The 67,968-nt window shown below is 33.3% G+C and overlaps 1 protein-coding gene and 1 long non-coding RNA gene across 2 annotated transcripts; both read right to left on the bottom strand.

Moving 5' to 3' along the window:
• Positions 1-14,487: 14,487 nt before the first annotated feature.
• On the bottom strand, positions 14,488-17,132 carry LOC134244634 (uncharacterized). The gene is made up of 3 exons (XR_009987260.1): positions 16,942-17,132; positions 15,583-15,687; positions 14,488-14,595 (listed from the first exon to the last, which is right to left on the bottom strand). It is a non-coding gene; the product is annotated as an uncharacterized LOC134244634 (long non-coding RNA).
• Positions 17,133-33,452: 16,320 nt separating this feature from the next.
• On the bottom strand, positions 33,453-45,829 carry LOC134244635 (uncharacterized). Its single transcript, XM_062726893.1, has 5 exons — positions 45,824-45,829; positions 45,437-45,677; positions 43,065-43,169; positions 42,796-42,901; positions 33,453-33,846 (listed from the first exon to the last, which is right to left on the bottom strand). The coding sequence occupies exons 1-5, from the start codon at positions 45,827-45,829 to the stop codon at positions 33,747-33,749; spliced, it is 558 nt and encodes a 185-aa protein (XP_062582877.1). The 3' UTR covers positions 33,453-33,746.
• Between the last annotated feature and the right edge of the window lie 22,139 nt (positions 45,830-67,968).

The following is a 67,968-nucleotide window of genomic DNA, read 5'->3' on the forward strand; positions in this document are numbered from 1 at the left end:
TACTTGCCGAACGCGGGAAATCTGCATTCGTAACTACTCTGTCATTTTCCGTTATTTATCGTTCACGGAAATAGCCGATTGGGGGATTACGTAATGCTCAGATAAAGACCGAGGATACCCGTGTTCGCATAACGTAATAGTGAATCGACATAATGTAGAAGAGTGCACACAGTATAACATGAGCTTTCCACATCTGATCAATATGAAATAGCCTAAGATACATGTATGCTAACAAGAGGCTGAGCATTTTTGACACAATGTTAAGACACAATGACATAACGAAATATCGATTTGTCAAAAAGTAAGGGCAAATTCACATCATGAAATTGATTCACGTCTTCATGTAGCATAATTATGACATAATGTAGTAAAAGAATTGACCACATGTGACAATTTTTTGACATCATGTAATGAAATTCTGACATCGTATTATAGCGTTTTGATATCAAATTAAGAACCTGTCTACGAGAAAACCATGCAGATATATAGAAAAACGCTCTGATAGGCACTCTCAAGAACAAACTAATTTTTTTTCTGAACTTAAAGGACACCCAATGAGAGTCAAAAATATGTTGTTTATTTTTGCATCGGTTGTTTCTATTTTTAGTAACAGCCAATAATTCATTTTGGTCAATATTCAAGGGAAAATGCAAAAAAGTTGGTGAAAAAATGACAATTTCAATAGTTAAAAGTAAGAAAGAAAAAAACAATATATAAATAAAAGGGCTATGTTTTCTCATAGAATTGAGTCGTAAAATTAAGTTGGAATCATTTTTTTTGTAAAACCCCTATATAGAAGGCTGTCACGAGGGCACAAATATTGGCATGGTGCCAAGAAATGATAATGGTTCATTTTTTGTTAATATTCAGGGATACATTTCTTAGAAAGTAACGCTTCTTTTTTCAGAATTTTGTGCATTTAAGAATCTCTAGGATATTATCCAAACAATATGTAAAATCCACCTTTGGACTCTCAAGGACAGAAAAGTTATATCGTAATGAAATTACCCCAAATTCAAATGAGGGAAAAATTCATGATTTTATAAGTTTTACTTTTAACAGTAATTTTAATGAATTTTGTGTAAAATATTTACAAATATAAACAATGAAAATTATCTTTATTTTTATAAAAGCTATAAATAATTTTTTTCCTGTGAAAAAAAACGTATTTTACTATTTATTTAGATTTTGTAAGAATTATCTCCCGTGTTGCGCTCTTCTGTAGAGAAGGTAGATAATGATTATGTTTACGAAGTTTATAAACAGATTTCTGTCATCTAATCGTTTTAGGCATCAATTATGTGTGATTTGAAGAAAATTGTCCCTCCTGTGAATGTAATTTGTTACGTATATACTAGTGGCTATGTTTAAAATGCATAAAACATTATGAAAACCATCGGGATCGAAGTACCACGTGTAAACATTATGGCATCCTGAGACGTTTTGTTTACCGTTTTGTACGTCCCCAGAAAAAGATTCAAGTGCGTTAATTGTCAACGAGTCTTCGGATTATGGCTCTGATTTTGATAAATATGATTCTGTCAGCATTTGGTAGCAAGATGGATGTAGTTATATGATGATACCGAATCAACAATGTTTGAATTTGAAAAAGAAACAGGTAGGTGGATCTTGGTTTATATTATCATAAAAATACATTACAAAAAAACTTTGGCATCTTGGGGGCTGCTCTCTGATTCATACCTACTTAGTTAGCTTTTTTTACCTACCTGAAGTAGCTTTATTTAGCTGCCAAATTAATTTTTTCTATAAAAAAAATACCTACGTAGTTAAATCTAGTGATTGTACTGGACCTGAATATATACAGCTCTGGTACAATCACTAGATTTAGCTACGTAGCTTGATTTACCTACATAGCTTTATTTACCTACCTGAGGTAGCTTTATTTAGCTACCAAATTGATCTATTTCTATTAAAAAGCATTTTTCTCAGGGTGTGCAGACAATATCACTTTGATGCAGCGATCATTTTCAACTTTGAACTCATCTGAAAACAACTCATGAAAAAATCCCTCTTGCTAAAATGTTTTTTTCTGCGCAATTGCAATCAAAGTTCTGAAAGTTTTGGGGCTATGTATGACAGTTAGAACAGTTACTCCTTGAATGAAATGACAAAGAAGTCCAGTTCCTGTTAACACGATAATAGGTCGGTGATTATTCAGCACAATGTGAAGTAATCATACTCAGTCATGCCTCACCGCACCTCACCGTATGGTCAGATAACCAAACAATGGAATTACATGTTTTGCTCTAATTTGTCCAAACGCAGCAATGTATAAACTATCTCTGCTTTGAATTGTTTTTTAAAGCCTCCCTATTATAAATATCAATAGTCATTTAATTGCGACTTTTTGTCTCTTTTTGATAAAATGATAACTTACCTAAAAATAGCTAAATTAAGCTACCTGAGGTAGGTAAATAAAGCTACGTAGGTAATTCTACCTACGTAGCTAAATCTAATGATTGTACTGGACCTGAATATATACCTAGCAAACCTGTCAACATGGTCAAGAGAAGTTTCAACATGTTCAAGGTTGGTACTTGTAGCAATAAAAATATCTGTATAAATTCAACAATATTGCAAAATAATTATAACTAGTGCTAATTGTAACGGGGACCGTTACAGATGTCCCCCAAACGCTCCCCAACTCCCTTTTGGTGCCATATTCCCTGGAGGGTTCATTAAATAGGACAAACTCTATGCATTTAAGACTTTAACTACGTCTACCCAGAAGTGTACCAAGTTCATTCAAACTTTAAGCATTGCACGCTTGCGCATGTGAATGCATGTGCGTAATGACCGTATCATCTTCTCTACACAATCTATATATTTTGATATACTAAATATTATAGTATTTAATCCAAAAGTATTAAAAAATACGCTCATTTAAGTGTATCTTTTATTTTACTCTTTTCACGTGCACGCACTTGCATACATGAGCATGTTGACTATACCTTCTTGTAGAAGTCCATTACATCTATCTATGTTCTAAATCCCACCCCCTTTGGTTGTAAACCAAGGGAGTTATAGCTGTTTAAAGTTTAACCCAATCAGATTGCAGCGCATGTACACGCACGTGCATGCATGTGCATGGTGACCATACCTTCTTGTAGAAGTTCATTATATCTATCTATGTTCCAAATCCCACCCCGTTTGGTTGTAAACCAAGGGAGTTATAGCTATTTAAAATTTCAGCCAATCAGATTGCAGCGCACGTGCATTCACGTGATTTATGATAATTGCTATATATTATGTTATAGGATATCCTAATGCATGGCTATGTTCAAAATTTCAAAGGATTTTGTCAAAAAACAAGAAAGATATTGAGACTTTAGTTTTAGCCAATCAGAGCGAAGCGCACGTGCATGCACGTGAGATCTTGCTATTTTGACCATGACATCTTGTGCATACTACAAATATATCCTTATATTATGAGTTTCAAAACATTTTGTCGAAAAATAGAAAAGTTACGGTTAAATCCATTATATATTGGTCATTTCATGTTTTGCACGTGCGCGCTCTTGCAAGCACGTGCGCGCAAAATGACCTTGATTCCGCAAATCTACATAACATGTCTACTGACCCTAAAAACATTTCACCTAAATTGGATGTGTAGTTTACAAGATCATTCGCGGACAAAATTTTCCCGAGAAGAAAAATAATAATAATAATAATAACTAGAGCAAAGCTCGTTGCAAAGCAACGAGTAGGTCTTCCGTCCTGTTTGACCGGAAGTAGTTTTCATTTTTAACGAATATGAGAAATAACGCCCCAAAATTGATTGAATCCTCAAAATCTATGATAATTAATGCAAAAATAAGCCATTTTTTGCTACTTCCGGTTTGACCGGAAGTGACGACGACGGACGGAAAATTTATTTTTATGTTCCTAGTGACATAAGATACCCAAAAACTTGTCAAGATAGACCAAATTACGCGTTTTCCGACTACTTCCGGTTTGGCCGGAAACGACGTCGTCGGACGTATTCTGACGACGCCCGTAGATTAAGCTTGAAATTTTGAACAACTTTGCTTCTTTGATGTATTACAAATTCGCAATACTTTTTGAGATATAAAGGAAAAACTTAGGGCCCCTCCAGTCCCTTAATTTTAGGGGCCAGCCCTTTTTTCGAGATATCATTTGAAAGATCTTGGAATTCTACACTTCTTTTGTTCTATATGTTATAACAAAATATTTCAAAATAAAAAGATATCATAGAAAAGGTTGTAAAAAATTTGAAATTCGCGATAGGACAATTTTCGGGCCATAGCGAGCGCCGACGCGCGGCACTTCCGATAAAAATGAAATTCATTTTGCACATCTATAGACTTAGGACTATCATACCTGAAATTTTCACGTTTCTATCATAAGCCAGTTTTTAGAACGTTCGCGGACAACCTGACCCTTCAAAAATCATAAAATCGACAATATTTCCGGACCGGAAGTGACGTCATCAAAACGGAAAAAAATTAATCAAGTTCAAGTAATGTTACATGAGTCCTAAAAGTTTCATGGAAATCCATCGAGCCGTTTTCGAGAAATCGCGTGCACAAAATCGGTAAGAAAAAAAAGAATAATAATAGGTAAGAAAAAAAGTGAAAAAGAAACCGAAGAATAACAAGAAGGTCTTCCGCTGAAGACGGAAGACCTTAATAATAAGAAACAGAGTAAAAACAATATGTTCCCCAACTTCGTTTGGGGAACATAAATAGCATAAGTAGCCTTCGTGGGGTGATGAAGAGAGAATGAAAAGTTGAATAGGTCCAGGGTTTTCAAAGACTGTTTACTAATAGGGTACATTAAGAATTGGATAGGTGGGTCTTCACTGTCAATTAAATCACCATTATTGCCTTATATGTGGCTGCTTGATTATAAAGAATCTCATAATCTCATACTTTTAAAATAAAGGTAACCATGTGTTCCTTGACAAGTTTCTGTTGAAAACATAACTAATTAAATATTATAAATATAAGTCTGGGAAATTATACTTTGTAAAGAATATTTCCTTTCATTCTTACATTTCTCGTGCAATTTCAGATTATTCAAATTCATTTCCCTGGTTAGGGCTGGGCTTTACAATGGGATTTCAGCTGTGGAGCTATAAAGAATTACTACATATGGTTTCCAATGTAGTTTTGTGTACAGAATCCAGAAATAAGAAGAGAAAAGACAATGCAGATGCAGCATTAGAATTACCAACTACTTATCACTGCTGAGGAAATGGTAAAGATGTGTTATATTATTATACCTCTACTGTCATTACTCTGTATAAATTAATACCATAAAACTCTATTTTCCCGATAAGTGACTATTGCCCTCATCTGAAGACTACTCCCTGGAAAATCAGAGTTGCTCCCTTGGACTACTCCCTCATGAATATTTACTAGTAATTTTAACCAATCAAAGTGTTTAGTGGGTGAAGCGTTCAAAGAATCTTGAGTCTGTGACGTCATGTTATTAGCAATGTAGCTATGACGTCAAAACATTTCGACATGCGATGTCAAAATCATACTTGAATTCTACCAAAATGAAGAAAACGATAATTTTTCGAAATGTCAGTGAAAATACTTTTTTAAAAATAAATTAATTGTTTAAGGACACGATGCTTCACTTATCATACATTGTGTTAAACCGCATGCATTTGTAATTATGCCTCTACAGTTTTTTTTTAAAATGTTGGAATATCTGGTTAAAAAAATTTCAATCGCCTATCATTGTTTTGGTATAATAAAAAAGTTATGGAATGGGAACTCGGGAAATAACAAATTTATTGTTCCCCTTGGCAGAAAATTATTTCCTCCGGGAAATAGTTTCCTCCCTCGGGGAATCATAAATTTGCTATTTCCCTCATACCCATTTCATAACTGTATACTGTAGTACATGGAAAGGAATTGCCCTGTCTGTCTGTCGATTTGCCACATGCATTTTTCCCTACTCTATTACTTTACTTCAAGGATATATGAAGCTCTTGTTTTCTTCAAAGAAAGCCAGAAGAATTTGTGAAGAATCTTACCTAAATCATTTGATGACATTTTCTTCAATTGATTAATTTAAATGTATCATTATCATAAACATGACATTCATTTTAAAAATCTTAGAATATGTCTTGTATGTTTTATTTCAATTTAATTTGAAAACTGTGTTTTTTCACAGGTACCTGCTTTGAGTACTACTCTTGTGTATTTGGAGACAGTCCAGTTGTTCTTTAAACCAGAAGTGGAAATTTCAGTGCTTGTTAAATTTTCTCCAGAAGTTATTGGATGATACATTGTAAGAAAATGGGATCATACTGAACAAAATGGTTTGGACACACCTTATAGATTTTGAAAGATTGAGACCTCAAGATCAACACAAATAATATTTAATATGTATCAGGGTTCACTTGCAAGAATACACAGAAATTCAGAGTAAATTTTAAGTGTTTGTTATCTTAGAGAAGATCAAAGTTCAAGGTCAGCAGTGCTTTAGTTTTACCAAATATAAAACTGTTATAAAGACTAATTTCCTGTATACAGTTATAGCAAATAATTCAGAATATGATTTGGGGAAACCGTGATTTTTTTCTTTTAAATCTTACCCTAATTTAGAACCATGATGTATACTTAAGCAAGTAGATTTTTTTTCAAGCATACAAAATTTCAAGGTCATTTTAATTTTTGAAGTGAATATAACATATCAGGAAGCAGTCAAGCATTGTAATTTATTTGTTGTTGAATGTACTTAGTTATTGAGTAATATTCAAATTTTAATATGCAATGAAATTAAAAATTATAAAATAACTAATGTCCTAATTTGTTGATTTTTTAAAACTTTGTGTTCATTCATTTTGAGGTTGTTGCCATTACAATATATCTGTCAAGAAAATAGCTCTGATATTCCTTTCTGTTCAGTTTGACCCTTGACCTTTAACATTGTGACCTCAAAATCTAAAGGGGTCCTCTACTTTTCAAGAAACCAATGTACTAAATTTCATGTCTGTCAAACAATGGGTCCTCACGATTTTGAATGATTAAAATCTACATACTGGTATATGGAGAATTATAACCCTTGACCTTTGACCTTGTGAACTCCAAATTAAAAGGGGTCATCTACTTATTAGTAGATACCAGTGTACTTTGTTTATTATTTATCAAGCAAGTTTTTTTTAAGGTAAGAAAGAACAAACTTGGTCTACTGATTGACAAACAGGTACTAAACAGTATGTGAATATCACCCTGCTCAAAGAAAATGTAAAATAATACAATTCTGCTACCCCCCCCCCCAATTTAACCCCATTTAACCCCTTAAGAAATAATTATTGATTGAAAACAAAAATTTTCAATATACTGGTATTTTTCAACCGCAAAATTTGAATTCTTGAAAATATTTAAATCAGCAAATAACTCCTTGCTGAAGTTCAGGGATGAGAAAAAATTTGAAAATTCACAAAAAATGTCCAACTTTAAGTAAAAAGTACAGCAAAATATTTGAGAGTCCAAAGACAGATTTTTTATATAATGTAGACAGACATGTTGTCTAATAATTGGTATGAGATTGAGTTGATTCTAAGCGTTACTTTCTGAGTTATGGGTTTTTGAAAAGTTAATATTATTACCAGTTTTCAAAAATCTGGAAATATGCCAGATTTGTAACCTTTTTGCACTTAAACGAGGGCACAGTTTGTTATTATGAAAAAAATTCCGAAACAAGTATATCTTGTTACTTTCAACCATATATGGATAATTTATATCATAATCAAGTAAAATGCTGAATTTTTAAATATAAAATCCTATAAAATTCCTGTTTTCACCCTGCGTAAGGACCAAGAATTCTATTTTTAGTAACAGTGTCGATTTTACCCCTTAAGTGAGACCACACTGAAAAAAAATTTGTGGCAAAATATTTCATATTATAGAAGAAATTTACACACAAAACATGAAGTTGATCAGAGAACCTTGCTCCCATAACCTCTTGCATGGTTTTCTCGTAGACATGCTCTTAAAATAAATTCACATCAGGTAATGAACTACTTACTCCAAATAGTCGAGAGTGCACATAATGTAATACCGAGTTGAAAATATATAAATGTATCTTAACACCACGTAAAAATCTTTTGACATTATGTCACAAAGAGCTGATATAATGCAATGAAAGATTGACGCAATATAATTGAAGTGTTAGTAAATGTCATTAAAAAGTTAACATAATGTATTAGAAAGTTGTCGCAATGTAATAGTAATGTGTGTAAATGCCAAAAAGAGATGACATTATGTAATGGAAGGTTGAGACAATGCAATAGTAGTGTGGGTTAATGTCATAAAGAGTTGACATAATGTAATGGAAAGTTGAGACAATGCAATAGTAGTGTGGGTTAATGTCATAAAGAGTTGACATAATGTAATGGAAGGTTGAGACAATGCAATAGTAGTGTGGGTTAATGTCATAAAGAGTTGACATAATGTAATGGAAGATTGACACAATGCAATAGTAATGTGGGTTAATGTCATAAAGAGTTAACACAATGTAATGGAAGGTTGACGCAATGCAATAGTAATGTGGGTTAATGTCATAAAGAGTTGACATAATGTAATGAAAGGTTGACGCAATGGAATAGTAATTTGGGTTAATGTCATAAAGAGTTGACATAATGTAATGGGAAGTTGAGACAATGCAATAGTAGTGTGGGTTAATGTCATAAAGAGTTGACATAATATAATGGAAGGTTGACACAATGCAATAGTAATGTGGGTTAATGTCATAAAGAGTTAACATAATGTAATGGAAGGTTGACGCAATGCAATTGTTGTGTTCTGCTATAAGGCAGTGACGGCGTTCCATACTCTGATGTAAAACATTTGATTTGCCCCACTTTTGAGAAAGCGATCGAGGTTTCTTTAAATCTTATTAGTCTGTCTGTTTGTCAGTCAGACTGTAAATCTGTTTGTATGTCACAAAAATTCAACCTTGGTCATCTCTTTAGAATTGGAACAGAGAAGAGAAAGAATTTAAACTGTGACAAGACCTTTCTAAATACACTACAAGAAACCTATATATTGTCGCAAGCGTCAGAAATCGGCCGCAAACCCAATTAATTGTTCCTTTGATATAGTAATAAGAAACTGAAATTTTCGTGATCTGCTTTTAAAATTTCTTACATTTATCTATTAAAATATCCTCCTGACATAAAATACGTGCATGCGACATTGCCGATTTTCTTCATGCATAATGCATATACAACTAGGAGACTTATTGTTCACAGAACAATAAGAGGTCTTTCCACCTTCTTTGAATTTTTCAATTTTGTTTTATATATGACTCCAAAAATTAAATTCCATGAACAAGAAACCAAAATTGTCTTAAAGGTTAGAAAAATTAAAATTCAAAAGAAAATTTAAATGACCTTGACCTTTGACCTTGAAAAAATATTCAAGGTCAAAGGTCAAGGGTCACAATGCAGTTGACCCCATGCTTCTATGACTTAACTTTTTCAAGTTATAAGGTTTAATATTAAGTACAAAGAAGTTAAAGGGCAATAACTCATATAAGTGGTCATCAGATCCTTTCGCATTTATACATTGAAGTTAGGCCTAAAGACCCTTGACACATTAGTGAAGGTTTGATGTCTCTATGGTCTATAGTTTGGGAGGAGTAGCGATAACAAGGATTTTTGGACAAGGGGCCATAACTTTTAAAAGGGTTAATCCTAGGGGACAAGAATGAAATCTTTGAAATAGTTTTAAGATTACATATTATTGATGCAAAGACATTAAGTATATGTTAAAAGACAAAAGAGATATAAAAAATGCTTAATTTCTCATTTTTGAAATGACCTTGACCTTTGACCTTTACATAATTTTAAAGGTCAAAGGTCACTTAATCTTATGCAGTTGATTTAATGATTCTACGACTTCTCGTTTTGAAAATTTTTAAATATTTATAATATTCAAAAAGTTTAAGGGGCAATAACTCATTGAAGGGGTCATCGAATACTTTCGCAATGCATAGATTGAAGAGTCCCCTTAATTAGTTGAAGACATTGATGAAGGTTTCATACCTCTATGGTTTACGGTTTCTGAGGAGTAGTGATAACAAGCATTTCTTGCAAAAGGGGCAATAACTTCGAAAGGGGTCAAAGATCAAATATGGGGGGTCATTTTTCGGAATAACTTTTAATATCCAATATCATAAACTATAAAGTTTTTCGATAAGTCTTACGGTTTCAAAACATCTCCAGAAATAAAATAATAATAAACAGAAGCATTTCAAGAGGTCTTTCCACAGAAAGGTGGAAAGACCTAATAAACTGTATTTGTATAAGCAAACTGTCCATAGACTTCTGCGTATCTGCACTCAGTTTGGTACTTGTAAACGAACTATGGTAGAAGTTTAATGTTAAAGTAGTTTTCGCAACAAATATAAAATATGTGGGGCTCCTCGCTCTCTCTTAGAGAATGTTAACACCCCCCTTCCAACTCCCCCAAGATCCATCACTACATTTCTTCTCTTTCAAGTCTCTGTCATGTTAGAGTTTGTCAATCAGGATTGGATGAAACATTTACACCCATTATTTATAAAATTTTGATTTTATGATTATTGTGCTTTTTGTTAAACATTTAAAATAGCTTTTCTAATATTCTATATAATATAAATATTAAATATTTTTATTTAAATTGTTCTAAGTCCGCAGAAACGCACGGCCACTTCAAACTTTCATATCGAGTAACCGACCGCCTCCTGGCGGCCCCTAATAATTTTTTACCTCATGACCTTGATCTTGAAGTTCGAAATACTTTTCAAAAACTTGAACCTTGGTCATAACTTTTGAATGAGAAAAAGATACAAAGTCACAAGCCACGGTTTGGCGTCCGCTTACTAGTATGTGATAGGATTGTACATTTTAGTCGTGGTTTGTGACGATGGAAAATACACTGTATAGAGCTTTCACATTTCATATGTATATTATCATTTCTAAATACACTATGGATTTTGACCTTGTGACCTTGAACCTTGACGTTTGACATACTTTTCAAAAATGCAATTTCCCCTTATAACTTCTGATTGAGAAGAGATAATGCTTTCATATTTAACATGTTCATTGATATGATTTCTGACCCCCTTGATCTGGACCTATATGTTTGACCTAATTTTCAAAAAATCAACTTTAGTTATAACTTTTGAATGACATATTATAGGGTGTTCATATTTGGAACAATATGCCATAAATAATGTAATATTACCCACATAGAGACAAACAGCCGGTAAAACAAATTAAAGATTTTGTCTATACACGTACATGTATAGTACATCGGTACATGCAGCACTTTTATCCCCATGTATGTTCACTAAATTAGATGTCAATGTCTAAGACATTTGATATACACTTTAATTTTTTTTTCATCACGTAAATGAAATTTTTCATAAGTGAATTCTTCAATACTGTTTTAATAACCAAAAAGTACAATCTGAAAAGAGTCAGAAATGAAAATTTTAAAATGTCAGAAATGAAAACTAAAACATGTCGGCCATGAAAAGATGAAATATCGAAAAATTTCCAATCGGTAATCCTCGGCTGACTCCGCTAGGCTCCATTCAAACCTCCGAGGTGCGATGTATGAACCGCCTGAGATGCTCTAGAAGTGAAAAATACCAGAAATGAAATGCAGCTGGGGAACCACAATTTTAATTTCTTGTTTAAATTTTAGACCTCTTTGATGCATCAGTAATATTATTTTGCCTATTTGATTTTTACTATTCATCCGTCTACCCATCCATATGTTCATATTCTACATAGGCATCGAAACCGGGGGGGGGGGGTGGTAAGGGGGGGTATAGGGGTCTTAACCCCCCCTTTTTTTAAAGATAGATATTTTTTGTTGGTTTAGCCGCCCCCCCCCCACTTTCAATTTGCTTCCGACGTTTATGCCCTAACATGCATGTAATTTATTGTTAGTGTTGTAATCAAGAATACTTAGAAATTTCAGAGATAGTATTTACCAAATACTATTTTTACACTTGTGTTGTATATAAAAATAATAAAAACATATATATTAAGTTTCAATAAAATGCCAATGTATGGATATAAACTGTATATCAATGGAAAAAAAAAATCATATGATCAGACAAGCTGAATGAACGTTATAAAAAAAGATATCCCACGTACCAAAAGTACAAAATTTTCTGTGACATGAATTTTGTAAACACGTTCTTCTGGAATTTAGCATATCCATACAATAAAATTATTTATTCATGAACTCAATTGAATTTATTTACATTTCTTTTAATCAAAAAATCAGAAGGCTATTGTATTTTTTTCTTTACAATAGATACTTATTTTCTTACATATTAATTTATATTATTTCTTTCTCATGATTATAATTTTTTATTGCTTCAAAATTATAACGTCAATTTTACTTTATAGAAGTTTTCTTTTTCAGTCCTAATCATCGTTCCTTGTTTAATATTTTTGACATGTTTAATTAGTATTTTTCTTAGATAAAAAAATATTATATTTAAAATAACCCCTTCGGGTACCCCATAAAAAAGACATCGAGAGTTATCCCCCTCTGAATATTTCTATAGTTACAGTAAACAAACTCCATTACAAAACAATTTCCAGGAATCGTAGAGGGCGTGAAAATGACGTCAAATATCATTCGCGCTGGCTATATGTTGTGTTGTTATTTGAAAGATCGCTTCTTAGCGCCGATGTAAGGAAAATAAATCTACACAGTTTCTTAAAGAGGAGAAGATTCTCTTTCGATCTATTATTGTAACACATATATGCAATCGGTTCGTCAAACGAGTGAAAAAACTCTCCGAAAAAATGCTTACATTTGACTATCCATAATCATAGCAATATACGAATCTGGCTAGTCGTGTTTGGTATCATTATATTCAGAATAATCAGCTGTATCTACCACTGTACAAAGAAATCTGAATATATCCTCTGTACGTTGTCCTATAAACAGCGGAATAAAAGAATGCGGTTTTTACGACGCGCTAAAATCGTGACGTTTTATTTCAGAACATGCTTGAACATTTGATAGGAATTAAAACAAAAAACAGCAATAAAAAATTATAAAATTATAATTTTTAGATTGTTTAACAATTTATCTTTACAGTTCAATTAGATTTAAGTTAGAGACACGAAAGTGTGTTAAATACGCTTTTTAAAACTGGTAGATTTGTATACTGTCACATAGCGTAATAAATAACGTAAAATGACTTGTGGATGCTACATATTATGAAATAGTCTTGGATACCGGTATGAATTAATGTTTCTGAATCTTTTCATATGTTTTGTACATACAAAATTAAGCATGCATATTGGAGTTTTATGAAGAGACTTACTTTTACATTTGACAGCTGATTTTTACATTTTAGTGATTGGAGTTTGTCTCTGTTTAAATTGTAAAAGTCAGTCGTCGATTGTAAAAGTAAGTCTCTTCATAAAACTCCATTAGTAAAATACAATGTCTCAGTTGTACAGCACTTGAACAATGCTGAAAAATAAGCATTTTTGTAGTTTTTTGTTTATACATGTAAACATATGCCCCTCCCCCATGAACCACAAAAAGCTTTAGTTGGTATGGATTTGTGAAATGGACTACACACAGGAGGTCCATATTTCCCGTAAAATGGAATTTTTGTTCATGGAGGAGGTGTTTTAAAAATATTTTCCGTTTTCCGTTAATTTCTATGGTGAAAAATATGAGTTTTACCCATATCTTAGAATTATCTTTCGTTGTTTTATCACATTAGCAATGTTTTCTGAAAATCCATATGTATAACAATATAAATTTTAAAAATAATTTGAATATCTTAACTTTTCAAAATTGTCTCAGAGGTTGGCGAGAGAACAATACTAACGTTTACGGTTGTTTTTATTGAGAAGTATTCATTTTTCTTTGCACTTTACTATGCAAGAATTTTACTATGCAACGGAAAAACGAAAACTTATTTCAAATAGAGGTTTGAAATGGAGAAGAATGACACAAAGATATAAAATCTTCCTGTTGATGATACTCTGTCCTCCATTGTTAGCAGCATTAGCCATTACCCTGTAATTAAAAAAGAAAATCGATAAGGAAAACTTTAACTGGAGAGAAAAAAAAGTTCATAAATAACCAACTGTGCTATGTTTAAGTAATTTCCTTGTTAATATACAGTGCCAATTTTGGTTATACAGTGTAAAATACACAAAAAATACATGAAAAGGAATAGTTTTTTAATTCAAATTATATAATTTTTAAAAAGAGTTGTCTGCATTGAATATAAAACTTAATTTGTTCATATTTTTTTTTAAATAGAACTTTGGTTATAGCTAAATTGTTCTAAAAAGGAAACTTTACTTTGATTCAATTTCTTGATGATCTCGTGCTTCATCTTTTTCCTGCTCTGTTTGATTTCGATAACGCTGCTGTTTCAACATGTTCCATATTTCATATTGTTGATATTTTTTGTAATTTAATTTGTTCAATAAACTGTCTGTTGTTTCTTGCCCCGATTCGTGTTTCGTTGTTTCCTTGTCTAATCGGTTTGTTTGCTGTTGCAGCAATCTGTGTTTTGGTTTGTATACCTCTAGATAACACTCTTGGTCTGTAACAATATATGTCCACTTCACATCTTCAGGTTACATTGGATATCATTTTGAACCAATGGGTTGGGGTTTTTGTATCCTCGAGACTTGTGGGGATAACAAAGATACAACAAGTTGGGAAAATACATGTACTTTTCAAAATACATGTAAACGAGTTTTTAACATCTAGTAAGGTTGGTGTTCCCATAACAACTGAGCTGAAAGTCGATTTATGGAATTCGAAGAATGGGTATTTAAACAAAACGATTGTTTAACATCAATTACGGTGGGTGTCCCGTAATAACTAAGCTATAAAGTCGATTTATGGACGAACGGGTATTAAAATTACATCAAGACTTCCGCCACTTGTACTTAAACTTTTGATACTGATTTCTAACTATTCAAATCAAATATTCAGTTTAACATGTTTTTTAAATGCATTCAAAGAAGTCAATTACTGCTGTACCGACGTCATCATCGTTTTCATTGTCTCTTGAAATACATTGAGTAATTTCATTTTGGTGATTAATCATTTTTAAAAAAATAGTTTATCCATATGCTTATGGGGGCATCTCACATTAAAAATATACTAAATTATCTTTGGTCTTTAGAAAATTACACTCTTGTGATTTCTTACCACATTTAATATATCAAATTGAAATGCAATTGTTTTTAAAAAGACAACAAATAAATAATATTTATAATAAATAAAAAAAAGATATAGATGTATGGTCAATATAAACGAATAGCAGGCTTGGATTATTACGTCAACAACTTATAATTAATAATAATTTATTAATAAGAAAGTTGGATAAAAAAATATTTGTACTATAAAATATGTACACTGCATCATCCATATGCTAGGAAGTATAAACCGCTTTCTTGAATTGATAAGTTTTAGGCAAAATGTTATAGGCATACAGTGTGTAGATGTGACAAAGGGCTAAAATTGTCAAGCTGACATGATCGAACATTTATAACGTTTGTCATAAAAAAAGCATACATACACTTAAATGCCTCTGTTGAAATGTAACCATTTTTGCATGCAATACAATTTGAGAGATAAAATTCTTGTATTTTCCCTCCTCTTGTGTTGTATTCGGCACAGTGACCTAGTATAAAATTGTAGAAAAAATGCACAATCATGCACAACAATAACCTCATTTTTTAAACCACATTCTTCTCATGGTTTTTTTTAGCTTTGTTTACCATTTTATGAATGGATTTTATGTAAAAGAAATACCTCTTCTCAAATGTTAGTATGTTCACGGTCAATGACAAAAGTTAATTGTACTGTAAAATATCACTAATTCTATTGAAACATGAAAAATGTCAAGACTAGCAATTTGGATCAACATGATTTTAAAATATATTGAACGATATAAGAAATTTTAGGCCCTGAATCACGCAACATTTTCAAAACAATATGCGGGTGTGAATGAATGAACTTCAAACATTTATTGACAGTCAACTAATACTGTAGATCACTTAATTTTCGCGACACCTTATTTTTGCGAGATTGTCATTGACTCTTTATAAGCGAGACAAAATTTTCACGAATTGTGGTCATTGCACTATCTAATCTTAATGAATTCTATTATACGCGTGAATGAAATTTTCGCGAGCATACCATCTCGCGTAATTACGCGAAAATAAAGTTCTCGCGAATAAAAAGTGATTTACAGTATTTTTTGCTGTATTAAATTCATGTTTATTTATTTATTTTTTTTTATCTATTTTTTTTTTTGGGGGGGGGGGGTCAAAAACATGCAACTCATTGCAATGAAATATACTGGACTACTTATTAAAAAATATTTCGAAAGTGAACACTGCAAGAAAGATAACATTCTTAATTTATTTGAGAGGAGATTCATGATAGGCTAATTTAGTACAAACAAGGATTTAATACAGATTTCCTTGTCATGCTAAAAAAACCTAAGCCATGTCCTGTATAGATTGCTGTTCGTATTGTTCATATGATCTCATTAGAAATAAATGAATTTTAAATCTATTTTAGACTAATTTGATTAACATATTTAATTAATATATCTATGTAATCAAGCATCTACAAAATATGGGTAAACCCTACGTAGTTCTATGTAGTTTAGAGAGGTGCTCACGTGTACCCCATTAATGGTTAAATATAGATAAATTAAAAGAATCCCCCAGAAAGATTACAACTGAAAGTTAATTTGAAACAAGATATAATTATTCGTATATATATTTATCAGTCTTGCAAAACAAATCTGCGCAATATTATGTATCATAAACAATATATAAAGTGAGGATTTCAACAATTCAGCATTTAGAAATAAATGTTTTAGGAATGTGAAAATTTGACGCGTGTTTCAAATTGTCAACGTTACCTGAACGAATACTTGTTGCAGGAGCACAAACTTCCACTGTTTCATTTTGTTAAGGATTAATAAGGCAATGATATTTCAAATTTCCTCCGCATTTGTCTTCATGATTTGAACAACTAAACTCATTTGCAGCCTTAATCCATGATGCTTCATTTACAGGACATGATTTGACCTATTTTGTGTGGATTTCGAGAAACCACAATATTCAGAATCCACAAAATTAATAGGTGACGAAATTATCAACTGAAATATGGAGATTGGATAAATTTAACAAGATGCCCATGGCCATTATATGTTAACTAAGAATCATGCAAAAACTTTCCAACCCATTATTTTTGGTTCCTGTTTTAAGCAAGAGGCCATCCCTTACCGAAAATATTGCCTTCCTGCAAATATTTGCTGCAAGTCTGCAGCAAACATTGCTGCAAGCTTGCAGCAGACATTGCTTCAAGCTTTTGGCAATGTAGCCAAAGAAAGCATGACAGTCTATACAAAGCCTTGGTGTTTGCAGCAAGTTAGCGGCAAGTCTGCAGCAAGCTTGCTGCAAACATTTTACCATGCAAATGAGGTTTGCTGCAAGTCTGCAGCAAACATTGGATTTTCCAAATAAGGGAACCTTGCTGCAAGCTTGCGGCAAACATTGCTGCAAGCCTGCCGCAAACATTGCTGCAAGCTTGCGGCAAACATTGCTGCAAGCCTGCCGCAAACATTACAGCAAGCTTGCAGCAAACATTGCTGCTAACTTGCAGCAAACAATTTCCTTATGGTTTTGGCACATTCCTTTGTACAAGCAGCAAGTTCACAGAAAGCCTTTGTCCTGACCTAAATCTGTTAAGTCTAGAGAAAATCCACCACACGTTTCTGAAAAGATGCAGTTTTATGAAGTTATGATAGGCCCTCTTTACGTTTCTAGACAAAGTTTTCATACCTTTTTAAAATGAAAGTGCATGTTAGCTTTTTATATGAACAGAACTTTAAGAACTTTACATATAATTTTTAATGAATATTTTTGTGATTACACATTTACTAATTAATTTTATAACATTTAACTGATTTGGGTCCATTAATACTTTTAAGAAGTATACATATGTGATATCAAAAAGAGGACTGAAATTCATAAGAAACAGATTTAGATTTGACCTAGCATTTACACCAGTTACTCAAACGTGCTTTTAAGAAATATTCTTTCAAATATCAAAATAAATCAAAATCATTTCTTACCAATTAGATATCATTGATAGAATGAACACCTACATCCAGAGTTTGGCATTTTTAATCATTCAAATCGATGTATATTCCTACCAAAATACTGAAACATGTACAACTTCAATTCCAACATTTCAAAATGGCCAGTTTTGTGTTGACCCAGTACAATCTGCGTTTCATTGGCTGATTTGACTTGTTTACTGTTCTTGCGAACTTCCTGCAAACATTTGAATTGTGAAAAGTTTCCTGCAAACTTGCTGCGAACATTAAATTGGCGTGTATGTTTCTTGCTATGTTCCTGCAAACATGTTGGGTTCCTGCGAATTTGCTGCAAGCTTGCAGCAATTGCTGCAATGTTTGCCGCAAGATCGCAGCTAGCGGCAATCATCTGCGAACAAGAAAATTTTCTTCCTGCGAACAATTTTGTTTGCTGCAAGCTTGCAGCAGACTTGCTGCAGGCCTGCAGCAAACATATCAGTTTGGTAAGGGATGACCTTTACGATTTGAAAAGGGACTCTATTGCTTATCATATCTGTACATTAAGCATGCATAGTTTGATTACCTAATACCCATAGGCAGAGTTGGGGGAGATGGGGGAGGTGGGGGATAAATGAATTTCAACTAAACAGTAATATTCATCAATAATCAGTAGTGCCCACACTCCATAGGAACTTAAAGCATTTTCACTATATAATCAAAAGAGCACTGTAACCTGCGTGGCGCAGTGGTTAGAGTGTCTGTTCTAGATTCGCAAAATAAGGAGTAATTCCTGACGTCGCGGGTTCGAATCCTTCTGCGGGACTTAGAGACCGGTCCTTCGGATGAAACAATATAAATTGAGGTCCCATGTCGCAGTAGATGCTGTCACGAAAAAGATCCCTCTAGATGTCTCTAGCAGGTGGGGTATTCATTGTCTTCACAATGATTCAGCGTGTGAAATCTCATAAAATGAAAGTTTACGAAATTTAAAGATTTGTCTTACTTTAAGCTTGTTATTTTTAAAACAAATATCAGGCATAAAAAAAAACTGTAGCCAGCATAGGTCGGTACTATTGTGTAATATTTTAAATATTAAAAGAATTCTGAAAACGTGTCATATGCATCAAGTGTTTTGTTGTGTTTCTTGTTGTAATGGTAAAAAAATATGTAATTGCTATGGACTTAATCTATATACCTTTTCTGCACTGAAAATGAAGAAGGCATGTAGCAACTTAATTATGGGAATGTGCCAGCTCAATTTGTTTATGGGAATGTTCCAGCTCAATTTATTTATTACTTGCATTTAGATGTATATGTACATTTATGTCAGTTTAGAATTGTTTTGACTTTTCATACTCAGAGACATGGCAGCCTAATTTTCAAAAACACAGTGCATCCCACCAAAGAGCACTTAGCAATGGAGTATAGCGGTCAACTCCAAAGGAAATAGATGAACATTCAACTAACGGTCAACTGCAAAGGAAATAGAGGAACATTAAACTAACTGTCAACTGAGAAGAAAATAGAGGAGTATTCAACTAGCAGTCAACTGGACGGAAAAAAGAGGAGCATTCAACTAGCGGTCAACTGAAAAGGAAAAAAAGGAGTATTTAACTAGCGGTCAACTGCAAAGAAAAAATAGGAGTATTCAACTAGCGGTCAACTGGAAGAAAAAAAGAGGAGCATTCAACTAGCGGTCAACTGCAAAGGAAAAGAGGAATATTCAACTAGCGGTCAACTGCAAAGAATAAATAGGAGCACAACATTTGTCCAATCTATGCAAATGAGTTGAACGCTGCCTCATTTGCACGGCAAAAATTGAACTAATGGTCAGTTGACGTTCAGTTGACCGTCAACTAGTAGTCAGTTGACCGTCAACTAGTAGACAGTTGAATACTCCAATTAAATTCTAATTTTGATATTTTTTCATGTAGGGACCCTGAGCCTCAGACAATAAATTTCAAAGTTTTGGTAGAGAACCCATGCATATTATATTGATGCCAACAGTTTGTCTGCAATTTGTCCAATAATAAAGGAGAGACTTTTTAAAGATTGCACTCATTTTATTGTTCTCTCCCAACTCCTTCTGCTCCAGGGGAGGGGGGGGGGATGAATTTTACAATAATTTTGTCCGACTTCACTCATAGATGTCTAACATCAAAATTGGTTAAATTCGTTGAGCAGTTGCAGAGATTGATTGTATATTGTTTAAGACCCTCTCGAGAATTTTTCACTGTATGCCGGTGAAAGGCTTCAAATTTTGACCTTTACTCGGCACTAAGGGCCATTGAGCAATGAGGGATCATTATCGTACAAATGCCTGCCGCTGACACGGGGCCTCGGTTTTTAAGGTCTCATCCGAAGGACCCGCAACTTTCAAAGTGCCGAGCGCATGGCAAAGGAACAGCTGCTACCCATTTTCTATCGACTTAGGTCAGTTGCGGCCGAGATTCGAAATCACGACCTCCCAGTCTCGAAGCGAGCGCACTAGGCCTACCAACTGAGCTACAGTGAACGGTCAGTTGCAGAGAAAGAGCTGGAAATGTTCGAATGTTAGCACACGGGGACGGAAGAAAACGGAAAACAAATTGTTACCTTGGTTTACTCGCGTGATCTAAAATAGATAATCAACCCTTACAGAAAATAAAGAAATACTGCTTTTATGTAAAGGAAATATTTTCGGCATACATTTAACTGTGTTGATATTATTGTATTATATTATATACCTTTAAACTGACATATACAGATGTTAATAGGTATTAACTACATTTAATAACGAGAGAGAGAGAGAGAAAGAGAGAGAGAGAGAGAGAGAGAGAGAGAGAAAGACTTACCTGTAGAAACATTAAATATACATGTATCTCGAAATAAAATATGAATACATGTTGCAATTTCATATCTGAGTCTCTTTTCTGTTGTCTTCTCTTCCTGTCATAATAATAAAAAAAATAAATAAATAATTTTAAAGCAATAAACAATGAATAAAAAAGGGATATTAAAATTTGTATCAAATGGTAAAATTTTTGTTAGAATAATCCAAGAAATAAAACAAAATTTATATATAAATCTTCAAGAACTATAAAAAATGCATGAAATTCATTAAGATTTTCTCCTATAAGAATGTCGGCCTTTTTCTCTTCTTAAATGGCATTTAAATGTATAATTGAACTTTTTCTCTTGATAATATTTCCTTTTGTTCTTGTAAAAAACTTATCTTTTCATTGGTAAAAAAAATATCCAAATTACATGAATAAAAAGGTTAAATAAAAAGAAAAAGGCAGATACTAAAGGCTTACAGAATTTACACAAATAAAAATCAATTTACCTGGTAGCTTACTTAAAACACTAAAGTAAGTTTTCATTAATACCGTTGTCAAATACTAACATTCCTCGTTTCATACCTCGCTTCTTTATCAAAGAAAAGAACCTTTTTTTAACCTACATATCATTATAGCATGGTTATTATACAGTTCAAAGTATTCCACACCTAGAAATAAGATCATGTATGGATTAAATTCCAACAAGTGGATTTTTTTAAATAGTGATGTGCATTATGTAGATTTTAAAACCTTGAATTTCCATTTCCAATATTTTTCATTAAAATTCTTTGCAAATAGAAAGAGTTCAGTTTTAGCCTTCATCGCTCAAAGTTAATGAGAAAAACATTTTTAATTTTTTCCCCTATATATTCCTATGTAAAACTCCATATTATGACCCCGCCCTAGTCTTGGGGTCATAGTTTAACAATTTAGAATCTACATAACCCAGGATGTTTCAACAGCAGTTTCAGCTTTTCCGGCTCAGTAGTTCTTAAGAAAAAAGATTCTTAAACTTTTTTTTTATCTTTCTTTGTAAAATTTGGATTCCCTATTGTGGCCCCGCCCATAACTCCGGGGGTCATGATTTTAACCATTTGAAATCCACACTATCCCAGAATGCTTCCATTGTTTCAGCTTTTCTGGCTTAGTGCTTCTTGAGAAGTTTTTTTTTTAATGACACCACCCTATTTTTTTGAATTATCTCCCCTTGGAAGGGAATTTGGTCTTTTATTTTAACAATTTAAATTTCCCTTTACATATGGATGTTTTGTACCAAGTTTGGTTAAAATAAGCTCAGAGGATCTGGAGAAGAGGTGGAAAATTTGCAAAAATTTACAGACGATTGGACGGACAGCAAGACAGACAAACGGAAAGACTACGGACAACATGTGATCAGAAAAGCTCACTTGAGTTTTCAGCTCAAGTGAACTTAGAATTACTTACCTGAAAAGTTGACGTATATAATTGCCAAGAATCGAAAATCCTATTTTGTAGGAGGTGGGGTTAGAGGCCAACCACCCTTTCAGTGAACATTTTCATTTATGTTTAGAAAAAAAATGGGTGGGCCTGGCCCCTTGTTGCTACGTGCCTGCTACTTCAATGAATACTGTAAATAACTCTTTTATTTTATCCAAGGGAAATTTACTATTGCGTAAGACACTGTGTTTGCGAAATTTGATTTTCGCGTATACTAGAATTCCTTGGGATTATATGAAGCAATAACCACAATTCGTGAAAATTCTCGCTTTTTCAAAAATCAATGCTATCTTGCAAAATATAAGGTGTCGCCAAAAAAATTAACATGATTATTTTGCATCTTGGCATAAATAAGTAGCATGTCTACATGTACATATACTCTTCAAAAAAAGAAACGCATCGTAGAATTTTAGTGACACATTGAACATAAAGATTTTTTAGTAAAATTATGCATTGATAAAACAGAAATGTGGTAAGCAATAGGAATAATATCTAAATGTCATAATTACTCAACAATTTTAAAATTAAAGTCAGCTTAAGACCATTGAAGATCAATCTCCTGGTATGTCCCCCGCAGACACAAATGATAGCCACAAACGGCATCTAATGGAAGCAAATGTGTGTAATAAAAACTGTATAGGAATACTCTCTTACTCCAAATGTAGTAATTAAGTCAGCTGTTACAGAGTCTAGGGATGCGATTGTCTTTGGCAAATCATTTCAATCCATTTTGGCCAATGCTGTTTAATTTGGATTAAATCTAGCGATTTAGATGACTGTGACTGAAACAGGTTGTTGTTTCTTTGCAAGAATAGGTGTGTCAAATGAGCCATATGTGGCTGTATATTGTGAGATTTCAATACGGCTCTAGGATGCTGCATAATTGAATCTCTTATGGGTGTGTGTAGGTAGAACATGGTTAGAGTACCTTTTTCAATCAAAGTCCATTGAATTCGAACCAAATCAATCTTACTTTCTTATAATACCATTTTCCATATAATTACACTACCACCACCAACCTTTTTAACGTCCTTGAGGCAGTTATCTATCTAACCTTCATTAAAAAGCATTAGCACTCTTAAACTTATAAGAGGTTTTCATATAAACATTCTGGACTATTAGGTTAACCAAAATGTTCAGCAGTGATGTTGTGGTCATACTCTATTCTTCTGAGATCTTTGAAGTCGATATTTGGGTGTTGTGGGGTGGGAACAATGACATGAAAAATCCTCTTGCAATAATTCGTAGTCAACTGAAAACGGTCTTGTTAGATGATCTGTTTAATTCAGGGATAGCTAATGCTTTAGATGACGTCCCTGCATTACATTCATGCAATTTGCGTAATCCTCGGAAGTGATGCTGTGCTGCTGATGTCACACGTAGTCTACCATATTTTTTGCGAACACTGGGTTTTCGATGTTAATGGTTTACGTTTTATAGGTTATATATGGTTTGTGTGTAACATTAAAACCTCTTGCAACTGTAGATTGCGGTACCCCTGCTTGCAGTCGCCCATTCTCCTTTTTGTTCCACGCAACATTCAGATGCAGCAATTTTAGGAGGCGTCATTTTTCAGATAAAACCAGATTCAAAATATCGAGAACCCCCACTTTTGATAGCCCCTTTGTACCTGAAGGAATTGCATCGGAATTAAACAAATAAAAGTTGAGAACAAAATTTTGGAGAAAATTTTGCAAAATTGGGTCTTTTTGTCTGTGAGACTTGTAGAATAACTGTAAAGTTTACAATTGCATAAAAAAATCATTGAATTTCATTTAACTCGAATACATCGAATTCATACAAAAATAAAAGGTGTGACAAAACTATCAAAAATTTTCAGGGCATTGTTCCTACTATGCGTTTCTTTTTTTTTTTTTTTTTTGAAGAGTATAATAATGATGCATTTAAACATAAATATGTCACATGTCTAGATAGTCGATTTTTTATCTTGCATGTTTGATGTCAGATATTGTGTTGACATGTCAGGTATTTTTGTTATTTAGTAAATTCAATCATACTTAAGTTAGATATCCTAATAAGATTGGTAATTTGAATTACAACATAATTATACAATGTAATTCGTGCTGACATCAATAAGACGAATATTTACATTAAATTTTAATTGTTGCATGCTAACATAATCTATCTTGCATGTTATGGGCAGATTAATTTGGAAAAGTATAACCGCCTCTTGATGTTATGTTTAACATTAACATGACAGAATAAAGCCTGTACAATCTAAAATTAATATAGATATATTGACAAAATTTTGTCGACGTTTATAAGATCAGAAAATACTACATGTACATACTTTGGATGATTTAACAGGCCTGTTAAAGCTTTGTTGACTTTGATCATGGCATTTTTTTGGCGTAATATCTTTTCCTACAAATGAAAAATGCGTAGATATATTTTCATAAATTTATATTATGAGATTTACTAATGTTGATGATTTCATTTATAAAGTTTTTACGTCTCAATATTTTGACAACATTTTGTTTGTTAACAAGGAATGTTAACTTAAGTTGTCAGTCCGTTTGTAAAAGATCGATGCCCCCGTATGGCATCTCACAGTGCAGTAATGGTAAAACTTTGGTACAATTTTGTCCGTTCAATTCTAAGATCAATGTAAATGATTAGAAATATTGTCACCCAAGGAAAGGTATTGTCACAACACCTGAGGGAAAAAGATTGAACCTTCAACTATACATATTATATAAATTAATTATATCAAAAGCATCCTAAAAGTCATAAGTAGTTACATGTAGACCATGTGCAGAGGATTAAAAGACACCTCATTACATGTAAGAAGACATTTTCTTTCAAGTTAAAAGTATTGATAAACATGTCTAAAACTGCACAATATCATAGAAAAGTTTTTGAATTAGCGTTTCACTGTAATCCGCTCAATATCCTTATTATTAGAAATATATATGGATTCAAAAATTTCCTTGAATTTGCTGATACATAAAATAAAGACACTTCAGTCTTCCAGTTTTAGAAAAATTAATTATATCTACAAGGAAATATTGTAAATTGTTATGTAAATTATAACATTTTTTATAAAAAAAAATGTATGGAAATACAATCTAGCTATATTGTTATACAATGACTTTTTAAGGCAAGCAATGAATCAAATAGACAGGAATTGTAATCGATATAACACTACGTTTTAGCAAAGTGACACCTGTTGATCATATCATAGTTTCTATTACCTTCTTAATCTGATATCCATAGCGATATTTAAAGGGGTACACAATATTGATGCTAAAATAACACATAACATTGCCTTAACATAATTATGAGGGTACGCATTATATGTAGAATCAATAAAGAGAAAGATACATGTTTTAAATGGCTATGAATTGATTAAATTGAGTAATTAAAAAGAAAATTAAATATTGATTTACACAGATCTAGTTTCAAGAAATTTGAAAAAAAGAGCACATAAATACATGTATAACTTGATGTATCAACATCAGACTATAGAACGAGTTTCCATCATTAAAGAGGAAATTCTTTAAAGAGTATTTCAAAATGACACCCATGTACATGTACCATCATATACTACAAAAATATTTCCTACATTAATAAGTACAATCAGTACAAAAACTTGTATTAAATTTTATGATAAGAAAAAGTGTCATCTAATTCATAATGATCAGACTTTTAGAAGTAATAGTCATCATTTATATTCAGTCAGTCAGGAGTCAAGACGGTCGTTGCGACGGGGATGTATTTTAGGTAGGGATGTCAACGAATATTCGAATATTCATTCGATGAGTTGATATTCGAATATAAATTCATGATTCGAATATTCGGATTTAAAGCATACAAGCATCAAAAAGAAAAAAAAAAATTGACAAAAACTGAAGTTTTATCAGAAATTGAATCAAATTCTCATCGTTGACCAATAAAAAGATTTTATTTGAAACAAAATTAAAGACACTCCTCTTGGATTACCTTAAAGTTGTGAATAGTGTGTCTGTTAAAATAATATAAATTCTTCATTTGATCATTTAATTAGAGGTATAACAGTGTCCTGTACTTAGAATTAATTTGTATTGTTGAAAGGACACATTTTTGTTTATGTATACAACATTTAAAATCATTATCAGGAAATTAATAAGCGAAATGTAATTGCCTTTAATTCTTCTCTCCATTAGATAATTGTTATGTGTGGTACATGTATAAATCTGTAGGGTTATCAGTGTACACTTTGGTAAGATGATTAATTAATCCTGAACTTATTAAAAGAATCTTTTGAATTTTCGGGGAAATTTTTTTTAATTACATTTTGGAGATAAACTCTTCATGCATTCTGTAAAATGTTTTAAGAATATATTTAAAGTGCATTTACAAAACTCTACATGAAATAATAACATATAACGTATATACTGCTTGACATAAGAGTGAAGATACATACATAATATAATGCAAGATGTATTTATTATATCGAATATTCGAATATATTCGAATTCTACTGTCGAATATTCGAATATCAATTATTGACAATTTTGCCATCCCTAATTTTACGATTTCGTTGGTATAAATAATTAAGCAATATTTATCAACGTGTCATCATATCTTATCAATTTTGAATATTAAACATAATGAATTTGACCTTTTGACCTTGACCGTCTAGTTTGAACCACTTCTACACAAATATTTTAAACTAACTTTAGCTATAACATTTGAACAGTAGATGCTAGAACTTTCATATTTCACATGTGTATTTTTTGTCCAGACTTTGCATTTGATTCAACAACTTTGACCCTTTGACCTTGACCTTGAGGATTTCTGTACTTAAACAAAACTTAACTTTTACGATAACTTTTTTAGAATTGGTGAAAGCTAGGGCTTTCATCTCTCACATATGTAATGTTTGTGAAAAGAACTCACATAGGATACCAAAACATTTGACCCTCTGACTTTGACTTTGGAGTTTAATTTACTTTTAACAAAAACAAATCTTGATCATAACTTTTGAAGGGTTAAGACTAGGGATAATATACTTCAAATATTTAATTCTTGTGATGAGACCTTTCATTTGTTATAAAGAGAACTTAAAACTTTTGACCTTGACTTTGGAGTTTGACATACTTTTAAAAAACTATATCCTTGGCCATAACTTTTGAACAGAAAGGGCTACGGCTTTCAGTTTTTCACTTATGAAATTCATGTGAAAAGACCTTTCATTGGATACCAAGAACTTTTACCCTTTTTCCTTGACCTTTGAGGTTGACCTACTTTAAAAAAAAAACCTTGACTATAACTTTTGAAGGGTAAGATTTTGGGCTTTCATACTTCGCATATGTAATCCTAGTGACAAGACATTTCACTGGATACGACAAGACATTTCACTGGATACCAGAAACTTTTACAATTTGACCTTGCAGTTTGAACTACTTAAAAAACTTTGACAATAACTGTTGTAGAGTTAGGGCTAGGGCTTTCATACTTCACATATGTAATCCTTGTAACAAGACCTTTCATTAATATCAAGAACTTTGAACCTCTGACATTGACTTTTGGAGTTTCACGTACTTTTTAAAACTTTAACCTTTGTCATTACTTTGGAACGGTAAGGGTTGGGGCTTTCATACTCCACACATGTACATGTTAAAGCAAATACTTGTGACAATACTTTTCTTAACAAACCAAGAACTTAGACCTTTTGACTTTGGCATTTGACCAAACAAAAAACTTATCCTCAGCCATAACTTCTGAACAGGCTGTGCAAGGGCTTTCATGTTTTACAGTCGTATTTCTTGTGAGAAGACCCGACATTGGGTACCAAGCTATATCATTGACATTTTTAAAAAGTTTAATCTTCGCTATGGTGTCATACGGGTTCATGAGTGTTTCACAAACACATTTTGTTCCTTATAACTTTTGATTGAGAAGAGATATGGCTTTCATATTTGACTTGCGCATTAACTATGAAAAGATATTCTCAAGCATGCTATGATATCTGACTCGTTGACCTTGACATTCACGACTGACCTTACTTTTTTAAAAAAAATCATATTTGGTACTAATTTCTAAATGATATATGAAAGGGCGTTTATATTTGACACAGCATGTCATAAAAAATGACAGCTCACCCACAGAGACTCCAAAAACGAGGGACAACAATCCTTTGAATTTGTTTTTTTTTTTTTTTTTTTTTGTTTTTTTTTTTAGCTCTACTGGTCAAAGACTGTCGGTCCGTCTGTCTGTAAAATTTTTCAAAATGCTACTCTTCCTACAGTGTTTGTCTGATTTTATATAACTCGGCACACATGTAGACACTAAGATACACAATTCTGTGTATCGGTTTTGGATTTCGATGAACGGTGTTGCCATGGTAACTATAGAGAAATGTCAGTGAAAATGTTCAAAACCCACAAAGACCTCAACATCTATCCCCTGTCGAAGGCACGTTTCTAAATTTCAACATTTATTTTTTTTACGCTTTTACAGTTTTAGTTGATCTCGACGCAAAATATAACAAGCTAATTCAGAGAATTTATCAGTTTGTACAAGCCAGACCTCATAAATTTTTCATTTCACATGCTGAATACTGTCATTTAGTAAAGAAAAAGTATTTCAAAAAAAAAGAAAATAGACCATCCAGAATTCGAACCCGGGACCTCTCACATGTGAAGCGAGAGACATACCACTAGACCACGGCACTGCTTTACTTTAGCGAAAATTATATGCATAAATGAAGTCATATACATGTTTTTATATATTCATGTTAGATATTGTCAAAATTTTACACAATGCATGGTGTCTAATATTTAACCTTTATTAAACAGTTCTAATGTAATAAGAATATAAAGTCCGCCGAGAACCTCTTTTATACGTAATAACTCTCCTTATGCCCCTGTGCTAAAAAAAAAAGCGACATGTAATACAATAAATACTAAAAAAAAAAAAAACGGGCGGGACACTTTCAGAGGGGTTAGAGAGGTCCTAGGGAGTTTCGGTATAAAATTACATTGCAAAACCTCTTGAAATATCACCCGGGAAGAATAGTGTTACACACAGACATAATGTATAAATCTATGACCTTGAACTTTGACCTTTTGGCCTCAATATAAATAGGGGTCTTCCTTAGGCCACAGGGATATGTTTTTTTTAAATTTCATTGCAAAAACTCAAAGGGTTCTCGAGATATCGCACGGGAACAAAAGTGTTATAACAGACAGAATTTGCGAATTTATGACCTTGACCTTTGACCTTCTGACTTTAAAATCAATAGTTTTCTTCTTTAGTCCATAGGGAGTTGATATGCAACATTTCATTGCGAAATCTCAAAGGGTTCTCGAGATATCCTGTGGAAACGAAAGCGTTACAGACAGACAGAATGACAGACGGACGGACAGGCCCAAATCAATATCTCCCACTTTTCAAGAAGGGGACAATAATCTTTAAAAGTCTTTTGTTAAATTTTGCTTTATCACAATCTTCGAATTCGTTGATCTGGACGCATAATGTTATATACCGGTATGTTACTCTAATGCAATAACCTTATAAGCTTGGTTAATACATTTTGCGTTGTAATATATTTTGCGTTGTTAATAAATTTTGCGTTTTTATTAGATTTTGCATTGTAATGTTGCCCTCTTTATTGAAATACTTTAAAAAGATCATAATAAGATTGCAAAACCTTGTACAGGTAGGGTCCTAATGGATATAAGCTAAAAAACTAGCTTTCCGAAAAAAAAAAATATATTGACAGACCGGAGAGCTACAGTTCCACCTTTTCAAAAAACTGTATATTTATTGCGCACAAAAAAGTGTGTTGTTTCTCGATTTATATTTCCATGTTTCTAAACTGTCATATTAAAATATTACTTACCGTGTGTTCTTACAAATTCTTCCACTGTTTCCGCAACAAACATTCCCTATAATTCTAGATAATAGCCCTCCAGTCCCTGAAATTGAGATCCTCGAAGATTTTATTTTTGTATACTGCCCTTTCGGTTTGAAAGATAATTCAATCCAACCAATGATGCGCAGATGTCAACTACGAAAGTACTTCATAGAGGAGTATCAATCGGAGTTCCTCGGGTGGCTCGTACCTTGCACATAACCTCGGACGTGAACGGTGATCTTCCATTTTGCTGATTCAGTCATGTGATCTTATGTGAATTTCATTCAAATATTATACTTTTTAAATCCCAGTTACTTTGATGCACGCCCAACACTGTGTTCTTGCTTTCAAACAATACTAAGATTTGGTTGTAATTAACACGAGGAATAACACAAATAAAGAAACCTTTTCTAAGAACTTTAGGCAGAGCGAAATATGAAATGAGTGAAAAGGTAGTTTCCGGCGGAGAAATGTAGAGATCTGATGCGTATTCCTCCACCTATCACATCCGAGGTTTGAATGGAGCGTAGCGGAGTCAGCCGAGGATTGCCGATTGGAGGAGTATTGATTGTATATTGTTGAACGGCCCTCTCGAGAATTTTTCACTCATAAAGAGATGTCACCACTTGCCGGTGGAGAGCTACAAATTTTGTCCTATACTCGGCACTCAGGGCCATTGAGCAGGGAGGGATCTTTATCGTGTCAGCACCTACTGCGACACGGGACCTTGGTTTATAGGGTCTCATCCGAAGGACCGGTCTCCACGTCCCACAGTGGGATTCGAACCCGCGACGTAAGGATTGACTCCTTACTTCGCGACTCCAGAGCAGACGCTCTAACCCATGCGCCACTTTTAGTGCACAATAAATCTACAGTTTTTTTTTACAATGGGTAAACTGGCACTGTTGCTCTGCGGTCTGTCAGTATATTTTTTTTCGGAGAGCTACGATTCTACAGCTAAATGGATATGTCGGTGACTTTTTAAGATAAAAAATACACTCTTTACACGGATGAAAGGTTCTTCTCAATTATCTGCTAATATATACGTAAGACAAAGTAGAATGGTTAAAAAATACACTTTATTTGTAGTGTATTTTTTTACTCTGTACGTTTCTTAAATAGATGCACAAGTAGTTTAATTAGAAGACATCTAAAATAGGTATTGCTAGATTATTACAAAGTAAAAAAACAGATTGTTTAACAAGATCACACTGTGAATGTAGTTCAGTGTCTATAAATTGTATAAAGGAGCTCTCTTGAACATCTCAACATGCGTGTATGGCATACTTCCGTTCGAAGCGCCTTTAGGTCTCAAATAATCGGATTCTATCCTAAGGTGGCTCATTACATCCACAGTTTATTTTAGATTTCAAAACAGCACCATTTATAATGTAGAAGTCAAATATCCAGATGGGGGTATAGATATCATAAATATTTTTATAGAATTTTTTAGTTTTTGTTTTATTTTAGTGAAATGTTTTATTTCAGGTTTATTATTCACAGAATTTCAGGACTTTCAGTGTCAAATGATGGGCATCTTCTTAAGACAAGTACACAAAATGAAAATACCTCATATTACCTGATAATAATTTTATTAGAAAAAATAATTTTCTCCTAAAAAACAATTAATGTCATTATCTTTTTAATCTATGCATAAAACGTTTAAAAAGTGTGTTCTGAAGAGACAAGGAATGTATTTCAATAAATTACATGTGTCAAATTGAATGAAGAATGTTTAAACGAAATGAAAAATCCAATTTAAAAAATATTTGGTATAAAAAGTCCACTTTCAAGAGTTATCTTTCCTAATTAGCCAAGACTCAAAACACTATGGAACGTTTGACATTACATCTAAGCTTTAAATTGCCAGAGTATACATTTAAATCAATAAAACAAATATATAAATTAACACCAACACAGTAAATAGCGCAATTAAATAAAATTTTAATTTCAACAAGGTTGTAGATTTTAACTCGAATTTCTTCCATACATAAATGTAAGTGATTGATAGAGTTCACTGCATGCATAGCTATGAAATTGACATTACTTGTTTTCCGAAGATTTGACTGTTGCTTTCTTTTGTTTCTGCCTAAAAGCAATTCTTCTTGGTTTATGCATAATGATTTATGAATCCGTTACTTTGTTTTCACTGTTTACAACACCGCATGTTTCATCTATTTTTAAACGCTTTTAAGGTCAGGGTCATATTATAGAGGTTCCTACACTACTCGTTCCCTGAGCAAACCGGCCGACACAATGGAGGTATATTTTTTTGTGTAGAACGTCATCAAAAAGTGGTGTAATGAGCCTCCTTAAACATAAATAAAACACTGGGTGTAACACAATATGTGACATTTTGGATGGAATATATCTCCTCTCGGCGACAAGTGTTACAAATATACCCTTTCTTTAAACAGTAATTTTAACTTTTAAAGGTACAGGTATTCAAATTATTATTTTTTTTACAAACAATACATATATTTGAAAGGTAAATGTGAAATTAGGTAATAAAAAGTTAATATAATAAGACAAATCCTTTTGCTCAAGATATTAAAAATTTATGCCCTGAATTGAAGCTTTTTTTTCCAGGAAAATTAGCAAAAAAAAAATTTGTTATTGAGTCAAATGATGACTGACGTTTTAAATACTAATTGTAAGACCATTATTTGAACACTGAATTAACGACGAAGTTTTTCGTTGTTTTCTGATTATGACAATGATCACATGACAGATTTGTGACCGGTCGGTGGGGGATGCTCACACCTTCATAGAAAATGATCGATCCAACCTGATGCTTTGGAGGACCGTGTTTGCTCCGCTTCTATTTTGTAGTATTTTATCGACTTATGAGCTTGAATATTTACTGTTCCTTATCTCCTTATATTTTGTCCAATTAATGTAACTTTAAACAAATAAGGCATTTGTAAGGATATTTGTTTTCCACGGGACACGTAAAATAGTTAAACGTGAAAACAGTTAATATGTTAAATCAATGATCGTAAAAAGTCCCTAATGCAGGAAACACTGTAAAAACTGACAGAAAAATCTGAACCATCAATTTGCACGACATTTTCAACACCCTTTAAAACAATTCTTAATTACAAATAAAGAAAAATTTTAAAGCATAAACGACTTCTTCAATAAAAACAAGACTAAAAATTTATCGCAGGTTGTAATAATTGTAGTTTTCAAATTAAAACATTTATAATCAGTCTGATTCTACACACACGTACTCTGAAGTTGATATTCAGTTGATACTGGAATTCCTTATTTAATCCTCGAAGTCCGGATAGGAACTAAATGTACTCATTGATTAGCTGACAAGGATTTACATTTACTCTGCCCGATTTACATCCAATTTTAAATGTTAGAATAATAACAGACGTAACTTTCAAACAGATTTTAAAGAAAAAAAATATTTTGAAAATCAAGATGTTAATAATAATATTAACAAAACTATCAGTTTAAAGGATAGTCATTATGCAAAGTAAGAAAATGGTAAGGAAGGTGTATCTATTGTTTCTGGCCCTGCTTCCATCACTTAGATCTCCAAGTGCTCCAACTCTGTGTAAAAAGAGAACGAAACTGAAGAAGCAATTTACACGGGAGAATTAGATCTTGAACACAAATTGAAGTAAACAATTATTTTAATCTCATTTGTTTAAACAGACAAGAGGCCCATTGATTACATCGATCACATGAGCACTGTGGCAAAGGGAGGAGACTAAGATTTGGACAGTTACTTGATACTTGAATTATTAATATAATCTACATTTTCTGAGGATGCTTCCATATAAATTTGACCAATCATGGCTTTGGTTTTCTTGAGAAAAAGAATTTAAAAGATTTTTCCTATATATTTCTATTTAAAACTGACAACCCCTTCTGGCCCCATCCTATCTGCAGGGGTCATGATTTGAACTTACTTGAATCTATACTACCTGAGGATGCTTCCATATACGTATGATACATGTAAATCATGGCTTTGGCATTTTTGAAAAAAAGATTTTAAAGAATTTTCTAAATAAATATATTTCTATGTAAAACTTTGATCGTCCCTTGTGGTCCCGCCCTACCTACAAGGGTCATGATTTAAACAAACTTTAGTATATACTACCTGAAAATGCTTTTATATAAGTACGATCAATCATGGCTTTGCTTTGTTCATGAGATTAAGATTTTCCAGAATTTTTCTTATATGTATTTCTTTGTAAAACTTTGATCGTCCTTGTGGCCGCACCTTAACCCCGGGAGTCATAATTTGAACAAACTTGAATCTACACTACCTGGGGATGCTTATCCATAAGTTTCATCTTTCCTGGCCAGTGGTTCTTGAGAAGAAGATTTTTTAAACATGCCGCCAATTTTTCACCAATTTTCAATTATCTCCCTTTTAATTGAGGGGAAGGGGGGGGGGGGGGGGCTCGTTCGACCGAACTTGAATCACCTTCACCCAAGGATGCTTTAAATTGTGACAAGTTTAGTTAAAATTGGCCAAGTGGTACGTACTAAAGTAGAAATCGAAAATGAAAAAAAAAATACAAACAGACGGACAGACTGCAGACAAAACGTGATCAGAAAAGCTCACTTGAGCTTTCCGCTCGGGTGAGTTAAAAATACTGTGAACACTTAGCTTATGCACTAAATGCTTTTCCCGCCCCCCGCCTCCAATATGAATATAATGGCAGAATCCATGTGTAACGTGCAACGCGGCCGAGCTTGGGTGTTTGGTGATATGGCTTGTATCACCGAGGCGTTACACTTAGGTTCGTTAACCTGTTAACTCAGGTTTTTGTTGACCAAATAAAATTATAATCACAATCAAATATATACAATGGATTTCTTCTTGATTGGACGACCACTAACTGTGGTCAACGGGTGTCTCCCGCAAATGAATTACTTCGGTACTGCCACTTCACAAGTACTGCTGCATCTTGGCACTTCCCCCACTTCTGTGGTATGCCACCTCTCTCTACAACCAAGTGACTGCCTTATTCAGGTCTTACGTACATTGGTGTACTGTGAAACACTTAGCCGTTTATCCCCTGCATCCGTCTGCCTTATTCAGGTCTTATGACCGTATGCAAAAGAAGAAACAAGCTAATGTTTATCCACTCCGTCACCAGAGAGGTCCCCTGAGTTCCTGCAACACGGCATGTGTTACCTCAGTGCAGCCAGTCCCCGTACACAGTCAGTTTCATACTACTTGTATGATCTGAGAATTAATATTTTTTAGTGTTTAAGAATTTATATAAGAACGTAGGTAAAACGTTAAAACGAAACTAAATCACAAAACCAATTTCCGTTTCATTACCCTCCCCTCAAGATTATATGCGTCCCGCATATGATTAACTATTTACATATTTACAACTATGTACAAGCCTGCTTCATCTAGGGAAGATCCAACACCAATTGATCCACTAGGACAGGCTGACGTCTGTTTTCTTCGTACTGGCCTGCCTAATCCCTTTTTCTCTCTTGAATCCTTGTGTTCACCTTCATAAGGTCGTTTCTTCAGCTTTGGGCAGTTGCGTTTTATGTGACCTTCCTTGTTACACTCATAACAACGCAATGGTTTGCCTCTCGCTTGTTATGTTCCCCAAACGAAGTTGGGGAACATATTGTTTTTACTCTGTTTTTTATTATTAGGGTCTTCCGTCTCCAACGGAAGACCCTTCTATTATTCTATTGTTTCTTCTTCACTTTTATTATTCTTTTTTTTTTCTTTACAATTTTTGTGCAGAAGATTTCTCGAAGACGGCTCGATCGATTTTGTTCAAATTTTCAAGGATTATGTGTTTCTATCTGAAATTTGTACCCCCGGCTCAATTTTGAAAAAATCACTTCCGGTTGGAAGTTATCGCCCTTTCAGTGATTTTTAGAGGGTCTCCTTGTCCATGAGTAATCTCAAAAACGACATTAGCTAGAGAGCTGAAATTTTCAGCGATGATAGACGACACATTGCTGATTTGCAGATTGGATTTAAATTTTTTCAGAAAGGTCTAATATGGAAGCTCGGTAGGGGTCAAAATCTAGGACACGAATCCTGAGTGAATTTTCGAGACATTTTGTATTATATCTTTTAAAGTATAATTATTTTGTTAAGACATAGTGAACAAAATTTGTGCAGAATGTAAAGATCTTTAATACGATATCAAAAAAAAGTGCTGACTCATCACATTAGGGGCCAAAAGGGGCTAAAAGTCTTTTTTCGATAACTCTTTAACAGTCAATATTTTGTTATACATTATTGAAGCAAAAATGTTTATCTCAACAATCTACAACTGTATATTATAATTTTAATATCGTATATCACATGATTAGGGGCCAAAAGGGGCCAGAATGCTAAATCTTTGATGCTTTATATCTCGAAAGTGAGAAATATTTTGACAAGTAATGTTGAACAAAAGATGTTCAAAATCATGTTCTGAACAGTATGCAACCTTTCATTTTTCGCTAAACGTCCCCATTAGGGAGTTGAAGGGTTGGCCCCTAAATATTTCTTTTGCAAATAACTCGAAAACGAAAAAAAATCTCTGAATAGTTGTTGAACAAAAAGTCTTCAAAATCCTACGAGCTTCAAGTTGAAATCAAGAAAAAGGGGCTGGGGGTTCAAATTAGGGGCCAAAAGGGGCTAAAAGTCTTTTTTCGATAACTCTTTAACAGTCAATATTTTGTTATACATTACTGAAGCAAAAATGTTTATCTCAACAATCTACAACTGTATATTATGATTTTAATATCGTATATTACATGATTAGGGGCCAAAAGGGGCTAGAATGCTAAATCTTTGATGCTTTATATCTCGAAAGTGAGAAATATTTTGACAAGTAATTGTGAACAAAAGATGTTCAAAATCATGTTCTGAACAATATGCAACCTTTCATTTTTCGCTAAACGTCCCCATAAGGGAGTTGAAGGGTTGGCCCCTAAATATTTCTTTTGCAAATAACTCGAAAACGAAAATAAATCTCTGAATAGTTGTTGAACAAAAAGTGTTCAAAATCCTAAGAGCTTCAAGATGAAATCAAGAAAAAAGGGGCTGGGCACTCAAATTAGGGGCCAAAAGGGGCTAAAAGTCTTTTCGATAACTCTTTAACAGTCAATATTTTGTTATACATTACTGAAGCAAAAATGTTTATCTCAACAATCTACAACTGTATATTATGATTTTAATATCGTATATTACATGATTAGGGGCCAAAAGGGGCCAGAATGCTAAATCTTTGATGCTTTATATCTCGAAAGTGAGAAATATTTTGACAAGTAATATTGAACAAAAGATGTTCAAAATCATGTTCTGAACAAAATGCAACCTTTCATTTTTCGCTAAACGTTCCCATTAGGGAGTTGAAGGGTTGGCCCCTAAATATTTCTTTTGCAAATAACTCGAAAACGAAAATAAATCTCTGAATAGTTGTTGAACAAAAAGTGTTCAAAATCCTAAGAGCTTCAAGATGAAATCAAGAAAAAGGGGCTGGGCACTCAAATTAGGGGCCAAAAGGGGCTAAAAGTCTTTTTTCGATAACTCTTTAACAGTCAATATTTTGTTATACATTACTGAAGCAAAAATGTTTATCTCAACAATCTACAACTGTATATTATGATTTTAATATCGTATATTACATGATTAGGGGCCAAAAGGGGCCAGAATGCTAAATCTTTGATGCTTTATATCTCGAAAGTGAGAAATATTTTGACAAGTAATATTGAACAAAAGATGTTTAAGATAATGTTCTGAACAATATGCAACCTTTCATTTTTCGCTAAACGTTCCCATTAGGGAGTTGAAGGGTTGGCCCCTAAATATTTCTTTTGCAAATAACTCGAAAACGAAAATAAATCTCTGAATAGTTGTTGAACAAAAAGTGTTCAAAATCCTAAGAGCTTCAAGATGAAATCAAGAAAAAGGGGCTGGGCACTCAAATTAGGGGCCAAAAGGGGCTAAAAGTCTTTTTTCGATAACTCTTTAACAGTCAATATTTTGTTATACATTACTGAAGCAAAAATGTTTATCTCAACAATCTACAACTGTATATTATGATTTTAATATCGTATATTACATGATTAGGGGCCAAAAGGGGCCAGAATGCTAAATCTTTGATGCTTTATATCTCGAAAGTGAGAAATATTTTGACAAGTAATGTTGAACAAAAGATGTTCAAAATCATGTTCTGAACAATATGCAACCTTTCATTTTTCGTTAAACGTCCCCATTAGCGAGTTGAAGGGTTGGCCCCTAAATATTTCTTTTGCACATAACTCGAAAACGAAAAAAAATCTCTGAATGGTTATTGAACAAAAAGTGTTCAAAATCCTAAGCGCTTTAAGATGAAATCAAGAGGAAGGGGCTGTGCATTCAAATTAGGGGTCAAAGGGGACTAAAAGTCTTTTTTTCGAACTCTTTAACAGTCAATATTTTGTTATACATTACTGAAGCAAAAATGTTTATCTCAACAATCTACAACTGTATATTATGATTTTAATATCGTATATTACATGATAAGGGGCCAAAAGGGGGGGGGGGCAGAATGCTAAATCTTTGATGCTTTAAATCTCGAAAGTGAGAAATATTTTGACAAGTAATTTTGAACAAAAGATGTTCAAAATCATGTTCTAAACAATATGCAACCTTTTATCGTTCGCCAAACGTCCCCATTAAGGAGTTGAAGGGCTGGCCACTAAATATTTCTTATGCAAATAACTCAAAAACGAAAAAGAATCTTTGAATAGTTGTTGAATAAAAAGTCATCAAAATCATGAGAGCTTTCAGATGATATGAAGAAAAATGGGCTGATTTCTAATGTTTGGGGCCGTGAGGGGCCAAAGGTCGATTTTTTAAAAGTCTTTAATGTTCAATGTCTTTTTTCAGATTATGGAAAATCATTATTTTAGAATGAAAATCTCAATCAAAATTTTATCTCATCTTATCAAGAATCGGACGGAAGACCCACTCGTTGCTCGCAACGAGATCGTATCTAGTTATTATTCTTATTTTTCTTCCTGGGAAAATTTTGTCCGCGAGTGATCTTGTAAACTACACATCAGACTAAGGTGAAATGTTTTTAGGGTCAGTAGACATTTAATGTAGATTTGCGGAACGAAGGTCATTTTGCGCGCACGTGCTTGCAAGAGCGCGCACGTGCAACATGATAAATGACCGATTACATTGATATAGATGTAACTTTTTAAATTTTTGATGAAATGCTTTAGAACTCATTATATAAGGATACATTAGAAGTATAGACAATATGACATGGTCAAAATAGCAAGATCTCACGCGCATGCACGTGCGCTGCACTCTGATTGGCTGAAACAAAAATCTCAATATCTTTTTTGTCTTTTGACGAAATGCTTTGAAATTTTGATTATAGCCATGCATTAGGATATCCTACAATATGATATATAGCAATTATCATGAAAACACATGCATGCACGTGCGCTGCAATCTGATTGGCTTAAACTTTAAATAACTATAACTCATTTGGATTTCAACCAAAGACGATGGGATTTGAAATATAGATATATATTATGAACTACTACAAGAAGGTATGGTCACCATGCACATGGATACACGTGCATGTACGTGCGTTGCAATCTGATTGGCTGAAACTTTAAACAGCTATAACTCCCTTGGTTTCCAACCAAACAGGATGGGATTTGGAACATAGATAGATATAATGGACTACTACAAGAAAGGTATGGTCACCATGCACATGCGCACGTGCGTGTACGTGTGCTGCAATCTAATTGGCTGAAACTTTTAACAGGTATAACGCCCTTGGTTTTCAACCATATGGTGTGGGATTTAGAACATAGATAGATGTAATGATCTTCTACAAGAAGGTATGGCCACCGTGCTCATGTATGCACGTGCGTGCACGTGAAATGAACAAAATCAAAAATACACTTGAATGAGCGTATTTTTATTACTTTTGGATAAAATACTTTAATTTTTAGTTTGTTAAAATATATGGATTGTGTAGACAAAATGATATGGTCATTACGCACAGGCATTCGCATGCGCACGCATGCAATGCTGAAATTTGAATGAACTTCGTACACTTCCAGGTAAATGTTAAAGTCTCAAAAACATAGAGTTTGTCTCATTTAATGAAGCTTACAGGTAATATGGCACAAAAAGAGAGTTGGGGAGCGTTTGGGGAACATCTGTAACGGTCCCCGTTACAATTAGCACTAGTTTGTCATAGGTTTTACTGACTGACTTATTCAGCTTCAGTTTTCGAATCTCGTTGGTTAAGGTACTCATGTTAGCCTCCATGGACTTCATCCATGTCTCAAGATTCTTCTGGCTAACCTCAGCAGATGAGTGCTCTGGTGCCGATACTCGTAAATGGCCTTTTCCTGCTAAGTTTCTGCTCTCTGCTCGATTATAAGCTTCGAGTTCAACGGCTAGCCGGATGACTTCATTCAGGTTTTGAGTACGAGATTGTTTTATGCGGATCCTCATCTCTGAATCTACCAAGGCATCTATGAATGCATCTTTGGCCAGAGTTTCTCGCACATCACCAGGTGCTGATGCGTAGGCCAAATTGGTTAGTCGTCTAATGGCCTGACCTAACTCTGGTATGGACTCAGATGCTCTTTGCCTTCGTTCCTTAAGCTGAACACGATACAGATCTGTTTGGTTAGGAGGGTAGAACCTCTCCTCAAGGGATCTGACCAGTGTCTTATAGTGCTGACCAGTATCACTTGGTAAGTCACCTAACACTGACTGTGCTTGGTCACGCAGTGAAACAGCCAGGTAAAGACCTTTCTTATCTTCCGTCCAGCCGTTTACACCAGCACAGGCCTCAAAATGTGATTTGTAGTCAAGCCAGGAGCTGGTTCCGTCATACGTGGCTGGCTTGATTATATGGCCTGTCTTGGCATTGTCCGTCCCTATTGACTGTCTCCGTGGTTTTGTTGTGTCAAACAGATGGCCCGTCACAACGTCGTCAACCCCAGCATGTGGTGTTAAGCTTGGTTTGCCTTCGTCTGGAAATCTAACTTTAGGCCGTGCGCCGTACTCGTCAAATGACACATCTCCTGACATACCGGCCGGTTGATTGTCAGTTCTGTGTGTTGCATATCCAGACTCTTGGCTTGCCGCATTTGTCTGACCACCGTCGCTGTTTGGCGTTCTCATCCTCTCTAAGATCTTCTCCATCCGCCATATGGTTTCTGGCAATTTCTTAGACGAATCCATGGTCAACAAAATCCCGACGCTTGCCACCAAATAATGTAACGTGCAACGCGGCCGAGCTTGGGTGTTTGGTGATATGGCTTGTATCACCGAGGCGTTACACTTAGGTTCGTTAACCTGTTAACTCAGGTTTTTGTTGACCAAATAAAATTATAATCACAATCAAATATATACATTGGATTTCTTCTTGATTGGACGACCACTAACTGTGGTCAACGGGTGTCTCCCGCAAATGAATTACTTCGGTACTGCCACTTCACAAGTACTGCTGCATCTTGGCACTTCCCCCACTTCTGTGGTATGCCACCTCTCTCTACAACCAAGTGACTGCCTTATTCAGGTCTTACGTACATTGGTGTACTGTGAAACACTTAGCCGTTTATCCCCTGCATCCGTCTGCCTTATTCAGGTCTTATGACCGTATGCAAAAGAAGAAACAAGCTAATGTTTATCCACTCCGTCACCAGAGAGGTCCCCTGAGTTCCTGCAACACGGCATGTGTTACCTCAGTGCAGCCAGTCCCCGTACACAGTCAGTTTCATACTACTTGTATGATCTGAGAATTAATATTTTTTAGTGTTTAAGAATTTATATAAGAACGTAGGTAAAACGTTAAAACGAAACTAAATCACAAAACCAATTTCCGTTTCACATGTTTTATTGCTCTGGGACACCCAAAATAACCGTCGGATCAAAAAGTAAAATTTGAGATGCACAGTGGCATTAGACCTGTGTTATAAAGATACTGTGAAAGTATCAATCAATTTTACCCAGTAGTTTAACAGGGGTTGCAGAAAAGAGATGGATACCCATCCATATTATAGAAAAATGCATTGCTATGGGAAATCCGAAATGCATGACCGTTCAAAAAGTAAAATTGGAGGTGCACAATGGAACTGTATCGTAAAGAATCTATGAGATTTCGTTAAATTTCCTTCAATGGTACATGCATAAGAGAAGTTTTGGATAAGAGATTGGTAGCCTAAAAGGTAAGAGACTAATTGACGACCGTAAATACAGAAATCCCGATCACTATACAGTGAAACCCGTCTTATCCGACATGCACTTGGTGACAAATTTCGTGTCGGAATAGACAGAATGTCGAATTACACAGTGATAGGACACATGGAAATAAGTAAAATGTGAACGAAATTAGATGTCGGAATTCACAGTGTGTTGGGTTACACAGGTGTCAGTTTAGACAGTTTTCACTGTATTTTTCAAGCAGGGGTGGGAGTGGGGGTGTAATAAATAATACTATTCTTATAGAATTTAAAAAGAAATGGTTAACTGAAATGAAACTTTACCTAGGTTCAAACTGCTCGTCAAGATATTGATGCAGTTTTTCCGTTTGATTTCCTCCTCTCTTTCTTATATTTGTCTTTTTATATACTTGTTCATAGCATTCTTGGTCTGGCGAGAATAAAACATGTTATTTTTGAAATACTAGGTATATATAAAAATCTATAAATTAATGAAATGGTCTTTCCATTTTGATTATTAACTAGAATCTTCATTATGCACAAATGTATTAACACAGTGACATGCTTAACAAATTTGAAATAGTTTAACGTACACATGTATGCGTCCGTCGACATGTAGTCCCTTATACATGACGTGCAGGTAGGAATATAAAATTCCTGGATTTTACCTCCCCTAGCATTGTATTCTGCACAGTAACCTAAAATAAATAACATTACTTCAGAAAAAATATCAATTGAAAAGCAGATGAACTCTGTTTCCTTAGAACTATACCTTTTTCAACTTAAGGTCAGACGACACGTTCCTCAAAAATATATTATTTTTCCTACGAATTTGTCATTAAAGTAAAGGTCCTTAAACATGTTTCCTCACAAAAAATTAGGGTACCTTATCAGGCATTTGGCCAAGATACCATAGGGTCATATTTCTTATATAACCCTTATGGGTAATCTTCTAAATGGTCTATAACACAAATTTTGGTGTACTTATATTTAAAAACATTTTGATTTTGTAGAAATCAGAGAATGACAAATATGAATATTTTTTTATATAATACCAAGATTTACTTAACATATATTTGAGAAACGTGTCGTCTGACTTTAAGATTATTTTTTTTCGAATTTTTCGATTATAGAATTGATAATTGATTTTTGTGCTTAGATTGTGTAGTTTGTTTAGAATTTATTTAGATTATCAGCATTACCTCAACCATAATTTTCACTTTTTGACAGAAACTATTTGTGCACAATATCAGATATATCTAACAAATTAGAGTACTTTGCTCACTAAATGATACCACCGCCATCCATAGGAATACTATAAACCAACGATTACCCGCGTCATGTTTTATACGCGATTCGTCAGTTTAAAATCAATTCGCGACGATTAATTTCCGCTGCCGAGGAAACATTCTCTACACATCCTTAGCAAATGAATGAATTGTGGCAATATATATTCACGAGTTAAGGGAGATCGCGGAAGTCGTGGATATTTTTCGCACGCGAATAAAAGATGGTTAACATTATGCTGGCAGTATTTATGTTTTGCTATGGGGAAACCCAAATTATGCATCGGATCAAAAAGTAGAATACAAGTGTAGAAGATACACAATGGAGATATGTTACATTAATTCTTTTAATATCTCATTAAATTTCATTCAGACGTATGAGCGGATTTGCAGATAAGATATGGGTATCCCGAACCGTAACAGACGGACATCCCGATAACTATATACCCTCCCGCTTTTAAGCGGAGGGTATAAAAACAACGCGATCGCCGGTGATCTAATGGATTTTTATACACTATCTGTATATTGAATTAAATAAAGTGGATACCTGTTACAGTATTTACTTAATGATACACATGATGTTGTTTTTTTTATACAGTCATTGGAATGTTCGTCCATCCGTCTGTGCGTTCAACCGTCTGCCCGTTCGTCCGTCCGTCCTTTACGCTTTTTGGTACCCATACCCGCCACTCCTCTCATACTACTGAATAAAATTTGATGAGACTTTAAATCTTTAATTATTGCGATTGTGCGCATGTTTTTGTTGTACAAGCTGTTTGTCGGAGATGGCTGAAACAATCTTCCTGAAACTTACCTCAAAGCAGGATTCCTGGTTGTAGTTGTGTTTTGTGGTCATTCAGTTTCAAAAATGCTACCGTTGCCATGGAAACCCGAAAAAAACGACGAATTTTGTCCACGAACGTTCTCTCTTGTCACAAAGACATTTGTAGTGAAACTTCATTGATTTCATGATTAGTATATGTAATTGTGCGTGTTGCATTTAAAAATTGCAAATTGTCAAAACTTGCCATGGAATCTGGGGAAAAGTGAAAAAGTACTAAAAAAACTGATGCAAGTTGATGGTTATCCAAGCTTAGCTAATGGGTATTGTTTTCGTTAAGAAAAAAAAAATCTTGTCCAGTTCGGGACGATATGAGCTATTGCTTCCAATAGTAGACTTTCTAGTTACATATTGCAATTATCTATACTTCCTATTTTACTTTTTGATCCGACACATATTTTGGGTTTCCCATTGCAAAAAAATGGACACAGCATTATATTCATCAAGTAACTGTACTTTAAAACATAATTTGACAATTGTGACATCAGCAAATTTAGCTGTCGCCATATCCTGTTCTTTAGCTCATCATATATTTCCTTTATAATAAATTAATAAAATGTGTTCACGAGTTTATGTTGTAAATTCTTATATACATGTAGTTCAAAGTTTGTAATGAATCCTTTCAATACTTATCAACAACAAGACATATACTCAGTAAGTCGAGTATTTGTCTAAATTAAAGATATTAATAATAATGATAAAAATTTTAAATGTTTATTTGCTTAATATGACAAAGAAGACCTAAAAATTCGCCAAACAGTGTTTGAAATGTTTCCTTGTAAACGATGAAAGGATGCCATGATAAAAATAATATATCAAAAATAGTCATTACACATACCTGAATGGATACGTGTAGATGGAGCACATACCGCCACTGTTATATTTTGCCAAGGATTGATAAGACAATGATATTTTAAGGTCCCTGTACATTTCCCTTCATACTGCTGACAATTCAATGCCTCGGAAGCCTTATCCCATGATTCTTCATCTACCGGGCAAGATTCAACTACTAGTCTTGTTAATTTTGATACACCACAAAATTCAGAGTCTAGATGAGAAACAGATGTACTGTATTTTACCTAAAATATAGACAATGTACATGAGAGAAAGATACTTAACAAAAGATTGTCTTCCTCCAAGTAGGCATGACCTTTTAGATATAGCTTTTGTGTTTGCAGCAAGTGTTCGATATGTGTGCAGCAAGCTTATAGCAAACAATTTTTACCTGCATATGAGGATTACTACAAGTCTACAGTAAGCATTGGATTTAATGAATTTAAAAAAAATTGCTGCCAACTTTCGACAAATATTGCTGCACATATTGCTGCACATATTTCATACTTCAGCAACTTTTGTTGGAAAATTGCAGCAAACTTTGCTGTGTATTTGTATCAAACATTTCAGTTAATATTATTTACCTGTGTTTTAGCAACAAGTGCACGGAAAACCTTTGTACTGGCCTTACTTAAGGGAAAAAAAAGCTAAACGACGCAAGTTTCTAATATGTAGGTAGTCTTTCATTATGTTCCAAGGCAATGTTTCCACACTTTTCATAATTAAAAAGTAAAATATGCTTGGCTCTGACAGAAGTTCGAAGAACCCGTGATGACTTCAGTACAATTTCGTTTTAAGTGTTAATTTGACGAGTTTTTCTCCTGTTTTTGCTCTCTTCCTGCACACATTTAATTTGATAAATGTTATCAATTGACGTGAATATGGTTCTTGTAATGCTTCTGTTGACTTCTTTGAAATTTTCTGTAAGCTTGAAGTAATGAATTTAACGTTTGTTGAAGGATAGCTAGCCGCAATCATTATGGTTCAAGAAAATGTTCTTCCTGCAAAAAGGTTGTTTTCCGCAATTTTGCGACAGACTTGCAACAAGTCTGCAACAAACAGCCTATTTTGAGAGAGAGAGAGAGAGAGAGAGAGAGAGAGAGAGAGAGAGAGCGAGAGAGAGAGAGAGAGAGAGAGAGAGAGAGAGAGAGTATTATAAGTAAATATTATCTACTAGTATGTTGATAACGAATTGTTTTCGTGCTTAAGAGTTTGTAATCCTTGAACAGCATTTCCAGAAAAAGCCTTCATTTGGCTACAAATCATAATGTTTTTCATCTTTTTCTACTCACCAATAACTGCAAATAAATACTGATGAAAGATAACTGTGTTTTCTTGTAAATTTTCATGTTGCATAATTTCCTTTTTCCAGTTATTTTATCTGAGAGAAATAGAACAATGTGATGTAAGAGATCATGAAACAAATGTATGAAACACTGATAATCAATTTAATTTGAAATCTTAAAAAAATGATGTCAGGTACATTATAGCTTAAAATGCAACTCACTATAATATATTTATAGAATTTGTAAAGATCATTCGACATAAACGGTTTATTTTCAACTTTGATTTGCAGATATAAATTTAGATTATGAAAACTTTTCTATTACTGTATTAACAAATTTTCCTATCGCTTAGAAATCTATACCTGAATCAGAATTCTACCACGATTATTGTAAAGATCAAATGAAACCGGCGGACATTATTGTCCAATAAATCACGGACGTCATCAAAGAATTATCAGATCAGAAACACTTATCAAATATAAGCAATTCAAATGCATGTTTGGCTGTAGAATGAAATACTTGTTTAGACCGCATTGACGTGTCGTCTTTTGCAGTATAAACACTGTAAATTGCATCAAGTTGCTGATAAATCTCGGTTTTTACAGCTATGCAGGGCTATTCCACGGACCTCCCTACACATTAAACAACGTGAGTTTAGCAGTAAAACAGGAACATGATTTTGTTATTATATATATATTTATTTAAACCGATCAATACATATTCGAACAAATTTGCAATTCAAAAAGGCTATTTTTAATGTAACGAAAGCTCAATTTGTCTGCATGTTATACACAGGTAAGCAAACGAATTCTACCTCTGGTGTGAAATGAAACAGCGTAGTCGAGACATGGTGACGTAATTCGTCTCACTATAGAGGAAACGATTATCCGTAATTTAGCGATTGTAGTATACATGGTAGAATAGTCCTTGTAGTCGTAAATGATGCAGAATTACCTCCTCGGTCTCCAAATGATGTTTGAAATATAAAAGCCTCGGCTAACGCCTCGGCTTTTATCTTTCAAAGAACATTTCTCGACCTCAGAGGTTACTCTGCAACATTCACGAAAACGCAGAGTTTATTTCTTAAGTAAGTTATACTACTAAGCCCCATAATCCCAGAAAGAAATTGATTTAATAATTATCAAAACAATTTCTGTTTCATTATGAGTCTAATCAAGTGTGGGTCTTAAACATGTTTAAATGATTTGACAATTTGTGTTACCCATATTAAAGATACCAAACTGCTGATGTTGACAATTTACACTTTGCAGTAACAACTTTTAAAACACATGTACAATAGGCATTTAACAGTTTTCTTTCATAACCAATGTCTAATACCAAAGTCGTTCATACATAAAGCAATGTTTTCAACATTTGCACTATCATTCATAGACCATAAGTTGGGAGGGGGTGGGTGGGGTGGTTACATCGTCATAAGGCTAAGGCAAGTGGTAAACAGAATAAAAACCTGACATGGTATTTTTACAATAGCAGTCCATTGAAGAATCTGAAATACTAGAAAGCATCTCTGTGTTTTCTTTTTGAAATGTATAAAACTTAAAGCACGTTGCCTTGGATAATATAGATAAATTATACATGTAAGGACGGAAATTAAAATCCTTTCATAATATAGGACCCATCTGCAACATGCATATGTATTCAATTGAAAATAAAACAACCGGTTTTTTTTTAGCAATATCTGTATTCTAAGGTGAAAGTTGTTGAAACATTGAAAAATGCCTTTAAGACCCAGATATTTATTCATGGTATACATTGGCATAATGAAGTCATATCCTTCAAGCAAGAAAATACATCTAGCAGGGTATGATAAGAGGACTGTAATTTAGTCACTTAATATATATATTCAATTTGAATGCTTTTAAAAAAAAATATTCTTATTTTAAGACATAAGTTGTGTAGTGAAAAAAAAGTATCGAAAGTTTTACCTCTTTAAAATGAAGCCGTCTTTCTTATTATTCCAAGACCTACATTTAATTTAAAAGGGTAAAAATAGGTCACTCATGTTGTGTAGTTTTATTTTAAATAGAAGCAGACACGCACCATAAACATAGTCTCAAGGTAATGGTTTTTTAAAACAAATTGATAGTCAAACCAATACAATCCCGAACTCAGCCGAGCGTAATTTTAAGAGACACTGTTTACACATTTACAAACACACAAATTCGATAAATCTCTTAACCAACCAACAAATTGTTTATTTATATATACAAAAATTTATCAGTCGATAATCATTCATGTGCATGCGATAAAACATGTTTACTTTAACATGCTCATAATTTGAAAGGCTTTGCAAGCTGAATAATTTGTACCTGAAGGAGAGTGCACCCTGAAAAATATTTTCTTCAGAATATTGAATTCAATTTTTATAACCAATTGTCAATCTCAAAAAGAATATATTGTGTTAAAAGTCGTGGCTTTTAAAGTTTACAATTTGGTTTCTGTTAAGAAAATCAACCTGTTAAAACTGTTTGCAGCTATAGAAAAATTGTCTAAGACTCAAGGAAAATACAGAAAAAATGTAATAAAAACAACTTTGAGATAATATTTTAATTCAAACAAGGGAGAATCGAAAACAAAAAAAAAATAAAAAAATATATAATCACATTGAAATATTTCAGAAATGACAACATAATATTCAAAATCTACACAGTCTAGAACAATACTTTATTAAAAGCCTTGTATTTTTTCAGTTATGTCACTCGAGAAATGTGTTAAATCAAAGATTGTTTAGAAGTATATTTTCGATAAGTACTCATAGAGCGTGACTTAACATCTACAGAGAAAATAGGGGGTCATTGTGCTTGTTACTGATCTACGGTACAATTAAGTTGACCTTTTTGCACTTAAACTTTAACTCTCTAGTAAATTACTCTAATCTTTATCATATTTTATCAGATGTAATCATGGCAGCAAATATAATCTTATATCAGGTAAAAAAGTTTAAATTATATTAATCGTTGAAAAAATCTTGCAAATTTATGCGCGTAAATTATTGTGTGACCTTTTTGCACTTAAATTAACATATCTGGGGTACTGAAAAAAAATTTCTAAATCAAGCTTTTTACGACTTTTTAAAAGTGCTGATCAGTCACAAGTATCGAGTACTTTAATATAATGAAAGAAAAAGATGTGGACAGTAATGTAATGTTAATTTTGAAATATATTGGTCAAAATATGTGATTTTCAGGCAAAAAAATGGAATAGATTTTATCTATAATTTGATTATTTGAAATATCTTCTTTATTTGGAAGGTTTGTTGAAGGAAGGCGTAAAACATTTGTTACATTAAAAGTTTAAATGTAAAGTTTAAACTTATCTCAGATAGTTTTAAAATGTGTTCTGGTTTTGAAAAATGAATCTAAATTAAAGTTTTTCAGTACCTACAAGAAAGTAAAATGCATACGAATAATAAAAGATTAAAAATCACCAATATTCAGAGGAGTTCACTGTAATTGCATGTTCTATCATATCAATATTTACTTCGCCATGATTAAAGAATACTTTGAATGTTGGTGGGGGTATACTTAAAAGTACTGTGGCAAAGTAACAGTTGACAATTAGTAGAAAAGTAGATTATTTTAAGCTTATTTTTAGTCCCTCCTTATAGAAAAATAAAGGTAGGGTAGTTTTTTTTTTGTTGCTTTTGTTGATAATCGACTTTCTCCTATATAAGTAAAGGGATGGGGGTGGGTATAACACCTAAAACATACTCTATCAAGCTATGGGCTAGTGTAAAATACACATTCTAATGCAAAAACTATACGTGTAGGCATAACCTTTTGATTAAGCACACAGTATTCATTACATTTCTTAATTCTTGCATTACCCCACCCTTTTACCAAGTTCTGAGTATATTTTTCAGAGAATTTCATATGAAAATCAGAACAAACATTTTAATTTTTGTAACGTCTTCTTTATACTGTATCTTAATATGAAAAGTTAATTGAAGACCATTTCTTTTTTTTGTCCCTGTAATCGAAGATTCGGGGGTATATAGTTTTATCGTGTCCGTCTGTATGTCTGTCTGTTTATCTGGCAGTCTGTTTCTCCGCAGAAACTTTAACATTGACAATAACTTTTCATTTATTGTAGCTATGCCTTTCATATTCAATATGTGTATATTCCTTGTGACAAGACCTTACTTTGGGTACCACCAAATTTGATCTTTTGACCTTTACCTTGGAGTTTGTCCCATTTTACAAAAAATGCCAAATTTTTAATTAACTTTGGCTATAACTTTAAACATTAGATACTAGTACTCTCATACTTCACAAATGTAATCCTTGTTACATTAAACCTTTCTTAAGAAACCATCAACTTTGACCATTTGACCTTTGAGTTTGACCTACCTTTCAAACATTAATTTTGAACAAGTGGTGCTTTCCACTTTTTGCAATTGTATTTCTTGTGAGAAGACCCTACTTTGGGTACCATTATATTTAAATTGCATTTCAGAAAAGTTTAATCTTCGCTATGTTGCATACAGGGGCATAGCTGTTTCACAAACTCATCTTTTTATACATAAGAGGAGTTGCAGATAACAGATGCATACCCCAAAGCGTAACAGACGGGCGGACGTCCCGATCACTGTATACCCTCCCGCTTTCCAAGCGGAGGATATAATGATATATTATACTACTGATTGGGAGTTGAACTATGTTCAATCTCCCATGGTCATCACGTATTTAACATGTGCAGTGATTTGTGTTGATTATATAGAGCCGAAAGCGAGGCTACTGTGTCGGCTGATTTACTACGATGATATTCAACAGAAAACATGCATAAACATCCGCCGCAAATAGTTCATGTTATTTTCTCTTGAATTGATCGACCTTTCATAATTTGAAATGTAAAGTAAATGTAATAATGATAAAGTAATCTTAATCTGATTATTAGATTTCGTTCAAAGTAAAACTGAATTATAAAGAACCTCAAAAGTTTTTCGTAATGGAACTAATTCTTTTGTGTGGCGTCATACACTGAAAAAGATACGATCGACAACTCTACATACTAACGGCAAGCGGTAAATCTAGTCGTCCCGACGCCCGACTGTCCCGGATTTTTAGCAATTTCTTTTTTACCGGTGCACAGAATTTATTCAAACTTTTCATGAACATTTTCCTGGTTGAAATGAATTCATTAATGCATAAAAACTGTAGGAAACATGCGTATGTATTACTAAATCAGCAGTATCACCTGCCAAAAGCGTAAAATCTAGTACTCTGTTATAAATGTTAAAACCAAAATACGGACACTGATGTTTTCGTAAAATCATTTCGTAAAAACAACAAAATGAATTTTTTTTTAATAAAAGGAAAACCTCATTTACATACCAGATAACTCGTACGCACACAAACTCTTACATATACTACTGTTTTTATGTTTGGTCATTAAATATTTGTTTAAAACTCCGTATTGCTTTTTTCTTCACAATATTAAAAAAGATTAAGGTCTGACGTACTCCATGTATAATGTTCGTGTAATTGAAAAAGCTCTTAAAAGGATGCTGTGTTAAAATCCACATTTTATCAACATTGATATTATTCCTGGGAAACTGAAATTTTCATAACACATGGGTAAAGTTGCCAAGGAAAAATATCTTACAAATTTGAAGACTGTGAGCAGTGAATTATATAAATGATCAACCGCCTCTGATATGAATATAATGACAGTGTCCATGTTTTTGCAATGGGAAACCCAAAATATGTGTAGGATGGAAAAGTAATAGAAGGTGCACAACGGCAATATGTAATAAAGATTCTATGAAAATTTCGTTCAGTGGTGTAAGAGGAGTTACGGAGAAGAGATGGGTATACCTAAAGCGTAACAAACAGCTAGAAGGAAATCCATATTAATAAATACCCTCCCGCTTTTCAAGCAGGGGGTATAAAAAAGGATTAATGTAGGCAGGCAACAATATGGCCTCTGCATTTTTTTGCTTTTCAATGTCTCTGAATGTCTTTCTCAAGATTTTTGCAACTCAAAAAATCTGAAACAGTTGTCTGTTTTTGAAATAATAATATTGTTCACTCACTTAACCTCCCGATCAAAGATTTTATTTAACACCACTCCCATGAGTGCTTTCAGTACTTTGATTTTTTTCTGTCAGTACGATGATTTCCACCATCGAAAAACAATGTTTACCTAACCCTTAAGGCTCGATAAATCTTTACTCTTTTAGATTCTGAATTATCGCATTGACCTTAAAATATAGCTATAATCGTATGTTATGAGATCAATTTATTCCAAATAAGCTCAGATGAGCATTTTGGCCAAAATGCTTCTTTATCTAATTTTTTTGCCCCCTAAAAAATTTCAGCTTTAATCCACAGGGAGTCATTTTTCTACGGGTGTCACTTTTCTTCACTTAGGATCTGCATATTTTTAGGATGGTGACACTTTTTTTCTACGGGCAAAAGGGCCATTTTTCTACGTCGAATATTGACCAGGGGTCAATTTTTGCTGTCGAAAAATGACCACCGGTCATTATTCGATGGGGGTCATTATTCGTCTTTACACCGTGGCAAAAGTACTTTATGAAGAGACTTATTTTTACATTCGACAGCAGACTTTAACATTTTAAGTAATGGAGTTGGTCTTTGTATAAATTGTAAAAGTCAATCGCCGATTGTAAAAGTGAATCTCTTCCTAAAACTCCTATAGTCGAGCTCTAAAATTAATGGTATTATACATGTTATATGAGGTCAGTCCCTCTGATATAAAAGGTTATTAAATACAACCGACTTATAGGCGAGTGTATACGGTATTTTGTAAAATTCTATAAAATTTTGTGTATGCCATGTTTCCAATTTCCTTAATGATATACAGCCTATCCTGAAGGACAGGTTTTCAATCCAACTATGGGAATAAAACCCGCAACGTAATTATCATCCAGGAGTCCTAATTCTGCGACTCAAGAGCGGACGGTCTACCACTGCGTCAAGCATGCGACAGGGGAGGTGGTTAAACATTCTAGACCTGTGTTCCTAGTTATGTTCCTAGTTATGTAGGTGGGGAACATATTGTTTTTGCTCTGTTTCTTATTATTAGTGTCTTCCGTCTCCAACAGAAGACCCTTCTATTATTCTATTGTTTCTTTTTCACTTTTGTTATTTTTATTTCTTTACAATTTTTATGCAGAAGATTTCTCGAAGATGGCTCGATCGATTTTGTTAAAATTTTCAGAGATTATGTGTATCTATTTGAAGTTTGTACTCCAACTTAATTTTGAAAAAATCACTTTCGGTCAGAAGTAATCGCCCTTTCAGTGATTTTTAGAGGGTCTCCTTGTCCGTGACTAAACTCAAAAACGGCATTAGCTTGAGAGCTGAAATTTTCAGCGACGATAGACGACACATTGCTGAATTGCATATTGGACTTAACATTTTTTCAGAAAGGTCCAATATGGAAGATTGGAAGGGGTCAAAATCTAGGACGCGAATCATGAATGAATTTTAGAGACATTTTGTATCATATCGTTTAAAGTATAATTATTTTGTTAAAACATACTGAAAAATATTTGTGGGGAATGTCAAGTTCTTAAATATGATACCAGTAAAAAAAGTGCTGAATCATCACATTTAGGGCAAAAAGGGGCCAAAAGTATTCATTCAATAACTGTTTAGCAATCAGTATTTTGTAATACATTACTGAAGCAAAAATGTTTATCTCAACAATCTATAACTATATATTATAATGTTTAGGTTGTATGTTACATAATTAGGGGCAACAAGGGGCCAGAATGCTAAATGGTAGACGCTTCATATATCAAAAGTAAGAAATATTTTGAGAAGTATTATTGAACAAAAGATGTTCAAAATAATGTTCTTAACGATATGCAACCTTTCATTTTTCGCTTCACGTCCCCATTAAGGAGTTGAAGGGTTGGTCCCTAAATATTTCTTTTGCAAATAACTCGAAAACGAAAAGTTGTTGAACAAAACGTGTTCAAATTCTTACGAGCTTTAAGGTAAAATCAAGAAAAAAGGGCTGGGCACTCAAATCAGAGGCCAAAAAGGGCCAAAAGTCTTCAACTGATAACTCTTTATCAGTTAATATTTTGTAATACATTACTGAAACAAAGATATTTATCTCAACCATCTACAACTATACATTATAATTTTAATGTCGTATGTTACATAATAAGGGGTCACAAGGGGGCCAAAATGCTAAATCTTTGACACTTTATATCTCGAAAGGGAGAAATATTTTGATAAGCAATATTGAACAAAAGTGGGTAATAATTTGATAAGTAATATTGAATAAAAGATATTCAAAATAATGTTCTGAACAATATGCAACCTTTCATTTTTCGCTAAATGTTCCTATTAATAAGTTGAATGGTTGGCCACTAAATATTTCTTATGCAAATAACTCGAAAACGAAAAATAATCGCTAAAGAGTTGTGGAACAAAAAGTGATCAAAATCCTGAAAGCTTTAAGATGATATGAAGAAAAAGGGCTGATCCCTAATATTAGTGGCCATGAGGGGAAAAAAGTCTGTTTTCTAAGTCTTTAATGTTCAAAGTCTTTTTACAGATTATGGAAAATCATTATTTAAGAATGAAAATCTCAATCAAAATTTTATCTCATTTCATCAGGAATTGGACGGAAGACCCACTCGTTGCTTGCAACGAGACCGTATCTAGTTATAATTATTAATTAGGGTCTTCCGTTTCCAACGGAAGACCCTTCTATTATTCTATTGTTTCTTTTTCACTTTTATTATTATTATTATTAAGGTCTTCCGTCCTCACGGACGACCTTATAGTGATTCTATTGTTTCTTATTAAGGTCTTCCGTCTTCACGGAAGACCTTATAGTTATTCTATTGTTTCTTATTATTAAGGTCTTCCGTCTTCACGGAAGACCTTATAGTGATTGTATTGTTTCTTATTATTATTATTATTATTATTATTATTCTTTTTTTGACAAAATTATTTGCACGCGATATCTCGAAAACTACTCAGCGGATTTCAGCGAAACTTTCACAAAATATGCGTCATTATATGAAGTTGTGCAGTCTGTAATTTTTTTTGGTAAATTCACTTTTGGTGCCAAGTTATGGACGATTTCCTGATTTTAAAATGCGATTTTGTCGCGCACTTTTATCGAAAATGGCTGAGGATATGAACTGGAGACTTATTGAAGATGAAAGATCATGACTTTGTGGTTTGCAGAATCGCCTTTTCGTGCGTCGTCGGTACTTCCGGTTTCTACCGGAAGCGTATTCAAAATATGCAATTTTAAAACTTTTTTGTTTTTCAATATTTTTCTTTGATGTTATTAATTCAAATAGAGACTCATTTGCAAATGCGTAATATGTAATTTGTTTTAGAATTGAAAAAGGCAATCTCGAGATATTCGCATTTAAAAATTTGAAGCGGTGTTTTCAATGGCCGAATGGTTAACGCGTTGGATTGTCACGCGAGCGACCCGGGTTCGCTCCCCCGAATGTCCAAATTTTTTTTATCATTTTTCTGCTAGATTTTTCGTATTTTATTTCAGAATCGGACGGAAGACCTCTCGTTGCTCGCAACGAGATCGTATCTAGTTTTTCTTATTTTTTTGACTTTCTAATTTTGTGCACGCGATTTCTCAAAGACTACTGGACGGAATTACATGAAGTTTTCAGGACAGATGTGTTGTTACATGAATTTATTATATCCCAGAGAAAATTAGGAAACTCCCTTCCGGTGCCAAGTTACGGACAATTTTCTGAAATCAAAATGACATTTTGTCCACGATTAAACTCAAAAACGGTAAAAGTTATCAACATGAAACTTTCAGGGATTATAGATCGTGATATTTACCATCCAGGACGCGATCTTTCGTTCGTCGTCAGTACTTCCTGTCGTTAGGAGAAGCGAATTGAAAAAAATGGTATTTTCTAACTTTTTTGTTTTTCAATATTTTTTATTTATTTTTGAAATATTAATAGAGACCCTTCTATTGATGCTTACTATATAAGTTGTTTGAATATTGGTTAATCTGAACTCTAGATTTTAATATTTGAAAATCTGAAGCGGGTTCAAGATGGCGTCTGCCTCTGTCAACTCCGCAATTTCGCGAGTAGGGGTTTATGGAGGCAGCTGAGCGTTTGATTAAACCATTCTTACATAAGGATACATGAAATGTAGAAAACTACTTGGACTTTCACGTAGTAGTACGTTGTAAATACGTGTCAATCTTAAAACTTAATTTCCGTTTCACTGCTTTAGTTTAACTGGGCTAGATACGATATGTAATGTGTACAATGTGTTAAATATACCTTCTTAACGTCGAAATAAAATAAGGCGATAAGAACGTTTTATTTATTTAATTTCATTGAAGCTATCACACCTATTTGATAGATCAGTCCAAAGAAAAGGCGCGAATATTTTTTTCGTGGTATTTGGCACGAAATTATCAATAGTGGCCCGCCTTTTATAATTCTTAGACAGGTGTTCTGTTGCAAATGTATAAACAAGTATATTTAGAGCAGTGCTCCCAATAGCTTAATGGTTTGTACAATTCTGTGTCAAACTAAAGATTTATTCCAGGGTCTTCTCAAACGTCTTCTGTAACTGGTATTGGTTGGTTCTCAAAGTAGAAAATGAAAAGACTAAATGTGCAAATGAGAGATACCTATAATTTATCATTTGTTTTGCAAGACGGAAAAAACAGATCTTAAATCATAGTTATAAGTTATAGTTTTTCAAGAAACAATATCGATGAATGTATATAGTAAGTATAAAACGTATAACCACTGTTTTTCCCATGCACACTTGTGTGATATTAAACGAATAGAAAAGACAAAAATAAGAAAACCATTTTAATAAGATCGTCGAAGGAGTTTATATTTACATTCTTTTCTCAAAGATCTTAATCAAGTTTTTGTACATATAAATGGTATCTGATTCTTTGACTGTCGTAGAGCGAGGCATGTTTTTCGGAGAATCATTTCAACCTTTTCATGAAAGTGTAACTAATTGGCATAGTTCACTTCTGAGACGGGAAATAAAAAAAATTAAATTATAGTCATTTCACTGCTTTTGTGTTTCTTTTCTACAGAATGTGTACAATGTGTTAAATATATTTTCTAAACCTCGAAATGTAGGCTCTGAGAACATTCTTTTTTCTTAATTTCATTGAAGCTATCACACCTATTTGATAGATCAGTCCAAAGAAAAGGCGCGAAGATTTAACGTGGCGTTTGGCGCGAAATTATGAATAATGGCCCGTCTTTTATAATTCTTAGACAGGTGTACTGTAGCAAAAGTATACACAAGTACATTAAGAGCAGTACTCCCAATAGCGTAATGGTTAGCGCGTTGGGGAAAGAAGGGGAAAAAAGCGAATTGGATTACACGTCTCTAACACCAACAGTTTTCAGGGACTACATCAGTACATCATGTACATGACTGTCTGACATCTTCAAGCTGGCGACCTGGATTCAATTTGTGACCAAAATTTTTAATCACTTCTCAGCTCGACTATACGAGTTTTTTTTTTCCAGAATCGGACGGAAGACCTCTCGTTGCTCGCAACGAGATCGTTTCTAGTTATTATTATTCTTTTTTTTAGACAAAATTTTGTGCAGGCGATTTCTCGTAAACTATTCGGTGGAATTCAATGAAAATTTCAGGAATAATAGCTCACTATGTGAATTTTATATAAAATTCCGTTTGTTGGACAATTCGCTACCAGTGCCAAGTTATGGACAATTTCCTGATTTTAAAATGCAATTTTGTCTTCGAATGTTCTCGAAAACGGCTAAAGATATTAACTGGAGACTTATTAGAGATGATAGATCATGAGTTATAGATGTGCAATTTTGCCTTCGTTTGCGTCGTCAGTACATCCGGTCGCTACAGGAAGCGAATTCAAAATATGCACTTTTCCAACTTTTTTTGTTTTTCAATATTTTTCTTTGATATAATTAATGTTAATGGAGACCCTACTGGAAAGGTCTAAAATATAATTTATTTTAGAATTGATCAATCCACACACTAGATATTTGCATTTAAAAATCTGAAGCATGTCCAAGATGGCGGGGCGTCTCTGTGAACTCCGCCATTAAGCAAGTCGGGTTCTAGAAGGTCAGCTGAGCGTTTAGATGAACGAAACTTCTACCAAAAAGATTTATGAAATGTAAAGGATTCTTATGATTGCTACATCGCAATTACGTTACATTGAGTATAGTTTTAATATATGAGGTTTCCTCAAACGTCTATTGAAATTGCTTTTGTCTACATCTCAAAGTAGAATACAACATGACTACAAGTGGAAATACGATGACAACAATCTTTTGTTTTGCACCAGGGAAAACTTATCCTAAACCATGGTTATAAGTAATAGCTTTTCAAGAAACTTGCCTGACTTAATATTCACTATGTTTCTGAAATATTACTTGACTTGTTTATTTTTCCACGCAGGCTTGTGACATATTAAATGAATAGAAAAGACAAAAATAAGAAAAACATTTTTTTCAAAGATTGTTTATTAAAGGTTATATGAATATTCATGTAATAAATGCATTTTTTTAACATAAATAGTATCAGATTCCTTGACCGTCTGAGGGCGAGTGATTTTTTTTTCAGTGAAACATTCCAGTCTTTTCATGAACGTGTAACTCATCTCCACTTTGGGGCAAAACAGGATACATAATTCGTGGAAAATGTTACAGAATTCACAGCTTTGGTGTTACTTGGCCGTATACGATATTATATTTGTATAATGTGATAAATATATTTTCTAATGCTTAAATTCCGGTTGTAAGAACATACATTTCTAATTTTCATTGAAGCTATCAAATCCATCATATAGATCAAACATTTCAAAGGAAAAGCGTTAAGAACTACTTGTGACGTTTGGCGCGAAATAATGTATCGTGATCCGACTTAAGTAGTAGACAAATGGTGACAATAGTGCAGAAATATATCAAATTGCATGCCTGTATATGGAGTTGCATGGAATAAAAAGTTAAATACATATCGAAAAAGTTAAATACATATCTAAAAAAAGGAAAGAAAACAGTATCATCTGTTGATTACTAATAGATTATAATTATCTATCCTAAAAATTACTGATAAAACTCAAGTTAAAATTCCGATGTGATCATCTTGAGCAAAGTTTAGCAAGCTGGCTGTCATTTTACAATTCCAAACTGAATTTAAAAAAAAAATGTACTGTATATTAGAATAAAGCAGTCTCGTGATATTCGGATGTTAAATTTGAAGCGGGTTCCATAAGGTGTAATGGGTACTGCAATGGATTTTCACGCTGGCGACCCGGGTTCGATCCACCGTGTGTCCGATTTTTAAAATAACATTTTTTCAGTTTGATTTTACAGGGTTTTTTTCTGAATCGGACGGAAGACCTCTCGTTGCTCGCAACGAGTTTCTTTCTAGTTAGGGTCTTCCGTCTCCAACGGAAGACCCTTCTATTATTCTATTGTTTCTTTTTCACTTTTTTTCTTCTTATTATTATTATTTTTCTCCATACCAATTTTTGTGCAGACGATTTCTCAGAGACGGTTTGGTCGATTCACTTGAAATTTTCAGAGATGATTTGTCATAATGTGAACCTGATCCATTTTTCTTGATTTTTGGAAATTCACTTCCGGTCAAAAGTTATCGCCCTTTAATCGATTTTTGTATGACATTTTTGTCCGGACAAAAACTCAAAAAACGAGAAACGCTAGAAGGCTGAATTTTTCAGGAGTGATAGACGATATGTTATAGTTTTGTACCTATGTTTTAAAAATTTCCGGAAGTGCCTAGTATGGAAGCTCGGTAGGGGTCAAAATTTAGGACACGAATCATGACTGATTTTTTGAGACATTTTGCATCATATCTTTTAAAGTATAATTATTTTGTTAACACAAACTGAGTAATATTTGTGCAGAATAACAAGATCTTTAATATGATATCAAGAAAAAGGTGCTGACTTATCACATTAGGGGCCAAGAGGGGCCAAAAGTATTTACTCGATAACTCTTTATCAGTTAATATTTTGTAATATTATACTGAAGCAAAAATGTTTATCTCAACAATCTACAGCTACATATCATAATTTTTATGACGTATGGTACATAATTAGGGGCCACAAGGGGCCAGAATGCCAAATCTTTGACGCTTTATATCTCGAGAGTGAGAAATATTTTGATAAGTAATACTGAACAAATGATGTTCAAAATAATGTTCTGAACAATATGCAACCTTTCATTTTTCGCTTAACGTCCCCATTAGGGAGTTGAAGGGTTGGCCCCTAAATATTTCTTTTGCGAATAACTCGAAACCGAAAAAGAATCTCTGAATAGTTGTTGAACAAAAAGTGCTCAAAATCCTAAGAGCTTTAAGATGAAATCCCAAAAAAGGGGCTGGACACTCAAATTAGGGACCAAGAGGGGCTAAAAGTCTTTTTTCGATAAGTCTTTAACAGACAATATTTTGCTATACATTACTGAAGCAAAAATGTTTATCTCAACAATCTGCAACTATATATTATGATTTTTATGTCGTATATTACATAATTAGGGGCTATAAGGGGCCAGAATGCTAAATCATTGATGCTTTATATCTCGAAAGTGAGAAATATTTTGATAAGTAATATTGAACAAAAGATGTTCAAAATGATGTTCTAAACAATATACAACCTTTCATTTTTCGCTAAACGTCCCCATTAGGGAGTTGAAGGGTTGGCCCCTAAATATTTCTTTTGCGAAAAACTCGAAAACGAGAAAGAATCTCTGAATAGTTGTTGCTCAAAAATTGTTCAAAATCCTAAGAGCTTTAAGTTGAAATCAAGAAAAAGGGGCTGGACACTCAAATTAGGGGCCGAGAGGGGCCAAAAGACTTCAATTGATAACTCATTATCAGTTAATATTTTGTAATGCATTACTGAAGTAAAGATGTTTATCTCAACAATCTGCAACTATATATTATGATTTTTATGTCGAATGGTACATAATTAGGGGCCACGAGGGGCTAGAATGCTAAATCTTTGAAGCTTAATATCTCCAAAGTGCGAAATATTTTGATAAGTTATATTGAAAAAAAGATGTTCAAAATCATGTTCAAAACAATATGCAACCTTTCATTTTTCGCTAAACGTCCCCATTAAGGAGTTGAAGGGTTGGCCCCTAAATATTTCTTTTGCAAATAACTCAAAAACGAAAAAGAATCTCTGAAAAGTTGTGGCACAAAAATTGTTCAAAATCATGAAAGCTTTAAAATGAGATGAAGGAAAAGGGGCTGGGCACTCAAATTAAGGGCCGAGAGGGGCCAAAAGTTTTCAATCGATAACGTTTTAGCTGTCAATATTTTGTTATACATTACTGAAGCAAAAACGTTTATCTCAACAATCTTCAACAATATATTATGATTTGAATGTCCTATGGTGCATAATAAGGGGCCACAAGGGGCCAGAATGCGTAATCTTTGACGCTTTATGTCTCAAAAGTCAGAAATATTTTAGTAATTAATATTAAACAAAAGATGTTCAAAATCATGTTCTAATCAATAAGCAACCTTTCATTTTTCGCTAAATGTGCCCATTAAGGAGTTGAAAGGTTGGCCCCTAAATATTTCTTTTTTTAATAACTTGAAAACGAAACAGAATCTCTGAATAGTTGTTGAACATAAAGTGTTCAAAATCCTGAGAGCTTTAAGATGATATGAAGAAAAAAGGGCTGATCCCTAATATTAGGGGCCGTGAGGGCCAAAAGTTGAATTTTAAAGTCTTTAATGTTCAATGTCTGTTTTCAGATTATGGCGGCAAAATTGTTTCTTCTTTACAATCTTTATCATTATTTAAGAATGAAATTCTCAATCAAAATCTTATCTCATCTTATCAAGAATCGGACGGAAGACCCACTCGTTGCTCGCAACGAGATCGTATCTAGTTATTATTCTTTTTCTTCTTACAATTTTTGTGCAGAAGATTTCTCGGAGATGGCTCGATCGATTAACTTGAAATTTTCAGGAAAGGTGTGTCGTCAACTAAACCTGATCCGTTTTTCTCATTTTTTCGAAAATCACTTCCGGTCGGAAGTTATTGCCCTTTAATCAAAATTTAGAGGACCTCCTTGTCATCACCAGAACTCAAGAACGGCTAACGCTAGAACACTGAAATTTTTACCAAAGATAAAGGACATGTTGTCAAGATGCACAATGGTTTTCAAATTTTCCGGAAATGCCTAGTATGGAAGCTCGGTAGGGGTCAAAATCTAGGACACGTATCATGACTGAATTTTTGAGACATTTTGCATAATATCTTTTAAAATATAATTATTTTGTTAAAACATACTGAGCAATATTTGTGCAAAATGACAAGATCTTTAATATGATATCAAGAAAAATGTGCTGACTCATCACATTAGGGGCCGAGAGGGGCCAAAAGTATTTATTCGATAACTCTTTAACAGTCAATATTTTGTTATTAATTACTGAAGCAAAAATGTTTATCTCAACAATCTACAACTATATATTACAATTTGAGTGTCATATGTGCATAATAAGGGGCCATAAGGGGCCAGAATGCTAAATCTTTGACGCTTTATATCTCAAAAGAGGGAAATATTTTGATAAGTAATATTGAACAAAAGATGTTCAAAATAATGTTCTGAACAATATGCAACCTTTAGTTTTTCGCTATACATCCCCTTTAAGGAGTTGAAGGGTTGGCCCCTAAATATTTCTTTTTCAAATAACTCCTAAACGAAAGAGAATCTCTGAATAGTTGTTGAACAAAAAGTGTTGAAAATCCTGAGAGCTTTAAGATGAAATGAGAAAAAAGGGGCTGGACACTCAAATTAAGGGCTGAGAGGGGCCAAAAATCTTTATTCGATAACTCTTTAGCAGTTAATATTTTGTTATACATTACTGAAGCAAGAATGTTTATCTCAACAATCTACAACTATATATTATGATTTTTATGTCGTATGATACATAATTAGGGGCCACAAGGGGCCAGAATGCTAAATCTTTGACGCTTTATATCTCAAAAGTTTGAAATATTTTGATAAGTAATATTGAACAAAAGATGTTCAAAATAATGTTCTGAAGAATATGCAACCTTTAGTTTTTCGCTATACGTCCCCTTTAAGGAGTTGAAGGGGTGGCCCCTAAATATTTCTTTTGCAAATAACTCGAAAATGAAACAGAATCTCTAAATAGTTGTTGAACAAAAAGTGTTCAAAATCCTGAGAGCTTTAAGATGAAATGAGAAAAAAGGGGCTGGACACTCAAATTAAGGGCTGAGAGGGGCCAAAAATCTTTATTCGATAACTCTTTAGCAGTCAATATTTTCTAATACATTACTGAAGCAAAAATGTTTATCTCTACAATCTACAACTATATATTTTGATTTGAATGTCCTATGTGCATAATAAGGGGCCACAAGGGGCCAGAATGCTAAATCTTTGACGCTTTATATCTCAGAAGTTTGAAATATTTTTATAGGTAGTATTGAACAAAAGATGTTCAAAATAATGTTCTGAACAATATGCAACCTTTCATTTTTAGCTAAATGTCCCCATTAAGGAGTTGAAAGGTTGGCCCCTTAATATTTCTTTTTCAGATAACTCGAAAAAGAAAGAGAATATCTAAATAGTTGTTGAACAAAAAGTGTTCAAAATCCTGAGGGCTTTAAGATGATATGAAGAAAAAAGGGCTAATCCCTAATATTAGGGGCCGTGAGGGGCAAAAGTCGAATTTTTAAGTCTTTATGTTCAATGTCTGTTTACAGATTATAGAGGCAAAATCGTTCTTCTCCACAATCTTTATCATTATTTTAGAATGAAATTCTCAATCAAAATCTTATCTCATCTTATCAAGAATCGGACGGATAGTTATTATTATTTTTCTTCTTCCTGGGAAAATCTAGTACACAAGTGATCTTGTAAATACATAACCGACTTAGGTAAAGCCTTTAAATAATCAGTAGGGATGTTATGTAGATTTGCCGAACGAGGGTCATTTTGCAGAGTGATTTTGGTAAACTTTTTCGACGTTGTTGTTGACGTTACTATGTTGGTTAGCCGTGCTTTGTGATATCAAACATGCTGCTTTAAGAATTGACCAGCATGAGTTCAATTTAATCAAATGAAATTTCACACGTCAACAAAATAAATATTTTCATTTACGAAAATGTGTTGACGTATTATCGTGTAATAATGTGACGATGAGGAACATTGTCTACCTTTTTTTTTTTTTTTTTTTTTTTTAATGACCCTCGTAAGTGTCAGATCAAAATGTAAATTAGGAGGTGCACAATGGCTTTATGTAAAAATACACTTTAAAAGTATCATTAAATTTAATGCAGTGGTACAATAGAGGTTGAACAAAAGGATAAGATATGAGTACCCTTCAATATTATAGAAATTGACGGTATCAATGTTTTGCTATTGGTTGAAATTATTTAACTAAAAAAATGTAAAACTGCTCACGAATTGTCTTCTCAAGTAATGATACCGGACAGTTTTTGTCATAACCTTACCTGTATTTTCATGACAACGAGCCATTTTCAGTGCTTAACTTTAAAGGTTTCTGACAACGGTACTGTCTTGGAATTTAACGTGTTCCTGGCCGTGTATTGAAAACCCGAAATAAATTTTTGATCAAAGATTAAAATAGAAAGTAGACAACGGCACTATGTAACAAAGAATCTGTTAAAGTCTAATTTGATTTTATTCATTTGTAAAACAGATGTTGCTGATAAATGATGTGTATCCCAGAGCGTAGCAGACGGATGGACCTCCCGATTACTATAAACACTCCCGCTTTTCAAGCAGGGGTATAGATATCAACAAATATGCAGTCAGATTACTTCTAAATTTGTAATTTGGTATCATTAAAAGACTTGACATGTCAATAGGATGTTCTGATTGCACTGTAAATGCATTGTTCGCATATAATTCGTTTGTTCTTTTTTTCTTCAAATATATGATTGGTACAATCCGATCGATTCTGTACATACTATCAATGAAGACGTTTATATCATATAATCCATCGCCTCTTATAGTGATCTACAATTTGTTGTTATAAATGTGATTTTGAGATGAACATACATGTATCTTTTATTCATAACCTATTTATTCTACTTTTCCTATTTATTCCGTCATTTACTAGCTTAAAAGTTTACAATAAAAAAGAAGCTTTATTTAAATTTTGTGTATTATTCTAATATTTTTTTTTTTTTTTTTTGAAAAAGTAAAACGTTATTTTGTTATCATGATTTACAGAGTTTAGATATATATTTTCAATTAAATAAAGAATATGAACATTCTAAATGTTAAAAGTGGCACAGTGCTTAAAGTTGTAAGGATATAGTGGAGGACAAAATAAGGAAACTGCTTTGTATACTAAATGAAAGGTAAAATTTTAAATCTTATAGTAATCAAACAGTTAAAAGATTTCGGTGATAAATTGGTAACTTACATTTCTTTAGATACATAAAAGTTTAAGTCACATTCCTTGCAAGGTGCCAAACACATACATGTATGAAAAAAAGGTTTTATAATCAAAGAGGAACATTTTTTTTCTGAGACATATGAACCCCCTATCTTACCAGCTCATCATTGGAAAACCCTTACAAAAAATTAAAGTCAAAGATCCTTTCAGGCAATCTCTTCATTGTCCAGAGATTTTATACAAAAAGAGCCTCAATTTAGTGTAAATTGACTCTCTTCCATGTACGAAGTCACCTTGATCACTCCCAAATTTGTAAATTGGTGAAAACGTTTATTATAGAAGACTAAAATACCAATTTTTTTTCGCATGCTGCGTAATTTCCTTAGTAACCAGATGGATTTTAAATCTTATACCTGATGTGATGTAAAGAATTAAGATAACAGTGTTAGGTTGTGCAATGAACTATGTGGAGATAACGAACAGTATTTGAGCTCAAAAGTCCATTAAACATTACAAAATAGGAGCAGAGGTAATGCATAGATCCCAAAACTCAGAGGTGGGATTTAAACAAACAAAAATGATTTAATTATTTATAATAAAATGGGGGTTATGAATGACAAATTATTTATAGTTGATTTCATTCAATTTATATTTTCTGTTAATTTTCGACCTATGTTGACTGAGAACATTATATTACACTTATTATTAAGGGCAGACTTTCTTACAACAAATGGTTCAATTAAAAATCTCTCTTCTAAACCTTATGTTGAGTACTTGGATTCCATTAAAGCTTCGTAAATCACAACTGTGCGTGATTTTGAATTTACTATAATGCCTGATAGACACAATTAATTGTTGCTTACTCTTGTATACTATACTTCTCTTAGTGTGAAGCCGTTGTTTAAAAGCCGTCTGATTGCTTGTAAATTTATAATCAGTTACTGGGTAACCGTTTTCAACTTTTAAACACAAAAATGAATGTACTCAAATAGGAAATTACTCCATAGTCGCAAAAGTTTGAAGATAATTCATACTTTTATTTGTATTAAAAATGTGTCAGAAAAATACATAGAATTTATTTAAAAATATGAATGCATGCGCAACGTTAACACAAACATTGATGTACATGGGTAGATATTAAACTTTTTTTTTACTTTATTCCTAAAATTGATGGAAATACAAATGAATGTTCATGTATCCCGTTTCACAATTTTGACACTCTACTAGGAGCAAGGTTCAATTTAATGACTGTTCAAAATTTTGTTGCAACTTTGGAAAATGTTGGTTTACCTAGTTTCAGTTCGTGAGGAGGATTGATATAACATCCGAATTTCGGAGCTTTGATCCGTGTCATTTCACTTTCATTTCATTTTAAGTAAATTAGAATTTTTCCGAATTTTTCTTTCTTTTTTTTTTTTTTTTTTTTTTTTTTGCTAAAACTATTTTCTGCTCTTTTTATTATTATTTAAAAAGAATTTACAAGAATTAACAGCTTAAAAGCTTATGACTTTTCAACTTTATATACAACCATATCCCACGAGAAATTAAAGTCTAGGCTTTTTGATATCATTGACAGCTGCTTTTTTAAATAAAAATGGAACTCGTAAATTTACTTACATGTACCTAGTCATTAGTCATTTGCAAAATTATTTTTTGAAATACATTCTGATTCCACACACAAGTACTCTGAAGTTGATATCAAAGAGATGCTCGCGTTTCTGATTGACAATATCTATGTAGTTTTTATATATCAGGTATGCCAACAATCTATTGGAATTTTCATGGGTACCAATTGTGCTCCGTTGTTATGGGATCTATTTTTATATTGATATGAA

The sequence above is a fragment of the Saccostrea cucullata genome, unplaced genomic scaffold (genome assembly GCF_032062105.1).
Source record: "Saccostrea cucullata isolate Sc308-1 unplaced genomic scaffold, CSIRO_AGI_Scuc_v1 ctg2642, whole genome shotgun sequence".
Taxonomy (NCBI): Eukaryota; Metazoa; Mollusca; class Bivalvia; order Ostreida; family Ostreidae; genus Saccostrea; species Saccostrea cuccullata.

What these genes read in the sequence shown, in the direction of transcription:
- LOC134244635 (XM_062726893.1), bottom strand. An exon ending in ATCTACACGTATCCATTCAG is followed by an intron (nt 43,170 to 45,436) that starts GTATGTGTAATG and finishes TATTTATTTTAG; the next exon opens with GTTACTGTGCAGAATACAAT. An exon ending in GTCGACGGACGCATACATGT is followed by an intron (nt 42,902 to 43,064) that starts GTACGTTAAACT and finishes TATTCTCGCCAG; the next exon opens with ACCAAGAATGCTATGAACAA.